Raw genomic sequence first — 72,089 nt, 5'->3', positions numbered from 1 at the left:
TTCCCTCAGGTTCATTGTCTGTTAATTCTTCTTTGGTTTCTGTTGGTTTCAATAATAGTGGAAGTGGTTCTATTAATAATAATATTCAATTAAATAATAATAATACTAATAATAATAATAATAACTGGTTTAATAGTAATACTAATAATAGGGTTTATATTTTCACCTCACATAGGAATAATAATATTAAGAATAGCAATAATAATTTATGTTTGGATGATGATAATAATAATAATAATAATATCACTGGGCGTAATAATAATAATATTAATGAGGTTAGTGACTCTTTTTTCAATTCTGATAATTGTAATAATAATAGGATTGGTAATAAGACTCTAAGTTTGGAAAATATTGGTTGTTCTAATTTTCTTTCCTCTTCTAGTAATAGGGTTGTCAACCTCTCTAGCTTTTCTCTTGATCCCCCTCTCTTTAGTCTTTTGGAGAAAGGTTTAAATTTTCCTCTTGCTCCTAGAAAGATCCCAGTCGACGATATCATCTGTGACATTGAATATGGTATTAGAGACTTACCGGATGTGACTAAAGATATCATTCATCAAGATTGTGCAGTTGTCCTTAGAAAGGCAAAGCACCCCAAGAATAACATCAACAAACCTGAGTTTTATGCTCTCAAATCATTAAACGATAATAAGAATATTATTGTTCTCAAAGCCGACAAAGGTGGTGTTCTGGTTATTCTTGATAAAGATGATTACCGTCAAAAGATGTTGGACCACCTCCATAATAGCGGGAGCTACAGGAAACTCGACAACAATCCTCTGAAGAAGATTTCCAAAAGTGTGGCTCTTTCTATAAAGGCTAGTAGCTCGGTCAACTCATTCAGTCATAAGCTTATTGAAATTTTCCCTCTTACCCCCAGAATCTATGGGCTGCCAAAGATTCATAAGGAAGGGTTTCCTCTAAGACCCATTGTCAACACGATAGGAGGGCCAACTTATCTTCTTGCTAAATATTTAGCCTAGAAGCTTAAGCCCCTTGTTGGCCATACAATATCCTTCATGAAGGACCCTACATCGTATGTTAATGAGTTAAAGAGTTTCAAGCTTGATCCAGATGACAAGCTTGTGAGCTTCGATGTGTTCTCTCTCTACACTAATATCTCTATCAACAAGGCCATCAAAGTCATCAAGCACATCACAGATCCTAATACGGATTATTTAGTTGGTATTTGTCTTACTTCTACTTTCTTTTCATTTGATGGGGAATTCTATGAGCAAACTTGCAGTGTCGCCATGGGTTCCCCCCTCTCCCCTGTGGTAGCTAATCTATTCATGGAGGATTTTGAATCAAAGGCCTTAACCTCTTCTCGTCTTCTGCCTAAGTTGTGGAAAAGGTTTGTGGATGACACTTTTGTCATCTGGTCCCATGGTAAAGAAAATTTGGAACTATTTTTCCTCCATCTTAACAATCAATCTAGTTCTATAAAGTTCACCATGGAATTTGAATGTAATGGTAGTCTTCCCTTCCTTGACGTCCTCCTCTCAAGGAATGATAATGGCTCTTTCTCTCATTAGGTATATCGTAAGAAAACTCATACAGAACAATGTCTTCATGCTAATTCTCATCATTTCCCAACCCAAAAGCTTGGTGTTCTCAACACCTTATCAACTAGAGCTTTAAGAGTTTCTGATGAGAACCATCTCAAGGAAGAGAAAGCACATCTCCTAAGTGTTTTCTTTAATAATGGGTATAGTAGACACCAATGTTTTACTGCTTTCCTCAGAGCTGAAAAAGGTCCTAGTGCTAAGAAAGATACCAAGGATCGATTTTCTGGTGTTCATCTTCCTTTTATCCAAGGGGCCACTGACAAGATTGCAAGGATCCTAAGGAAGCATAAGGTGGCTTCTACCTTTCGGCCTTTAAATACCATATGGAGCTCCCTTAAATCTGCAAAAGACCCAGTGGATCCCAAGAATATGAAGGGTGTTTACGTTATCCCATGCTCTTGTGGGACTCCCTACATTGGTGAGACTGGTCACTCGATTAATCAAAGGATTCGTGAGCATGTTGTTGACATCAAGCATGGAAGGACCTGCGCCTCTGCTTTGGCGGAGCATGCAAATAAATCTAAGCATCACATCTCCATTGAAGAGGCCCAAGTTGTTGCTAAGATTAGTCATTTTCATCATCGTAAATTGAGGGAGGCCCTAGAAATTGAAAAAAGACCCAGTAATTTGAATAGAGATGATGGTTGGAATATTAGTAGAAGTTGGGTCCCTGTCTTGTCCTCCTAGATTTTTTTATTCTTATTTTTAATGTAGTTAATGGCATCCTTTTAAAGTATTTGTTGTTGATTTATTCTTCATTAGAGTTTATTTTCCTTATCCTTCGTGTTTCTTATGTATTTTATCATCTTATTTGTTCATAACTCCTTTTAGTATTTTTGTTATTTGTTTAATGGGCATTAGCCCCATATTTTATTGTTGACCCTGTTTTATTTATTGATTTTATTTTTTTTTTCGGATATATATATATATATATATATATATATATATATATATACTCGTGTATATTTTTGTTTTATTTTATTTATTGTTCCATTATTTTTTTAAATTTATTTTATTTTATTTCCATTAGTTATTTTATTTATCAAATGACCTTGTCTCCATTAGGGTCTTCACTCGTTTTTATAATTTTTGACTCCCCTCCTTTAAAGTTTGACTTTGATTATTTTTTTATTTATTTTAAAAACTAGTTGTTTAATATAGTGGTTACTTATTAATATTTGTTTTTAATAAATTAATAAACTAATATCACAGTTTAAATATTATTTTTCAAAAACTAGTAATATTTGGTTTTAATAAATTAATTTAAATATTATTTTTTAAAAACTAGCCGTTTAATATAACCGTTACATATTAATATTTTAATAAATTAATAAACTAATATTATTATTTAAATATTATTTTTCAAGAACTAGTAATATTTGGTTTTAATAAATTAATTTAAATATTATTTTTCAAAAACTAGCCGTTTAATATAGTCGTTACCTATTAATATTTTTAATAAATTAATAAAATAATATCATTATTTAAATATTTTTTCAAAAACTAGCCGTTTAATATAGATGTTACATATTAATATTTTAATAAATTAATAAAATAATATCATTATTTAAATATTATTTTTCAAGAACTAGTAATATTTGGTTTTAATAAATTAATTTAAATATTATTTTTCAAAAACAAACCATTTAATATAGCTGTTACCTATTGATATTTTTAATAAATTGATGAAATGATATCATTATTTAAATATTTTTTCAAAAACTACCCGTTTAATATAGCCGTTACTTAATAATATTTGTTTTTAATATATTAATAAATTAATACTATAATTTAAACATTATTGTTCAAATATAGTCGATACTTGAAATTATGTCTCTACATTGCTCTCTATTTAAGCCTTTGCCATGGTCTGCCTCTTCATCTGGTTCTGGTGATGAACCACACTTGTTGGTTTGAAACACGTCTCGGCCAAAAAAAATTCTCTCATGTGATTTCTACCAAAAGATTTTGTTTAATTCATTATGGATCATAGAAGCTTGAATACAGAAAATATTTTTTAAGTATTTAACTATTTTATATTTAACTATAACTATATTTTATTTTTATCTATTTTACATTTTATATTTAACTACTTTTTAACTATTTGACTACTTTATATTTAAATATAACTTTCTATATATATTTTATATTTAACTATTTTTTTAGCGTTTATTTGGCATGGTAATTAATGTCAAATGGACCACATTTTTAATTTATATTTTTTCACTAATATCAAGATTTACAATGCACTAATAACGTTTTTGATTTTCTAATTCATATGGGTAACGTAGGTAAATAACATTAATAAAATATTTGATGAATACCCAAATTAATAATAAAATATTTCACCGATTCTCAAATTCAAAAATAAAAATTATTTAGGACATATACCTATTTTTAAATTTAATATTTATGACTTGGAAATTACGTGAAAATTTCATGGGCAATTCTAGGCTGAAATTTCTTCTAATGGAGGACTTGACATAACCATCAGTGGAGACTAAAGTGCCTCAACCACTCGAAAAAAAAATTGAATGAAGATCGAAGGATGTAAAACAACTATTGTTGGATATACTAGTGGAGAAATGATAACATGAATGACAGTCATCAAAGACGTAATGATGATTAGATGAGCTGATTAAAGCATCAGATTCCCAGTTTGTAATAAACGAAGATAAATCAATTTGAACAGTTTTGTGAATGCTATGAACAATCAAACCAAGTTCCTCACAAGCCAAATGTGACAACTTGTTTTCCTGTAACTGGTCACAAACTGTGAAAGCATCGTAATTATGAAAATAATTTAAAAGGGATGTCAGAACAATAAATACATGAGACCAGTTAGGACATGGTGAACGGAGAAGAACTTGATTCAGGTGATAACTCATGCATTTCAAGAGGACTTTGAGTGCGATGAAGGGGAAGATTTGCAATATAACATTCATGAGAAAAATTGGGATCTAACTATTAAGAGATGATTCTGATAGGCATGATTCCTTCAGCCAAATATAGTCTTTGAAATGATCAACTTTGCAATTCCATGACTCTATGAGAGACACACATTCTAAACCCAAGTTTGATGGGAGAGATTTGCATGAAGATGAATAAACTTAAAAAGAATCTTGAATCCTGTTAGAAGTAAAATCTTGAAAATTTGAAAGATCATACCCAAATACCAAAAAAATTTCAAAAATAAATTTTCATTGAGTGGAACCATGCAAAGAGAAGGATTTTGCAGGAAAAACCAGATCTAACTTAGTTCGGGGGGCTTACCAGAGTTGTGAAATCTTGACATAACCATCAAAGGAAGTTGAAGTGCCTTAACTCCCTGGAAAGTCCTAGAACTTTCCCAGATTGTAAAATCACATTTTGAATTTTGAACCAGATCATGCATGGTTTGAGGATAGTTGCTACCACTGGTTTCAATAAAGTCACTGCTCACCAGATGGAAGCCATCTCTGTCACTAATTTCACTGTATTTTTCAACTTCAACAACCAGATTAATCAAGTTGAAAGGTTCTTCTAATCGCAAATTCAAAGATGAATGAATCGAGGAAATTTCATGAGCAAGTTGATTTGAAGAGTTGTCTTCATGCAAGAGAAGAGATGATGAGGGGTGGAAAGAGTACTCAATGATTCGTTTGTTTTCATTTTCATCATGGATAATCTCACTGTCTTGTGTCAATTGAGAAGATAACTCATTGGATGAAGAACTTAAAGAGCATGGAGTATCTTTGTCGCAAGTAGATGCATTGCAGATGATATAGCACAAGGGATAGTGAGATGAAGAGAAAGTTTCAATAAGCACATCTTTTTTGACCGAATTAGATTCTGGATCTAAAGTAAAATCTTCATGAGAAACCAAAAGATCAGTTGATGCACCTGGGAAATCGTGATCACATACATCAACAAAGTCATCATCATTGGAATGATTTTTTCCCGAGGCTATGTATTGATCGAAAGAATTGATTATATTTGATTCGCTACTGAGATTAGCAGATTGAGAATCATCCAAGAATGGAAGTTCATCATCTTCACATGGAGGGTTTTTTAAAATAAAAGAAATATTGAAAGCAACTTCACCTTCCTAATCCTTCACCTCTGTAAAGTGATTGCATTGTACTTGATCGCAATTTGAACCAACAATGCAAAAATCAAGAGAGTGTGAAAGGCTAGCTGGTGGAGTATATTGATCGAGCGGATCATAGTACAAAGACTTATGGCATGTAGATGATAGCAGATTACAAAAAATTAGAATAGATTGGAGGCTATAGTTATGAATGATAACATCATGTTGTGGAATAGGGAAGTTAGTCTTCCCCATGGGCTTCATGGGCCATTTTAGGATTTCCTCCATTGAATTTGAGTCATGAGAAATGGAAGAAGAATGAGAAGATGGATTAGGAATTTGATTTGTAGAATTTTCAACTTTATTTCCATCGCACAAAGGCACCTTGATTGGAACTGTAAAAGGAGGAGGACAAAGAACAAAAGGAGCAGTAAATTCCTCCTCTGAAATTAGATGTGTCTTATGATTCACAAGAGTTGGGGAGGTAGTAAAATCAAGAGGTTCAAGTTCACCATGTAAAGAGATAAGAACCAAGTGCTCAAACTCTTGTTTCAAGAAATCCCATTTCATGTCTTCTTCAGAAATTTCACAACAAAGGTGAACGAATCAATTAGAAAAATCCTCAACTGATTCATTAGGCTTCGTTCTTAAGAGGTTGATTATTTTACAAACATCTCAGTAATTATACCTATCAAAGGTTTGATGAAACTCCCTAAGGAAATGATGAAGGGAATAGATGGAAGCAGGTGGAAAGGTATGGCTCTATCAATTAACACAACCTTTAATGGTTAGGAATAAAAATGCACAAGCAAACTCTTCATCATTGATTACGTAAGATTAAACAAATTTAAGAAAATCATAAATGTACTCAGTTATGGATGTTCCATCCTCACCATCAAACTTTAACTGGGGCAAGTGATAGAGAGGCTCATCGGGGATTGAAAATTGATAAAGGGAAAAATTAGAGAAATGCCCCAGGAGTAAGATTTGAGTATGAGCCACTTTAGATAAGAGATTCAAACCAGATTCAATAGGCTTGGCTTGTCATCTGGCCCTCCTTCTAGCGCCATTGTTGACAGTGCTAGACATTCGTCAAAAAAGGGGTCTCCTCGATGTGAAGTCCTAATTATACCTCACATTGTTTGTAGTAGGATCCCCATCCAGAATATTGTACCGGTTTCCATGTATCTTAGAGATATGCCTTGGCTCTAACTATCAGCAAGAGAGAGGAGTGCACATGCTTCTTTGAAGAGCAAGGGGGGTGTGCCTATTGAGTGTTCTATCATATGTGTGTCAAATTTCTTTCACTGCGGAGGAGAGGAGAAGTGAGCCTCTAAGAGAGAGGTAATAGTACCACCCAAATAGAGACAAACATGATTAAGAAGGGTCTGTGCAACATCAAGAGGAATAGACCATAGAGATGTGATGGTCATTGAAACCAATATAACAAGGAAGCTTTGTCTAATATCTAGCGAAAGAGTCCATGAGGATGCAATAACGATAATATAAATTACAACACATTATCAATATGATAAGTACCAAAATAACCAAAATAGTTCAACTACTTTAGCACAGATGAAAGAAAACATTAATTACAAACATTCACAGAATAGTCTTACAAATATCCATAATCCATACATGAAGAATGTGTTAGAATTGAAGGCCTTTGTTATTAAGTAAAACTTCCAAGACACATGTATACAATGAACATCACTAGCTCCAATAGTGGATCATTGGAGCCACTCCTTGCTCCTCAAAATAATTGACCTGTCTCTCTAATACCTTGCAGGAGGAGCCAAGGTGAAAATTCTTGTGCTCATACAATGAGGGTCTATATATAACTAAGGGATGATGCTTCCCCTCTCTTTGACTACCCTCATGATTGTTTTACTTCCTATGAATTTTCAACTTACATGAATCTTTCTATTCCATGTGTGTCCTTTATACTTCCACTTGACAATACATTTTCAATACCATTTACGCGATCCACAATGACGATGTGGCATGTGACAACTTATGACATGACACTACTGACATGGACTGCTTGATGATGTGGTAGTGTCAAGCCATTGTTGTTGTTATGTGCTAAGTGTCTACTTGAGAATGCTCTTATTTTCACCTCTGTATGACTTGGTGATAAGGGATCTTCTATGATCATAAGTCTTGAGTTGCGATCGAAAACAATGTCCCTTTGATTTCTTGTGATTGATCAACTTACACGTTCATATACAAAAGAATATTTCAGCATGTTTCCCTCCTTCATATCTTTCTTCATCATCTCGCCATAGCATGGTAAGCTTCCTGCATCTGTAGTTGACTCATGACAAGACGACATCAATCTGATAAACCCCTAGTATAAGATGGTGCATATTAATCCATTGAATGAGCTAGAACCAGGTGACATGCTGGAAAAGAGGCTCAGTAACTACGTAATTGCACAACTTAGGAATTTAGCGGTGAAGCTTGAGGCTTGAAACTTCGCAGTGCACAGTTCAGACTGGGCTGAGGAAGAAAATTTCATAGTCTGGGAGCTCAGGATGACAGGTTGAGGGGATAGGCACTAGATCAACCTATTGCACAGTTCTGGAGGAAAGATGATCTTAGGTGATTTCACATTTCAAGATATCAAGGTTGAGGCTTGAGCCTTAAGACTGCACAAGGCGCAATTCAAGCTAGACTAAGGGAGAAAACTATGTAGTTCTGGAAGCCAGTGAGGTAGGTTGAGGGGGTGGACACTGAGTGAACACACTGTGTAGTTCTAGGATAAAAGGGAGGTTGGGCTATTGCACACCTGCGCAAATTAGGATCTCAAGGGACAAGCTTGACGCTATATATTGTGAAGTGCATAGTTGAGGCCAGACTAGGAGAAGGAATTGCGCAATTCTAGAGGTCAAGGCTGGAGCTTGAACACAAAAACTGCACAGTGCAGTAGTCTTGGGAGGTGGAAAATGCACATTAAGTAGTGCTAAGGGGGAAGAATTCAGAGAATCCGAGTGAAGCCAAGTTGCTTGGCTGGGAAGACTTCTCAAAAATGGCTAAGTGTAAGACCCGTTAGACTAATGTGAACAATGATAAGACTTCGACTGTGATCTCACACTTATAATACTTAATGAAAAAACAACATAGACCACCCAGGACACATGAATAATTCATTTCCCTTCATGCAACAACTTTATGACCAGTCACGACAAGTGTAACACTTAAGATACACTTTGCGACGACCGTGACGACACTTGTGCAACAATGATTAAACCTTTGTGAATGAGTGCGATAGATCTTTAGATGGTTAGAAAAACTCATATTCACAAAAATATACCCTTCAAACCACTAGAACATGATTCTACACATTGTGCGATAACCAATCATTCGAAAAGATGACAGTTTACCCAACTTGCAAAAGGGAGAAAAATACTTCAAGAAAGCACTTGAAATGAGTTTTGGTGTTTGTGACAACAATGTGCAAGACCAAGAAAGGTTGTGAAATTGAGTGTATGCCAAAATTTTGGAGGGTGTTGTAACAACTACAACACTAGGACAACCCATGATGCAGCTTCATCCATGTTTGAAACATCGTTAAAGACACATTTATATGGCAGCTTATCTATCCCACTTGGTTACCAATAATTATCAGGTACCTTTTCTGGCGCAACATCTAGTCCATGGACTTCTCCCATATCATCCTCTTTTGGAATCCTATCTAGCATTTCTTTGATGAGCGCTACACAATCTGTTCTTTCTCCTCCATCTCAACCTACAATTGAGAAACAATTTGGTCCTTATGTAAGTGGGTATGGGTACCTACAACAACCTAATCCACCTCATATTGGGAACCCTCTTCTTGGGGGGAAATTTCCTTCATATTCCCCTCCTCTTCTAGTAGGGGGAAAACTTGTTGTTGTAATATTCCCATCGCCTCATCAAACATTGCAAGTTAGTTCTTAGCCTCATTCAAGTCCTCCACATCTAGGAATGGTTGTTAATTCTTGGCAACCTGCATTGCCCATACAACCTGGCTCAGTTGTGAATCAAGTTCAAATCTCTCAACTTGTTCCATTTACATCTCAAATTCCTACTTATCAACCTACATCTCAACTTTTTCAAGCTCAAGTTAATGTAAGTCAACCTTTGCAGGTTGCATCTTTGAATCAACCTATTCTACTGATATCTGGAGCCTCCCAAACCCCATTTACCCAGCCTCTTCAAAGTATCTTACAACCCCCACCACTTGGTCAAACTATTCCTCAAATCCAAGTGGGTCAACCTATATATGGAATGGCACAGGCACAACCTAGCCAACCTTATGTTGGGATGATGCAAAATCCCACAAGGAAACTGTATCAAGGTATCCCTCAAATGCCTTACCAAGGACAACAAATCCAAACCCAACCATTTCAACCTTTACAAGGTTATCCTAGTGTTGTGAAGCAAGTTTATGTGTATCTAGGTTATCAAAATCATCCCTATCCTGGAGTGTAGATACCTGTTACTCAGCCCATCCCATCTTACCCAGGGTATCATCCACCGAACTTTAACATGCAGTTTCCATTTGTAGCAAATCTTGAATCGCTAGATCTAGCCCAGCTTACAAATGATCCCATTTTCCGTTCTCCTTGGTGGTCGTTATTCCTACAAAATTGTCCAATGATATCCCTCAGTTCAGTGGAAATCCTGGAGAAGACTCATCTACACATGTTATGATTTATCATTTATGGTGTTCTTCCAACTCTCTAAATGATGACTCTATATATTTATGTCTTTTCTAGTGCACACTTACCAGTACAACAACAAAATGGTATATTGAACTACCACAAGCTTCGTTCAATAATTTCAGTGTCTTAGCAACCACATTCTTAACTCATTTTCAGTTACCCATTTGATATGATATTGGAACTGAACTTTTGACCAATTTCAAACAATCTGATTCCACTCATATTTTTTATCACATTCATGAGTGGTGACATCGTCATCGTTTGGTTAAAACCTTTGTTCTGATCAGTTGTTAGCCGAATGGTTCACTAAGTCTTTATTAGCACCTATCACTGAAGATGTTGCTAAGGGAATAATTGTGATCGAAGAGAAAGTAATTGCTCGTGCCCAATATTTGGATCTTGTTTATACATAATCTGGCATGCTTTACAAGAAAATACCCAATGCTCCACGACTCGGACAAATTTCTCCCCATCTTTTGATAAAGAATCACATGTCGCTAATGGCATGATTGGTTCTACTAGCTAACAGTCGGTGAGTAAACCATATGGTTTGACTCCTGTTGTGACTACATAAAACCCCTCCTCCACTTTACAATACATTTTCGAATAATAAATTACATAATTCACAAGAATGATGTGGTATATGATGACTCATGACATGACATGGCATGACACTGCTGATAAGGACTTCTTGATGATAATGGAAATCTCAAGCCATTCTTGTTGCTCCATTATCTTCAACAATAGATGTGGAATGCTTCATCTTCATGAGAGATTTTCTTTGTTCTTCACATCCACCCTCCAAAGGGTTGTGAATCAGATGGAGTCTTCATGTGGTTCTGATCTTTGATATTCTATTGTAATCTAGTGTTCCTTCGTCTTCTTACATGATGATCATCTTATCTCTTCAGCTCCATATGTGTCTTATAGCATGTCCTCCTTCTCCATATCCTTATTCATCATCTTTCCATAGTAGGATAGAGTTCCTACATCTCCAATCCACTCATGACAAGACGAAATAATTATGATAAACCCCTAGTCTAAGATGTTGCATGATGATCCACTAACTGAGTTGGAACAGGGAAGCAGGCGACAAAGAGGCTCAGTGACTACGCAATTGTGAAACTCAGGTAGTCAAGTGTCATGCTTGAGCCTTAATACTATGTAATGTCCAGTTCAGGATTAGACTGAACAAAAATGTTGCATAGTTGGGAAGCTTAGGGAGCCAGGTTGAGGGCTTAAAATCTAATTTTTCCCATTGCGCAGTTATAGAAGATAGAGGAGCACAGGTGATTGTGTAATTACACAGTTCAATAGCTCAGGGTTGAGCCCTAAGCCTTGAGAATGCGCAATGCATAGTTCAGGTTGGACTATGCAGGAAGATTGCGTATTTTTAAGGCTCGGTGAGTCAGGTTGCAGGGTTTTGTACTTTTTTTCAATCGCACAGTTCTGGGAGGTAAAACAGACCTGGTGATTGCACAATTTCCTAATTCAAGAGCTTAAGGTTTGGGATTGAGTTTAGATACTACACAGTGCACAGTTGGGGCTAGGTTGAAGGTTGAAGGCCAAGGCTTGGGCTTGAGCACTAAAACTGCGCAGTGCATAGTCCTAGACGAAAATAGTTGTACATTGTGCAGTGTCAAGAGGTAGGGTTACAATTTGAGGGTTAGAACTACGCAATTCGTAGTTCAAGAAGGCCGGATGAGGCTAAGTTGCTGATAATTTTTTGAAATTTGGCTAAGTGTGGGATCAGTGAAACTAATGTGAATAGTGATAGGACTTGACTATGTTCACACACTTAAAGTGCCTGAAGACACAAAATAGATTATACAGAACACATTAAAAACATACTTGCCTCAATGCGATAACCTTTACGACAACTTATGACAAGTGTGACACTAAAGATACACTTTGTGATGATTGTGACATCACTTGTGCGATAGTGCTTAAAACTTTGGAAATGAGTGCAACGGAGGTTTACATGGTAATATCGACTAATTTTCACAAGGAGAACCTCTTGAAACCACCAAAACAAGCTTATGTACATTGTGCAACCCTTAACATGCTAGAAGATGACAAGTGCTAAAGTGCAAACAACACTTACGATATGCGAACGACATTGAAAGAAACACATGCCAGAGTGAAGATAACATGAAAACGAAACTAATTAGAGTGAAAGAAAGCAAAAGAGATAGATGAAAACATGAAAAAAACACTCGCAAAAACAAAGGTGCGTGAAAGTGACAATTTTCAAAACTCACTGAAGCAGAAGTACAAACGCAGCTAGAAGTGAGAAATTGTCAACGTTAGAGCGCACTGATTGTCAACATGGATGTTATGAATAAATATATAGGAAATAATGTAAATGAAAATAATCATAAATAATTATTAGTTAATTAGTAATTAGGTTGAAGAGGCATGTCTAAATGAGACATGACTCTCCATGAAGAGACACCTGCATAATATATAAGCAGACCTCTCACTCTCATTTGTATCATCTTATTCACACAATTTAATATATAATCTTTGTATCCTCATGGATATCTTTATATTCCAAGTCTTCTGGAGTAATTAATATGTAGAAGGAAGCTTGTTCGCTTCATTTGGTATGAAAGCCACATTTGGCTGATAACCAGGCCTTTGGCCATCAACTTGTCATCAACTCTGATGTCATCGTGATTCTAGCATTTCGCTACCAGTTTTGGAGTTTCACTAGCTTGTTGTTAGGCCCTTGGCCATAAAAAAATTAAAAACAAATAAATAAATAAATAAAATATAGAAAAAGGTAGTTAAACAAAAACATTGTCAAAAAAAAATTAATAATAATAAAAAACACATTATTAAAAAAAAAAAGTATTAAAAAGAAGGCAACCAAGAAGTTACTACAGCCATCCAGCGGCCCCTTCACAATAGTCAAACGCAGCTGCCAATCGGCAGCACCCCGATTTCGCACGCCACTGCCAAACACATCCACCAATTGGCAGCGCCCTAACACCACAACCACTATCGTTGCCACTTCTCAATCAGGAACACCACCACTAATACCATCGATCTGAAGCTACTCTAGTTGTCCTCTATAGATTACCTACAGCCTACTCCTCCACCCTGCAAGCCACCAAACCACTGCAACACTTGGGATCTACACTGTCTGCATTCCAAACATCTACAACCGCTAAGCTCTGACCAACCGCTACACACTGATAGAGCCACATCATTAGTCGTTGCAACCGAAAAATCACTCCATTCGACTCCACCAACAAATTGTATTCTTACATGCCACAACCATTGTCTCCACATAAACCTACTCCTTCCATGCAACCACTAAACCTTTATGTGCATCAAGACACAATCAACCGTCATCGCTGTGTTTTTTCTACAGTCTGGACCACGCAGTGCTATCCGCTAGGAGGACCTCGGCCTTGTTGCTATCATCCGTTGTCAAATGCCACAACTTGATCACATTCAATAGATGAATAGTTGATTCGTGAGATAGACTATGTTTTTTGCCGCGAAAAATTACAAGTTGAGGGGACAGAGTTGCGTTTTATTATGGGTCAACGACTATTGGTCAACTAATACACCGTTTTGCGAGTTGTGGTAAATATGTGATATATATACTAATAATAATTTATAAAATAATAATAATAATAATAATAAATAAAACCATGAAAATCATATATATATATATATATATATATATATATATATATATATATATATATATATATATATATATATATTATTAAAATGGTGAAAAAAAGGAAAATATCAATAAAAATTAATTAAAAAAAGGGAGATAAAATAAGTGAAGAAAAAAATATGTCATCCACCAAAAGCAGTGGATTCTTTGCAATATGTCCTTTTTGTTCAAAAGGATACCCTAATTGTCAAGAATCATTCAGAAATCAAAATGTTGTTTGCACAAAATGTTACAATTTTTTTTTTATCTTAGTCAAACTTTTAAATGATGCAAATAAACAATTAATAGCAAGAAATATGAGACAATTAATGGCAAGATATAAGGAAATGAAGAAAACAGAATCCTCATTGCAAGTTGAAAACCCGTCATCACTTCTACCAAACGATGTAATCCAGTGTACCAAGAAATTGCAGCTAGAAGATCAAGAGAATGGAAAAATAGCCAAACTTCAGCAAAACAAGAAAGTGTTACAACACGAACATAAAAATCGTGTGGATATGCATTACAAGGAAGTAATGGAAAGGGATGAAGAAATCTCTTGCCTCAAGGACTACGTTGAAAAATTAATTGCACAAGTCAAGAATACTAAAGTCACAAAGAAGGAACTCAAGCAACACTTATCAGAACAAGAAGAGGAAAATTTATGTTTAAAGAACCTTATTAAAAATTTATTAGAACAAATCAAAGATCTAAAAGATGAAAAGCTTAAAAGTCAAAACACTGAAAATAAGGTTGATAAATCAGAAATCAAAGAACTTTTACGTATCAGAAACCATAATCAAAGTCTACTCACTCAAATTAAGAAACTTAAGGATGATAAGAAAGCATTAAAAGACAAGTTAGAACAATTCACTCAAGAAGAAGTATCGAAATCTCTAGTCGTAACAGTCCAAGTTGAAGATAAGGGAATGAATATCAATCCAGTGAATATGACAACTCAAGAAGACAATTCAGTTGAAGAAATGACACACTTAGATGTCACAGTTCAGATGATTAACATCCCAAGTGAAGGTTTTGTAACCAACTCAACAAGATCGTCCCCTGAAGTAAATCAAAAAAAGTCCACACACTTAATAAGGGAATGTCAAACCAAAAAAGTTCCCTATCGACATCTGAATCATGAGAGTAAACAACTCAACCATACTACATATCGGGACCATTTAAAACAGAAACAACAAACTAATGTTCTAGAGAATAGTGATGTAACCTCAATCCAATCCTATGATGACAAGTCGTTACAAAATTCTAGTGATTAGAATATTACATAGAAGATTAATCTAGGATGGTCTAATCCCTTCTCATTGCGACATTTTTGTTTGTCACTTAAAATACCATATCAACATGTATCGACAAAGATAACAGTTTCGGGACAGAAAGACATTCGAAGCCGAAAAAGAGATCAAACCTTTTTCATTAACAAGATTTGAGGACAAAGATTTTTGAAGAGGAAGGCAATGTTATGAATAAATATATAAGAAATAATGTAAATGAAAATAATCATAAATAATTATTAGTTAATTAGTAATTAGGTTGAAGAGGCATGTCTAAATGAGACATGACTCTCCATGAAGAGACACCTGCATAATATATAAGCAGACCTCTCCCTCTCATTTGTATCATCTTATTCACACATTTTAATATACAGTATTTATGTCCTCATGTATATATTTATATTCCAAGTCTTCTGGAGTAATTAATCTGTAGAAGGAGCCTTGTTCGCTTCAATGGATTGGACATCGCACAGGCACATTCTTAATGGACCATGTTATGCTTGTTCAAGCTTGCGTAAAAGAATGTGCTCATGAACTTGTTACAAACTAAGCATGTGTGAGAAAGTACCCTCGACACTTCCAATCCAAGAAGGGAGATCAAAAGCATCAGCTAACCAAGAAGTGACTAAGGAACGACCAATCACAAGATCCGTAGTATGCTCCAAAATTCGAGTGTAGGAAAAATTTTGGAGGGTGTTTTTCACAACAACAACACAATGCAAAATTTTCTTCATCTTCGCCCTTGGATGAAGTCCCATATCTAGTATTTTGTCTTATCTCCTCTTGTACCAAATCAGACCATAAGCGTTCCCAATTCGGTAATTTTTCCCTCCCGTTCATCGAGCCCTAGTAGCTATGCCAACTTTTTGGAAGGCCTAAAAGAGCTAGGCTTACCAAGTCATCTTCTACAAAATTAACAACAACCCCACTAAGTTCATCACGAAATTGTGTAAATCTCCTTAGATATTGTGGGATAGTGTCATTATTCTATATCTTGATATTTCGAAGTTTATCCTTGAGCGCCAGTTTCCTGTGGCCACTGTTATTCTCAAACAATTTTGTCAATGCTTCCTCATTGTGAAAGGAGTTTCTTTCCCATGGGGATTTGAGAGAATGTGGTCTCATACTCCCTCCAAGATTATTCTCCTCACCTTGGATACATATTTTTTCCATTGGGCTAGGTTCTGTGCATCAGATGCATGTGGTTTTTCAATGTTTGTTTTGACATATTCTGGCAATCCATTGTCATCCAATACTGCCTCCATGCAATGAAATTAGAGTTGCCTTCCATGACATGCTCTAGTCTTAGCCCGTTGAAGTTCATAATCCCAAATTTGTAGAGATCATGCTACACTGAATTGAAAATTTTATCCTCCTAAGAAACAACTTCAAAATTCTTGTTCTAATGTGAATCCTGCTATGATACATGTAGAAATAATGGTGTAGAATTGAATTTCTCATGAAAGTTTAATCAAAATCACAAGACACAATCCTACTCTACTTTTCGGAATTCAATTTGCAATTTAGAACATCAATCACAAACATGCAATGAAGAATAATGCACATGCACATAGTACTTTTCCAGGGGAAATGAATTTTCTAAAAACCCCTTTGCCATCTTGCATTAATTTGATGAATAGATATGTATTACCATTGTTAGCTCAATTTGAGCTCAATCTACAAGTGAATAACCTATCTCTCTACTCACTAAGAAGCTTTGACCCAAAATTAATCAATTTCAGCCTCTACTTGAGCCCCTATTTCCTTGAGAAATTCCTGAGGAAATTAGTCCCCTATTATTTAGGAATTTCCTTCAAAGTTCTTGTGTAATTCCCAAGGTTGATCATCTAACTACATGCAACACCTGTACATGCAAGACTAGTCTACAATTGATGTTACACTGCCTTGGAATCTCCACCATAACTGGGGAACTCGAATTCTCTGCATGCACTATATATTTTGGGCTGATTGATGAGTTAACTACATGATCACTAAGTTAGACTATTGTCCCACTACACAACTGACCTTCCACTAGTTCCTCCAATAGTTAGAACTATTTTAACTTAAAACAACTTGAAATAATTGACCTTGATTGCTACAAATTTGCAATCACATATGATTAATTGAACTCCAACTCCTCTAACTTGAATTTACTGAGCTAACTGAGTGACAAGAGTGATATCGCACAAGTTAACTGTATCCAAGTTGTCTGTTGATGTGGAAATTTGAATTTTCTCAATTTGACCAAGGAAAAATCAAATTGAGAATTTCTTGTTACATTATTCAACACTTGGAACTTTTCCTCCTAGAAGTATTTTGCACCATCCCTACATTGGCTTGATTAGTTGGTACTATGTTATACCATGCACAAGTTGATTAATTTTTTTTTGAGGTATAGATTAAGCAAGTGGTGGAGTTTGTAATGCACCTTGAAGAGGCTAGGTAGATGGAATCTGAGAGATCCCAGATACTGATGGAATTTGTGTTTCAAATACAACCTAGACAGGTTGACTTATTTGAGTTAAAACTTGGGTAGGTTGAGGTATAGATTGAATAGGTTGGCAAGGAACCTAGAGTGTGACCAAGGTAGGTTGAGAAGTTGGAACTTGATTCAAAATCAAACTAGGTTGAATGTGAAACGTGGGATTCCAAGGATTAGAAACAATTCCTGGAAATGGAGGAATCGTAAGAAGGGGACTCGAAGAGGGTGAAGCACCAACTTGTGGAATTTGATCAACAGATGGAAACATTCCAGTAATAGGTTGCCCCTCTACTAAGGGATAAGGAAAATATGGAGGTAACTACCCGCGAGGAGGAGAGTACCTAGAATAATATGGACTAGGTTGTTGTAGATGTCCCAATCCACTAATAAATGAACCATATTGTTGCTTCAAAAAAGGTTGGGGTGTAATAGGTGGGATAGGTTGTGAGGTGTTCATCAAAGAGGTACTAGATAACATTCTAGATGAATATGATAGGGGAGAAGTCCATGGACTAGTCGACACACTGAAAAAGGTTCCAGATAGTGACTAGTAGCCAGGTGGTACCGACAACCCACTATAAAAATGGGTTTATGGCGAAGTCATAAACATAGAAGTAGTAGGAACTTTAGTTGACTTACTCATGATAGTAAATACAGGTCTAGAAACCATTAATGGCTCAATCATGGTTAAACTTCCCAAAGAGGTTTGTCGAGGGAAACTCAAAGGTGATTTGAAATGAGGAGTGTTGGGTGAAGGAGTTTGTATTGGAGTATGAGGAGTGAGAAAATGATGAGCTTGAGAAAGAGGAATCCCTCTTAAATGGATAGGAGATGAAGGTTGAGACCCTTCTTCAGTAATTTCCTCAATCCTCAAAACATCAGGTTGAATTTGTTCTCCATCAAGACCAAAATATACAGGTTGTGGTTGAGACAAAGGTAGAGGAAGGGAAGAAGAAGGCCTTGAAGTAATGGGTTTAGTTTGTTGAGGTTCCTCGAGTTGTAATGTATATGAATATGGAAATCCAGGTTTAATGACCTCAGGTTGTAATGTCTCAAGGGCTTCATTTTCGACCACGTGAGGCTCACCAGTTGGTAAAGATGTAATTTTGATTTCAGTACTTATGGAAAGTGATGATTCGTGTTGATTGATTTCAGATATAGTTCCAGAATGGGAAGCTTCCGAAGTACCAATTTTAGTAGTTTGTGTATTCTTATTTTTATGATGACCAAGTGTTGCCTCTATAGATAAAGGAGGCAATCATTACATTCTATGAAAATGACAGGGTTGTTGAGGGTGTTCTTCCAAGATGGATTAATCAATTTTAAAAATTAAGGACACAAAATAAAACAAAGGGGTAGGTAGGAATAGAAGGATTACCAAGTCACTGTGAACTACGGAATATCGTTTACAAGACGTGCATGAAATCTCCCTGAATGTTGTGTTCAGTGTATCACAGTGGACAAGGCAACTCACTCAGTTACCTATGGAAGAATATTAACCTATAGTGTACTTCCAAAATATACCCATAGTTACGTGGAAGTGCAGTTCGTGGTAGTCATGTCTAATGCATCATGTACGATAGGAAGTATTCCAATATAATTTTCATACATGGAACGCCATCAGATATACCTAAGGGTACATGAATAATGATTTGATATACTTACGTATGTGGAATACCGACTACCCCCAGAATGTAACACAGACAAGTAATGATAGCTCCTACATTTAAAGATGTCAGTACGCGTATCTAGCCTAGAATTTTATGTTTGTATTTAATGTTCCAAATTCTCCTTATATTGATTGAATGAATTCCAAAGTTGGTCTTCAACTGTGTTTAAGTTTTAATGCTCATGGTATGAGTTCACCTGAATTCCCTATGATGCAACTAGTATGATAAAAAGAACTCTTTCACCTTTCGATGAAGATTTATCTATGAGAGGGAAGAGACACAGAATAATGAAACAATCATTGATGCAACAAACAAAGTCTCCTAAACAAATATTTTAATGCAACTTCTCCAATTCAAATTCAAAACCCTACATGTAATGCAAATAATGAAAAATTTATTTTATTTTCTTTTAATTTTCAAATGTGATGAAAAATAAAATGCAACTAGACAATTGACAAAAGAAATCACAAAGAATGAGATTGTAATGTAAAAATTTATTTAGCTAATCAAAAATCAAGCCAAATGTTTACAAAAACCTAATTGATAAGAAGAAATAAAAATCAAAGAAATTTTCATCAGAGGCTGACAAAATCAAATGTAAACACAATGATGGCTTTACAAAGATACATACAAATTCAGAGACTCAAGACAAACCTTCTGGATCAAAGTAGAATGGAGATAAAGGTAAATGAATGCAATTTTTTTCATTCTACAAGACCATCGCATGCACAGAGTGGGCACCAGTGCGCACCATCACACTTCCAAAGAGGAGAGACTGCACTAGGTCACTTTGTCTCAGAACATAGAGTGCGTTGGGGTAGATTTGTTCAAAATACGACACAAAAAATACTACCAAGCTCATGAATGTATTTTCTTAAGGTTAATCACTGTCTGAATAAGTAAATTAAGGTTACTTTGAAAGGTTATAAATTCCTATGCCAAGGAAACTACCAGGGGAAATCTCGTTCCCTAGTATGGTCGAAAAGTTGTTATATAGAAAATTCACTTCTGTGGACAAAAATGAACTGCCTAGATCTAGTCGTCTTATCTAGAAACAATAGAGGGAAAAAATATATATGTTTTCCTTAGAGAGATTAGAATACGAAAAAGAGACCTACTTGGAGTATGTAGTAAGTCCTCCTCTTCTCCTTGCTTGTAAGGTCCAACTCTAGCTCCACATGTTATAAATGGAACCTATAAAATGACTAAAACAAAGCAAGAGAACTACAATATACACATATCATAAACTAATGTCTCTAATCAATGATTCAAATGGAATTGAAATACCAAAGCATCAACATGATGCAATTATAGGAAAAAAGAGTGCTTTGTATTAATAGATGAAGGAGAGAGTTACAACCATTTATAGATAATTGACTTTGTAGATGTCTCCCCAATTGTCTTGTCCTTCCTTGCCACAAAGCAAAGCTCCAAAATCAACCCTAATGAATAAATGGATGATGATTCCTTAATCTCAAAGTAGAAACATGAGGGCACTAGTAATCTCCAAAAGCCAACCTAGACTTCGTGGGAAGCAGTAAATTTATAGTGTAAAAGTGGTAGTTTAGGATTTACCAATCTAGGATTGAGATCCACATATGAAGGAATATAATATTTAATGATAAGAGATAATACCTCTAGTGTAGGAGTTAGAGATCTCTATCCATGGTAAAAAGTTAAAACCACCTTAGAAGATTCTGAAATAAGAAGATTTGAAATTATTTTTTATTTTTCCCAAAATCCTAGAACCATTACAACTACAAAGTAGAGCAACCTACGTTGGTCAGTGTAGGTGCTCAATTGTGAAATTTGAAACCATTGTAGATGGACATTTATGTAGGGTGAATTGGGGTTAAAGACATTGTTTTTTAGTTGATTGGCCCAGAAACTCAGAGTTTTTGGATAAATGATTTTTAGGGCTTTGCAAAGGGATAATGACAAAGTGTTCAAAGGTGTTGATTGATCGAGTTTTCAGGCCTTTTGACTGGATGTGAAAAAATGACCTGTAACACCCTTCATTGAAGATACAATGATCCTACTGGTCATACAAGTCCAATATCTACACGTGAAACCAATAATTAGTCTCTGATACATTAAAAAACATAAACAAATTGTAAAATCCAAAAAAAAACATTTGAAATGATATTGTTTTACCTATATCACCCCATTGCTCGCCTTTAGGTAAAACGAGCTCTGGTCTCCTCAGAAATAAACCCCGACGTATGATAGTCCTTGATCATGATAAGTTATACCTGCAACGTTCAAAGAAAGTAGGGGTATCTCATCGCAAGTGCAGCCCATGACAAGATATGGGATCTACCCATTGCCTAATTTGAGAAACCCTAGGTCCTAGAAGATCACAAGAAATCTATCGAGGACAAAGTAATGGTATCCTCTCGAGAGAAAAAGATATCATAATAGAACCATACCCAAATTTCTTCAAGTTCCCATCCTTTGCTTTGTTGCATTATTCCTTTAGGTTAACCAATACCCCTTCACTCTAGTTGATGACAATAGGTTTTATGCATTCCAAATCATATTGCATTTGGGAATTGGTAGTCAAATCCAAAGTGACGCTACCAACCAATTGAGTGATAGTAAAAAGGATCATCCTGAGAGGTAGTTGAATGACATCCTTGATTTATATCTTTCCATCCTTTGATCTTGAGAATGAGGCCTACAATGAGTAACTATGTAGCCCATCATAGTTTCACCGCCTCTTCTCATGCCAGATAGTGTGATAGGAGCTCCTCTCCAGGGTAACCTTGTTACAAAATAGATACAGTCTACCTATATTGTGACAGTATGTGCTTCGATCCTGAATTTTTCTTCCCTAAATATCCCATGCCCTGACCAAATATTCTAGTAAATCAAGTTGAGCTCTCATGCAGAGAATCTAGAAAACCTTAAGGAGTCCACAATTCCTTAACTCTTGTATTGTTGTCAGGTCATTTGCAGCATCCAAATCTTGAGATTCATGTTCTCTTTCTCTCCAACTTAAAATATTTTTTTCTCCAGTGAATAGCTGCAAAATCACAAGAAAAACATTTAAAATCAGCCTTGTGCAAAACTTTGAGAGAAATATAACTCAAAAACATAAACTTTTTTCTCCAATGGTGCCCATCGCACCTACATTTTAAGGGATCACAAGGTTACCTAGTGTATTTTTCCTTCCTGGCAGGTGTGCTGGTCCGCTCTTCCTACTGTGGATCAGGCAGACCTAATGCACCTTTCGATACAAAGAGGATGAAATGGGCCTATGGCAAAAATTTAGACCCTAAAATGCAAAGAAATATAAACAAATTGCATCAAATGAAAAATAGAAATCATGAAAAAGGAGAGAAAGCATATATCTCCTACTTCGAACCGATGATGCTGGAAATGGTCCATCGGATTGGCTACAATCACTTGTTGAAGTTTGAGGGTAAAATGCACTCAGAGCTCATTCACAAGAGGTAAAATGAAAATGGTAAAGAAATGTTTTTACTTTTCACTATTTATGGTCAATAAGTTATTATTTTAATATATTTTTAATATTTTTGACCTAATTTTTACCATATGGCATATATTTTTAATCCTTTTGTGGTGTTTTGAGTAGGTTAAAAGATAATTGAAGGATCTAATGCAGATTTTAAGTTCAATACAGGTCATTTTGATGAAAGAGCACATCTTTATCACCTTTTCGGGCTCTATAAACATACGAAAAAGGAACCCCCTGAAGTCCTCTTTCATCTCTTTTCAGAGTCCAAAAACATGAAAATATTGTCGAGCACTCATCTTTTCAAACTCATTAAAGTAAATGAAAAGACATTTTCCTAGTATAAGTTTAACCTTTTTCCAAACTAGGATGGACTATTTACGAAAAAGGAATACTTTAGTCAAACATGACTAAAAGGTTCTCCTAAGTATCATTTTATGCCTTTTTAGATGCAAGAGACTAAATTTTGAAAATGAACCTATGGAGTTTTCTTGTTTTCCTTTTTTTCAAACTCTTTAAACAATGTGAAAAAGAAGTCGAGATACACCTTTGTTGGACTCGTAAAATAATAAAAAAATGTTAGACTCATCGAACATGATGTTACCAAAATACTCCCTCTCAGGGTTCGTTAAATATAATCCAAAGGATTCATTTGAACGGTGAACTTATAAATCAAGCATATGTTATCCTCCTCAACCTTGTCAAAAATAAAGAGGTACTAAGCATAAATGATTGGGGAAATTGGAGAAACATGGTATTTTACCTATTAATGGTAGTGAGTCAATCTTGAACATGACAATATTTCACTTCATGTACATGACTATTGGGTTGGGAAATTTGCTTACCTCTTTGGTTAATCACATGATATCCAAAGCCTTCGTAATCAATTTTGAGTCAATGTTGCCAACTCCATAAAGTGTTACCAATATGTTCAAGAGAATTCCTTCAGTTGTCATCTGCTACAATACTCTTAAGCCTTTTTTCATGTCTATCGTTCTTGAACCAGATCTACATCAACAACAATCTATCTCAAAATATTGATACATGTTTCGTGTCATTGATGAGGGATACATCAAGACCCTCCTGTGATGGGTTGCTTCTTGTCAAAATTAACTCATTATCTAGGAAGTTGACTTAGAAACTCCTTTTCGTACCTTATAACTTGCATACATCATTGGAAAGTTTCCTCGCTCCCGATGACAGGTCCTCATCATTTGCCTTTGGCTGGAAGATTCTATGTGATGTTTGACTTTAACTCATTCATTCACACCTTATAGATTGTACCATATTACCTTAAGAGCCATTATCATTATCAGTGGTTTCTCTCGCATCTGTTAATGACTTAAATCATTGGACAATAACCAAATGGTGTCTACCATGTTTGACTCCAACTCATTTATTCGCATGGATAGAATCATATTATCGAGTGACGAGGTAGAATGTTGGGTCCCTATAATACTACTGATTACCCCATTACTATTGTAGTTATACCCCTTACTTATATTGTTGTGCCCCTATTACCCCCATATTGTTATTTCTGTGCCCCATAGAATCCCTCTATTGTTATTTTTGTGGCTTTATATTATTATTGTTAGGTCGGCTGGATTATATTGTGACTCCTTAGACTCCTATATATAGAAAGGAGGTTTTGTCATTTGGATCATCCAAGAATTGTTCATTTATGTAATGTAAAGGAGGTTTCCCCCTCGAAGAGGCTGAATTCTAAGGTGTTGATTTATCTTTTCTATCTTTTCTTGAGCTGGATTCATAACATTTGGTATCAGAGCTTTGGATTCTAGGGTTTCGCTGCTCCAAACTGGTCATCGTGGCATTTTCGCTATAACTTTTTTTTCTGTAACGTTTCAGAAGTCGCAAAAAAAACCCATTTGAGAAGAAATCGCACTGAACCTTGGGTCTGAATTTCAGAGCTTTTCGCACTATATTTTCGGAGATATGATCTGATTAAGTTGGTCTTTTTGCAGACTCCTGAATTACATTCAAAACAGGTGACCTGGGGAAAATCGTCATAACTTTCTCTCTGAGGATCAGATTGAAATTTCGTAAGAAGGTACAAAAATAGGATGGACTGTAGTTTCTTGTATGAATTTTTCAGATCCATAGGTCGAAACATTGACTTGTGGCACGTCGTACAAGTTTGCTCTACCGAACTAGTCTATAAGCAAGTCACTATGGGAGATTTCACATAACTCTTCCTTGGAGAAACCAATTTGGGTCAGAATTGTGGCATTGGAAAGAGGACTCAGAAGGCTACTACAGGTCAAAATTTCAGAACTGAATGGTCCAAAATTACAGAGATACATCAGATTCAATATCAGGCTTCTACAAAGTGAAAAAAGGTGTGTAGTTTTTTTTTTTAATTTTTGCATAAGCTTGGTTTGAAGGAATTCAAAGGGCATAGTAAAGCATTATTATTGGTAACTGATGCCCCGAGGAAATAAAATGCAAACACCTAGTAAGGAACTTGAAAGCTCTAGCATGACTCATGAAGAAGAGGAAGAAATGCTACATGATATATCAAAATTACAAGAACAAGTGCAACAAATGTCACGCTCACAAAAGCTAAGATAAATGGCGTGGAATCTAAGATAAAGGGCATGGAAGCCAAGATGGATGATTCGAACACAAATTTGAAGAGAGACATGGCAGATTTGAAGACAGACATGGACGAATTGAAGATAAATATGAATAAGTTGCTACAAGAAATGGGCACTAAGGATGAAAGAGTACTAAAGGAAACTCATGATGAGAATAAAAGAAATGTTAATCATGATTCCATAGATGCTAATGTTGGATTGAAGGCTCACCATATTCCAAAAATCGATATGAGGAAGTTTGATGGCAAGGATCCTGCCACATGGATATTACAGATGGAGCAATTCTTCGATCTCAATAATGTGCAAAACACACAAAAGGTACGTATGGAAACTGTATATTTGGAACCAAATCAGTTTGTATGGTATCAATGGCTTTGCTCTCGTAAACAATTTATCACTTGGGCAATTTTTACGGAAGAATTGATAGCACATTATGAGGATACAAAAAGCAACACTTTTTTTAGCCAATTGATAAGTCTCAAACAAAAGGGTTCAGTAATGGAGCACATTGAGGAGTTTCAAAAATTGAACATAAGGGTAAAAGATATTCCAGAGGAGCATAGAGTTGATGTGTTCATAGGGTCTTTAAAGGATAATATCCAACATGATGTTCGCCTTTGGGAACCTGATTCATTAGAGAAGGCATTCAGGTTAGCAAGAAAAATGGAAAGCAAAATTATGGCAACCAGGAAGCATACCACTCACAACTATAAAGATGGAAGTGTTGTTGCCCCTAGTCTTCCACAACCTATAAGGTTGACACCACAACAATTGGAAGAAAAAAGAGCAAAAGGGCTTTGTTACAGTTGTGATAGCAAATACACTAAAGGTCATAAGTGTGCTGAGAAGAAATTATTCTACATAGATTGTGAAGAGGAAGAAGAAAAGGAGCAAGAAAGGTCAAAAGAAGAGGATATACTCCAGGAACAAAGCCTAGATGAAGAACAATTAAATCCGACCATATCTTGTAATGCATTGGCGGGAATTACCACTCCTCAAACCATCAAGATAGAAGGACAAATCAAGAAGAAAAAGGTAATAGTGTTGATTGATTCAGGAAGCACCCACAATTTTATTCATTGTAGGGTAGCAAAAGAATTGAATTGCTTCCTATATCCAGCACCAGAGTGTCAAGTGATGATTGCAAATGGAGGAACAATAAATTGCTCTGGAAAGTGCCATAATATCAAGCTATCCATGGGAGAATATGTATTGACTAGCCCAATGCTTTCCATTCCAATGGGAGGTGCTGATGTTGTACTAGGAGTCCAATGGCTACAATCCTTGGGTACAATAGCTTTTAATTTTCAAGAACTTTTCATCAAATTTTTTACAGAAGGAAAGGAAGTTGAATTAAGGGGTATTGCAGGGAAACCAAGAAAGATAATCAGCTCTAATGGTATGACAAAGCTTCTAAAAAAGGAGCAAAGAGGTGTAATTGCACAATTATGTTCGCTAGATGTTTCCACATTGGAATCATCTATTTCTCCAGATCTCCAAAAAGTCCTGGACAATCATTCCAAGGTATTTGAGACTCCCAAAGGTCTCCCACCTATGCGTGATCATGATCATGCTATTCATCTGATTCCAGGAAGTGTTCCTCCAAACATCAGGCCGTACAGATATCCCTATGTCCAAAAAAGTGAAATTGAACGTATGGTTGCAGAAATGCTAGAGGCTGGTATAATTCAACCGAGTCAAAGTTCTTTCTCTGCTCCAGTAGTATTGGTGCACAAGAAGGATGGATCATGGCGCATGTGTCCGGATTATAGGGAGCTCAACAAGCTCACTATTAAAGATAAGTTCCCCATTCCTGTCATTGATGAATTACTGGATGAATTGCATGGATCAATTTACTTCACCAAGTTGGATCTTCGTTCGGGATATCATCAAATCAGAATGAAGATTGAAGACATTCCGAAAACAGCATTTAGAACTCATGAGGGTCATTATGAATTTTTGGTCATGCCTTTTGGCCTTACCAATGCACCTTCAACATTTCAAGGTTTGATGAATTCAATTTTCAAACCATTCCTTAGAAAATTTGTGTTAGTATTTTTTGATGATATACTAATCTACAACAAGTCTTGGAAGGATCATGTTGAACATGTTGACAGGGTGCTACAACTATTGGAGGAGAAACAATTATATGCAAAAAGATCCAAATGTTTCTTTGGAGTCCAGGAGGTGGAATATTTGGGTCATATTGTATCTCATGAAGGAGTTAAGGTAGACCCTAGCAAAATTAAAGCCATTAAGGAATGGAAAATCCCCACATCCATAAAGCATCTGCGAGGATTTCTTGGGTTGACAGGGTATTATCGCAAGTTTGTTAAGAATTATGGGAGAATAGCAGCACCTCTAACAACATTATTGAAGAAAGATGCATTTTCATGGACTCCGGAAGCAACAAAGGCCTTTGAACATCTTAAAGAGGCAATGTGCCAAGCACCGGTCTTAGCTACACCGGACTTCACAAAAACCTTTATTGTGGAATGTGATGCTTCAGGAAATGGAATTGGTGCTGTTCTAATGCAAGATGAAAGACCCATTGCTTTTGAAAGTCGTCCAATCAAGGGAAAGTTTTTAAGCAAAGCTATTTATGAGAAGGAAATGTTGGCAATACTCCATGCACTTAAGAAATGGCGACCCTACCTAATGGGAAGACACTTCAAGGTAAAAACGGATCATGATAGCCTTAAATACTTTTTAGAACAAAGATTATCCTCTGAAGAGCAACAAAAGTGGGTCACAAAGATGTTGGGTTATGACTTTGAAATCATCTACAAAAAAGGGAAGCAAAATGTGGTGGCAGATGCACTCTCAAGAAAGGATGAGGATGTGGAAGCATTGTTGTGCGCCATTTCTATTATCCAACCAGATTGGATAAATGAAGCAAGGGAGGAATGGAAGAATGACGAAGAAGTGTGGGCACTTATTCGAAAGCTACAACAAGATTCCAGTACGTCTGATACATTTAGCTGGCAAAATGATTCGTTATGGTACAAAGATCGCTTATACCTCTGTAAGAATTCCCAGCTAAAACAAAAGATTCTTATGGAATTGCACACTTCTCCCTTAGGAGGGCACTCAGGATTTTTAAAAACTTACCACAGGGTTAAGAAGGAATTTTTTTGGGATGGCCTTAAATCAGATATTCAAAAGTTTGTGGCAGAATGTTTGGTTTGCCAACCTTTATCCATTCCAAGCCAACGTTGGGAGGAGGTTTCAATGGATTTTATCACAGGTTTACCCAAGTCTGAGGGAAAGAGTGTCATCATGGTGGTAGTTGACAGACTTACCAAGTATGCACACTTTTGTGCATTATCACATCCATTTAAAGCCAGTACAGTTTCTACTGCATTTATGGAAACAATTCAAAAGCTACATGGAAACCCAAAGATTATTGTAAGTGACAGAGATCCCATTTTCACTGGAAATTTTTGGACAGAATTATTTTCTTGTCTTGGTACTCAGTTAGCTCATAGCTCATCTTATCATCCTCAATCTGATGGGCAAACTGAGATAGTAAACAAATGTTTGGAAGGATATCTTCGTTGCTTTGTATCTGATAAACAGACACAATGGGTCAAATGGTTGCCTCTGGCTGAATGGTGGTATAACACTTCCTTCCATACAGCAACAAAAAATGACCCCATTTATGGCACTTTATGGGTATCAACCACCATCCATCACATCATATTTAAGAGAAAATTCTAAGGTTCAGGCAGTGGAACATCACATCGAACATCAACAACAAGTCCTCCAACTCTTAAAGGATAACCTCGTGTTGGCACAAAATAGAATGAAACAACAGGCAGATCAACATCGCAGTGAAAGAAGTTTTGATGTAGGTGATTGGGTATTCCTACGGCTACAACCATATAAGCAAATGTCCCTAAAGCAAGCTAAGAAGGATAATAAATTATCACCAAAGTATTATGGTCCGTACAAGGTGTTGCAAAAGATTGGTACTATGGCATACAAATTGGAGCTTCCTGCAGCTTCTCGATTGCACCCAGTTTTCCATGTTTCATGTTTAAAGAAGGTTATAGGCGACAAGCTCCCAGTTCAAACAATATTGCCAGAACTTGACGAGGAAGGAAAAATTATATTGGAACCGGAAGCAGTCACAGAAACAAGAACTCGACAGCTACGAAATCGATCAATTTCAGAGTATCTTATCAAGTGGAAGAACTTATCCGCTGAAGATTCCACATGGGAGGATGAGAATTTTATGCAGAAGTATCCAGAACTACTCAAGCGTTGAGGACAACACTTTTTTGAAGGAGAGGGGCATGTTGGGTCCCTATAATACTAGTGATTACCCCATTACTATTGTAGTTATACCCCTTATTTATATTGTTGTGCCCCTATTACCCCCATATTGTTATTTCTGTGCCCCATAGAATCCCTCTATTATTATTTTTGTGGCTTTATATTATTGTTAGGTCAACTGGATTATATTGTGACTCCTTAGACTCCTATATATAGAAAGGAGGTTTTGTCATTTGGATCATCCAAGAATTGTTCATTTATGTAATGTAAAGGAGGTTGCCCCCTCAAAGAGGCTGAATTCTAAGGCGTTGATTTATCTTTTCTATCTTTTCTTGAGCTGGTTTCATAACATAGAAGACCTCGGATATAGTTTCATCCATCCGAGTTGTGATTTTAAAATTCATACCAGATCACAAAATATGATGGCTATAATCATTAGGGCAGTCATTCAAGCATAGGTCCACACTTTTTTATCAGTGGATGAGACTTCTTTAATCATTTTACATGTATAGTGGCTTATATGTTGAGTATGTGTATACCTCCCTCAACAATGATATCATGATGATAATATGTATTGTAACAAATGATGATCTCCACCAATTTGTTCTTGATTTGGACTTGTCACAAGGTAAAGAACTTCAGTCATCAACCACTGCTTCTGACTTTGTACTTTAAGGGGGGGTATTTTATAGGTCATTTTGTCGCATCCAATCAAATGGCCTAAAAACTCGAATCAATATGCATCCCTAACACTTTATCATTATCCATTTTCAAGGCCTAAGTATCACATCTCCAAAAAGTCTGAGTTTCTAGGTCAATTAGCTCAAAAATCATGTTTTTAGCCCCAAGGCACCCTGCACTTCAGTCCACATGCAATGGTTGCAAGTTGCATAACTGAGCACATGAGTTAACCAGCACAAGTTTCTCTATTTACAAGTGCAATGGTTCTAGAATTTAGAAAAAAATATATATATTTTCAAATCTTCTCCTTCCAGAAGCTTTTAAGGTGGTTTTAACCATTTACCATGGATATAGATCTCAAATTCCTACTCTAGAGGTCTTATACCTTATCCTCCTTCATATGTGGATCTCAAGCCTAGATTGGCAAATCCTAAACTACCACTTTTACCTTATAAATTCATTGTCTCCCATAGAGTCTAGGTTGACTTTTAGATATTACTAGTGCCCTTATGTTGCTACTTTGAGCTTAAGGAATCCTCCTTAATTAATGCATTAGGGTTGACTTTGAAGTTTTGCTTTGTGACAAGGAAGGACACGACAATTGGGGAGACATCTACAAATTCAAGCATCTATAAATGGTTGTGTCTCTCCTCTTCATTTTTAATACAAAAAGAACTATGTTTTCCTATACTTGTGTCATGTCGATGCTTGTGTATTTCAATGCCATTTGACTCATTGATTAGAGATATTAGTTTATTCTATGTGAATATTTTAGTTCTCTTGCTTGTTTGAGTCATTTTTCAAGTTCCATTTATTACAATTGAAGCTAGAGTTGGAGCTTACAAGCAAGGAGAAGAGGAGGGCTTACTACCGATTCTAGGTAGGTATCATTTCCATATTCTAATCACTCTAAGGAAAACATAGATCTTTTTCCCTTGTTGTTTCTAGTTCAGGCCACTAGATCTAGGGAGTTCGTTTTTGTCCACAAAACTATGAATTTTCCATATAGCACACATGATTTCTTGTATGTTTGTTGGAGGCCTTTTATTGCATTATGGGATGTAGTGTGAATTTTAGGCCTTTTAGGAGTCACCAAGTCTATGTTGGAAGGTAGCTGACCACCATGAGTGCAACTATACCTGGAATTCCATGTCCCTAAAAAGGGAGTGCTTGTAAGTCCTCAAACATATCTATTACTTGTATATCCATAAGGGTCATGCTTGTATTCATACATAAGGGAGGGAATCTATGTTCCTTAGGAGAGTGTTGATATCCTTGTGGCCTTGTATGCACCACGTGTTTCATGGTGGCTATTGCAAGCTTGCGACACTTAGTTTGTCCTTGAATGAGACCTGTAGATATCTATGCTAAGATCTGTCAGATCCAAGTAACGTACTGTAGAGGTTAGGAGTTACAGAACCTTGAGGGACTAGATGAGTAAGTTGATGACCTGAATGGATTAGTCCCTAATTAATGCTCTTTTTTACAGACACTATAAATCAAGTGAGAGTAACTTTGACATAAGCTCAGGAGGGATAGCACCACTGGGTCCCTTAACAATCTCCATTGATTGTGGTGGAACTCTACTGGAGGTCCAGATGTTTGTAGAACCATTATAGTGGGGCCAGATGAGAACTCCTTTGTGAATGGCGCATAGCGTAGTAAGGGAGAAAAACATTATGAAAACCATTGGATGCAAGTGTGAGCATGTTGCTCATGGCCCAAGTTCGGGCCAACAAATTCATTGATGAGCTACGGGTGAGACCTAGTTATGAGTGGAATTGTCGTGAGCCCAGACATAGTTAACTTAGTCGACTAACCTCATCGCATAACATGGGAAAATATATCATAGTGGAATTAGCAAGGTGAACACTCTGATTACAAATCTTCATTGGAGGGACATGTAGCCTATCTCCCTATCTACACCCCTATACCCCTTGACCCCTATATACACACCTAGACCCATCTCCCTCATTTGTTCTTTGCATTCAGCTCTAAATAAGTTCGTCCAAGTGTTACAAGAGCTTGTAAGTAGTCGATCTTAAAAGCACCTGGGACTGGAGTGTGTGGGAAAGGCAGTTCCCTAATAATAAAGAGGGGTTCAGCCTGAATTATATCATTTTCCTATTGAAAGCTAGTTTCTAGTTGTGTTTCATTATTTCAAGTAAGTAAAATGGGAGAAACGTGGATGTATGGGAGAAATATTCAGAGTTACAGGAGGGAAGATGTCAATGGTGAGTGTGATAACCCTTTCCTGAGCTTCCTGTTCCTTCCAGTCTAGAGTTGTCCCGAAAGGAAGAGAGGAAAGGCTTTAAGACTAGTTCGAAGTAAGTGGTTCTTTTTCAAACAGAGATTCAAAAGAGGGGAAAGGGAGCCATGCAATGAAAATTAGATCAAATGTGGACCTGCCCCCTTGACTATAGGCCTTACATCAACATATTGGTGGTATGCAAAAAGATGACATACACTGGAAATTCCACCCTGGAGGAAAGCATGAAAGCATGCCCAAGAGGTAGAGTCAGGGACCCATCGCAAGTTTCAACCAAGGAACACACGGAGAGTTATAGTCGGGGTCACACTGGGGTCATACTGAGAGTTTCAACTGGGGAACATACTGAGAGTTATAGTTGGGGTCACACCGAGAGTTATAGCCCAGGCCACACCAAGACTTATAGTCGAGGAGTGACAAGGAGTTTCAATCAGGGGCGCACCAGGAGTTTCAGGCTAGGGCACACCGAGAGTTTCAGTCGGGGGTAAACAAGAGTTCAGTCGAGGGTGGATCCGGGATATGCCATGTAATGAATGGGTCGATAGCTAGTACAAGGTTATCATGTGGCACCGAGAGGTCAACCACATGGCATGGCCAACTGGGTTCCACGTGGCAGAGTTGATGACATGGCGTCCTATGATTCATCGAAAAATTAAAAGATTATAACTTTCGATCTGATGGTCGGATTGAGGTAAAATTTTATATCACCAGATTCATCTTGATAAGACAAACACAATGGTGATGCTTGTTTCCATTTCTAAAGAAAAAAGAAAGTTTTTTTTTATCATCCCATCTCTCTAACTATTTACCGAGGATATTGGATTAGCGAGTGAATGCCTTCCACCAAGGCTAAGGTGGGGGGTTGTTTACATTTTTTTAACATTTATTTCATGTTTACAATGGTGAAGAAGTGTGATAGAAATTATCTCATCATCATCTTTAGAACTCACACCCACTAAAAAGGACTTGTGGGGAAGGTCATCAATCTAAGACAACTATGGCTTAAGAAAATTTAACAATGGAGTTTTTCCATAGTCAAACCTAGTAGCTTGGGACCCATCAACAAAATTTTAGCAAGTATTATGACTTATGAAACATTCATATAGAAATCCCTTCTCTTTATTCAAGCATATGGGGGATTGTGCAAGTTAATGTTATGAAATATCTCACTCAATTCATTCATCATCACCCATCTCCCATTAACGTCATTCATTAATGATCAATTGGTCATTAGCTTCAATAGTCTCCTTAATACTTGTTACATTAGGGGATGCTCACAAGTTTGGAGAAGTGGGATTGAAACTAAGAAGATGAACTACAAAGCAGCAATCATCACCTATGAGACTTGCAACTAGTAACCAAGAATTCTAAAGAAAGTCACATATCCAAATACAACTATATCTTGAGAACTTTAAGAGAAATATTTTTAAAATCCAAAACATTACCAAAGTAACAATTATGATTTCAAACATGTACCTCCAAATTAAGGGAGATTACACAAAAGAGTCTAATGGAAACAATGGCAAGTAGGTATTTTGTTGGGGGGTTTCACAAAAGCTTCTGCACATTAAAATTCATTCAGCAAGGAACCTAACTTCATTTTGAGAGTTGAATTTCAAGGCATGTAACTTCTTCCAAAACTAACTTCATAATGAATCTAGTAACTCAAAGTGTGAAGATATCTAAATACAAAAAAAAAAAAAATTATCATGTATCCCATAATAAACCGAAATTAAAACATATTTATGATTTGGGCTCCTTATGATTGCCCAATGTTTATCATTAACTAGTCAAATTAAATTTGTATTAACAAAATAAAAGTGAAGCTATGGAAAAGTTACCCCTAAAATAAACCCCCCTAAAATAAACCGTAATTATTAATAATAGAATAAAAAATACACAAAATTCAGTACAATAATGAAGTTTAAGACAAGTATTGCTTATGTTGAAATTAAAATATATCTCAAATATGCTTTGTGAACCTTCTTTTTAATTGTTTTATGAGTATAGTTTTTAGATACCTTTGAATAAAGAATATAGGTATGAGATAACAGAAATTTGTTAATGACGTCTTAAAAGAGTTTGAATTCTTACCCATTAAACTTGATAGCTTTCATGCTTAATAAGATGTATGGAAAAATAAATTAGAAAGAAAAATTTATTTATTAAAGTATCAAAATAAAATTTATAAAAAAATAATTATAAAAGTAATAATATAAGAGATTTATTTTTAATATAGTATAGATATTTATTAAAAAAAATACCCCATAAGCATTTTAATTAATAATCATTGTTTTATAAAATATTATGTAAACTATATAACTAAAAATTCAAATCTTTTAAATCAAAATAATAATAATAATAAATAATTCAATAATTAATTACGAACTATATAAAATTATATTATATAAATTATAATTATAATTTTGGAAAAAAAAACATTATACCCTGAGAACAAAAAAAAGTTACCAACTATATACCATTATAATTATAATTTTGAAGAATCCACAAAATCAAAATCAAAATCATTATAACCTAAATATGATAGGAATGAAAAGACAAATATAAAAATCCAAAATGAAAATGGTAAAACATGAATTATAGATTGTTGTACAACTAGTGGCACATGATGAAAATGAAGAATATTAATTGGTTGTTAATTAAAGTTTCAAAATGAATATGTGATATATACAAGCATTATGTTGTACCAAGTTGTTGGTTAAAGTTTCAACTTAAGCATGTGACTCTACGTCCACATGGTGTCACAAACACATCACAAATGAACTTTGGGAACTCTCACCCTTATCTTCTAGAAGAGAATTCTACATTTAAAAGAGACTAAGATATAGAAAGTTTAAGGATATTGGGTTATAAAATTTAAATTTCAAATTTTATTATAAAAAGTGTAATTTGAAAATAAAGAATATATGTTCTAAACTAATTTTATATATATATATGAAAGATGGTTTGTTAATTAGTATTTGTTTTTTAAATAATTTAGAGTGTTTATTTAATTTTTTAAATAATTTATTATATTTATTGATATTTATATAGGTAAGGAAGTGTAAAAAGAATTCATCATTATTTTTAAGATTTGTATTTGGTAATAAAGATTTCTAAAAAGTTATTAATTTTAGATAATTCTAGATTAAACATATTACATCGTGATTTTTTAATGGTTAAAATAACTTAGCAATTAGCAATCAACTAATATTGGTTTTATGGACTATCATTTACAGTTTTTTTTCTCTCTTTCAATGCATTGAGAATTTAAAACAAATTCTTTATTGTTTTTAAGACTTGTATTTGGTAATAAAGATTTCTAAAAAGTTATTAATTTTAGATAATTCTAGATTAAACATATTACATCGTGATTTTTTAATGGTTAAAATAACTTAGCAATTAGCAATCAACTAATATTGGTTTTATGGACTATCATTTACAGTTTTTTTTCTCTCTTTCAATGCATTGAGAATTTAAAACAAATTCTTTATTGTTTTTAAGACTTGTATTTGTTGAAAAATATTTTTTGGAAATGTTACCAATTTTAGATTATTTTAGCTTTAGCATGTTAGTCATGATTTTTTTAATAATCAATGTCACCAATTTTAGATAATTTGTGTTTAGTCATGATTTTTTAATAATCGATATCACCAATTTTAGATAATTTTAGTTCTGGCATGTTTAGTCATGGTTTTTTAATAATCAAGCTTGCTTAACTTGTGATACAATTAACGAGTGTTGTTTTTATGAACCATTTATTTAGAGTGTTTTATCTCTTTCATAGCATTGAGAGTAGTAAAGTGCCTTTAAAACCTCACTATATATATATATATATATATATATATATATATATATATATGGATGGGGTAGATAAGATATTTACCAAAAATATTGTTACTCTTTTATTTATTTGTATTTAAATGATTAAAAAATTTACATCTCATAAAATTTGATCTTTCTCGATACTTGATATATTCATAATTAATATGGATTTAACCTTACTTAAACATATGAAGCACATCAACACATAAACATTATGAAATATCTTACTCAAGCCATTCACCATCAATCACCTCCCATGATCATTATTAGATAATGTTTATTTTTTTCTATTAGTTTAAGTCAATATTATTAGATAATGTTTATTTTTTCTATTAGTTTACATAATTTACTTGAATTAACAACAACGGATGTTCACATGAGTAAAGAAGTATAATTGAGATTAATAAATTTAATTGTGTAGCATCAATTGTCACTTTTGAGATTTCCACTAGGTAACCATTATTCCCATGAAAATCACTTATCTAAGTATAATTCTCGCTAAGCATGTTTAACCAAGAAAATTTTCCATCGTTAAACTTAAATAGTTTTCCATCTCATGCAAAACCTTATCATGTGCTACACATGAGAGTAATATCAAAATATATGTATTAATTTTAGAAGTGGAATTGAAATCAAAATTGGAAAAATGAATTACATAGCATGGATTATTACTTTCAAGACTTGTACTTATAAACCAAGTTTTCCAACGAAGAATATCATACATTCAAATACGCTCTCAATTATTCCTTTTTTTAGTATGTTATAAAAATGCTAATTTTCCCAAAGGAATTCAAACCAGCTAGTGAGTGTTGAGGGATAGGCTTAAAACACTTCCCTATGTAGTGAGTTCACAAACAGTCAAAAAATTATCATAACCTGCCTTTGTGAAATTAGGCCATAGTAAGCTTCATAGATATAGGGTAACAATTTAAGTTCAAAAAGGAAATTAGACAGGTATATTGTAAATGAAACCAAAACCATTGTTACATAAAACCAAAGAATACAATTTAGACAATAGGAAAAACTAGAAGCTTGTAACTACAGAGTCAAAACCCATAGCTAGAAAACTTGGATTTAAGGTCAAGCACATCCATTTGTCGCATCCATGGCAAAGTGAAGCATGATAGGGGAGTCTTTCGAGGTTCCTATTAGTCTGATTAGGAGAACCCCTCCATTTTTTAGCACTAACCAGGAAGAAAGGGTAATCAAAATGTAGTTTTGCTTCTATAGTGTCTCCAACCTCTACTTAAATTCTTGTTTGTTTATCCCTTGCCTGAACAAGGCATGAGCAACAAAGGTTTTGGTGTGCCGATAAAGTTCAATAATCTGGTAGAATTTGTTATTTCATATCTGACGGGTACCAAATTAGTGATAAATTCATTTTTCAACTAATCAACATCCTTATCTTCTATGTAAGCTCATTCTACCTTGACATCTTCTTGAATGGATTTTATTGAAAGCTAAATGGAAAATGAAGTCAACTGTTAAGAGGTAGTGGCTATAGCAACAATGACACTCTTTTCCATTATCCATTGAACATGGAATTTACCCCTACAAGAGGTATAAAGAGACATACTTCTAACCAAAATAATTATCAAACAACAATTAGAATTGCCCAAAATGAGCTAGTGGCCAAACAACAGATTTAGTGAGACCAAACATGGTCGCCAATGGAGTGGTTGATTTTTTTCCTGCTTGCTACGAGATATTTGAATCTACAAGGCAAACTGAACTCTCACTATGCTCATTCTTCCAATTTCCAACATGATTTGTGTTCAAATTATCGACATCCCGTGAGCGATGCTCCCCTTGAAAAAGCCTCTTCTCAGCTCGAGCTTATCATAGTCATTAAGTTATTTCATTGAATTCACATAACTTGTGGCATCATTTGTCTAACATGTGGCAAGTAGCATGGTCATGCCACTGCTTTCTCATACAACCTCTTGATCCCACCCATCAAACCCCCAATATGGAGACAAATACACTCTAACTTAAGCACACTCAACCATGAAAATTGCCATAATTAAAATAATTTAATTTACCACCCACTTTTAAAAACTTTAACAAGTATTAATATGATCATCTAATGAAAATAATGTATATGTATTAAGTTAAAAAGACTAACTCAACTATATTAAAAATTATAGTTTTACTTAACTCATAAGAACTTTCACCATGTAAATTTACTTTTAAAAATTTTAAATAATTAAAAAAAAACTAAGTTATAAATACTTTTAAAAATAAATCTATAAAAATTATTTTTATAAATAATAAATTTTAAAAAAGTGAAAAAATAATAAATTTTAAAAAGACATTTCACTTTTTAAGTTATTAGGTTAGAAAACATGAAAAGAAAGGAACATTTCCAAAAAAAAATATTGTTTAAAAAAATAACTTTAAAGCATGGAGCCACCTTATTCCAATTGGGAACACAAATTATGGTTGGTTTGAAAATGATATTTTTATGATTTTTAAATAAAAGAAAAGATGTTTTCTAGGTCTTTCTAAAAAGAAAAGATGTCTTTCAGAATTTATGGTTTTTTTTTAAATGATATTTATTTATTTTTATTGTTGATTTGAATCATTAAATGATGAAACAATGGATTTAGTGAGACCAAACATGGTTACCAGTGGAGTGGTTGATTTTTTCCCTACTTGTTACAAGAGATTTGAATCTATAAGGTAAACTGAACTCTCACTATACTCATTCTTCCAATTTCCAACATGATTTGTATTCAAATGATCCACATCACGTGAGCGATGCTCCCCTTGAAAAAGCCTTTTCTCCAACTCGAACTTATCATAATCATTAAGTTATTTCATTGAATCCACATAACTTGTGGCATCATTTGTCTAACCTGTAGACCATTCCACCCATTTCTCATACAACTCGATCACACCCATCAAACCCCCTATACGGAGACAAATTTCCACCCATTTCTCATACAACTTGATCACACCCATCAAACCCCCTATACGGAGACAAATACATTTTAACTTAAGCACACTCAACCATGAAAATTGTCATAATTAAAATAACTTAATTTACCACCCACTTGTAAAAACTTTAACAAGTATTAATATGACCACCTAATAAAAATAATGATACATGTATTAAGTTAAAAAGACAAATTCAACCATATTAAAAATTATAATTTTACTTGAGAACTTTCACTAGATAACCTTACCTTAAAAATTTAAATAATTTTGAAAAAGCTAAATTATAAATATTTTAAAAAATAAATATATAAAAACTATTTTTATAAATAATAAATTTTAAAAAAATATTTCACTTTTGAACTTATTAGGTTGGAAAACTAAAAAACCCATTTCCAATCAAATTTGTTTAAAAAAAAAACCTTTAAAGCATGAAGCCACCTTATTCCAATTGGAAACACAAATTATGGTGGGTTGGAAAATAATATTTTTATGACTTTCAAATAACAAAAAAGATGCTTTTTAGAATATGGTTTTTTAATGATATCTAAATTTTCCTTGACCGTTTATTTGAATTATTAAATGGTTCAACTATGATTGGCTTCTCCAATAACTTAAAATTACAATAAATAAATAAATAACTATCCATTATATTTTATATTTAAATTACTTAGATTTGATTTGATGACATAATATGTTAGTAATGACACATCATGTGAACAAGGCACTTCACATAAATACTCATCATTTTCAAATTTGAAAGGTTGGATTGAGTCATGCTGTCTTTGTGAGAAACCCCTTTGCCTCATTTATTAACATGGCATATTTTCAAGTTTTTAATCTAATATCTAGACACGTGGCACATTCCCACCCCAAACCTTTGGAAATGCCTAAGGTTAGTGGAATAATTTCAAAAGTTGGGGCAAGGGGGTTGGGACTTGCCCTTAAGATTGACAAAGTTGTAATTCCACAAGGTCACGTGGGTTTGAGTCGGTCGGAAAAGTAGACACTAAACGTAAATGTAAATGGAAATGTAACAGAAACACGGTGGACACGCTCTCACCGACTCCATATTCGACAGGGACCGCGTCCACTCGATGGTACTAAAGAGAAGAGAGTGTACAGTGCCAAACAGGGACCTCCGAGCTGCGAATGATCTTGCGTCCACTCGATGGTACTAAGGAGAAGAGAGTGTACAGAGCGAAACAGGGACCTCCGAGCTGCGAATGATTTTGCTTGTAATTCCAGTGACTTTGAAGTGCCATTGGGCCCTTTTTAACTGGTGGGCGCTCTCAATCCATCCGCAAATCCTTTCTTAGGATCCCTGATCCCATTTTTTTTCTCACTCAAAATCCATCGGTGAGCTGTTTTAAGCCCCAATCCCAGGCAGCAACGGTCCAGGAACCGTAGAAAGCTTTAAAACGAGCTCTGAAACGTCTCTGGGTGCTCGGATATAGGATTTTATTCAGCTGGAAGAGAAGAAACGATGGAGCGTGCGTGGTTTGCTATCTTGATTATTTGTGCATTAGGGAGTATGGTCTGTGCAGTGGAAGGGCTGGGGGTGAATTGGGGCACCATGGCATTGCATCCCTTGCCTCCTGATATCGTAGTTCAGATGCTGAAAGACAATGGAATAAAGAAGGTGAAGCTATTTGATGCGGATTCGAACACTCTCCAGGCTTTGGCAAATACTGACATTGAGGTCATGGTGGCTATTCCCAACAATATGTTGCAGCACCTCAGCGACAGTTATAAGGCTGCAGAGAAATGGGTGGACAAGAATGTCACCAGATATAACTTCTCTGGTGGTGTTAACATCAAGTATGTGTTCTCATTGTTTTTGAAATTTTATTTTGCTTTTGAATTTAGTAGAAGAAGATCAGAGGTTTAAGATGCATTCTGTGAATAGCTGTATTTCGGGTATTCTTGTTTGGATGCTTGGTATTGATTTTAGGAGGTGATTCAGATTGAATTTTCTTTATTCCTGGTTTTATTGAGCTCCTACACCATTTTGCAATCAACCCATGATGATATTGAAGTAGGCGAAAAGCGTGGTTCCCAGATCATTTAGGGTCTCTCTTCTAACTGGGGTATGCGCAGATACCCAGAGTTCAAATTAACTTGGGAAATCCTGGCAATTTTAGATCCCTCTGTGGTTTAGGGCCTCTGAAATAGGGCAATGTTATAAATTGTTGGTTTTAGATCATGTGGGATTGTACATTAATTAGCCTATGCCCATATGACTAGGGTCACTCTTCTCTTCAGAGAAAATAGAGGCAAAGTAATGAACTTTTTAACCATTTAGCCATTCTGTGATCTGGAGCAAGCCCTAGGTCTGGGACCATGTGTAGAGAAGTCACATGTTAGTGAACTGCAGAAATTTGTAAGCGGTGACTGCAGATCTCCTAATCCAGAGTGTGTATATGGGTGCCTAACAAGCATGGAGTTGTTTCTGAGCTCTGAGCTTTGTTATCTCAAATCGAAATCATTTGAGTGACTCCATTTAATAGATGAAACATGTCCTCTGAGCTCCACCAATTGAAAATTTCACTGATTTAAAGTGAAAGCCTTGATAGGAAGAAGTGATCTGTGTTGAAAAACGTTGTTTTGTTTAATTTTTCCTTGATTTCCCTGAGACAGCCAGTGTTGTATGATGGAGAAACTACAATACTGCGTAGTCCTTGCGACCAGTTGCGAACTGTGTATTAATTTGCTTTATGAGATGGAGGAGTTGATAATTTTTAAAATTCAACACTGGAAAACCTTTGTTTTGTGCTCAAATTGCTATTGTTACATGAATCTGTTCATGTCTGTCAGTATCTGCAACCTCTGGCTACCGACAAACTGACATATTAGATTGTCCTTTTAAATGTGGATCGGTTTATGGGATTTCTGACTGATACATGCCTTATTAGTAGAATGAGAAATATCATGGTTGAAATAGTTCCATTAGACTCTAATCGCTGTGGTCATTTGACCATGTTTCACTCAAATTGAAATTTCCTATTTTGGCAGGCCTCTTGTAAGTTATCATATAAAATATTCAAAGTAATTTTTTGTTAAATATAAGCTGACTAGTTTAACTTCATCATTTAATGAATATATATAGTTCTGACTAATCCCTTGAATATGTCCTAGCTGTAATTTTCAGATTTGCAATATATGCTTTTGTGTTACTAATTACCCTACTGTTTTTGACACATTTTGAAAATTGACACTTGGAGTTTTCCATTCAAATTGCCACTTTTTTATTTTTCAGGGAAATTTATTGCAATTATTTTCTTTGAAGTTTGGATGTCATCATTTACAATGTTTGGAAACAAAAGATTTGCTTTAGGCCTGATGAAGGCCTTGTTGGATCGCAGACCATATTTCAGAGTCCAGAGCATTGTTTAATGTTTAACATGTACCAAGTTCAGAGTTTGAGTAAACCAAAAAAAATAAAATTAAGACTAGTCTTTCCTAACTATTACATACTTTTCATTGTAAATACAGTCACATTCACTGATGATCATAATTGTCCAATGATTTTATTTTTTATAGTTGTAATTTACAGTGCTATTGAAGGTTTTGACGTCCTTTTCTATTGCGAAGAGTCTATCTAAACATTTTACATTCTGACTGACTATGTGCAGATATGTTGCGGTTGGAAATGAGCCTTTTCTGTCAGCATACAATGGCTCATATTTGAATAATACATTTCCTGCTCTGCAAAATATTCATAAAGCTCTTGTCAAAGCAGGTTTAGCAGACCAAATAAAAGTTACTGTACCTCTCAATGCAGATGTTTACAATTCCCCAACTGACAATGCAGTACCATCTGCTGGGGATTTTAGAGCAGATATTCATGACCTCATGAGCCAAATTGTGACATTTTTGAATGATAATGGATCACCCTTTACGGTCAATATCTATCCCTTTCTAAGCTTATATGCTGATGAAAACTTCCCCACAGATTTTGCCTTCTTTGATGGTGATAGTCAGCCACTAGTTGATGGGAATATCCAGTACACCAATGTCTTTGATGCAAATCTTGATACATTAGTTTGGTCTCTAAAGAAGGCAGGGGTCCCTAATATGACAATCATTGTGGGAGAAGTAGGTTGGCCCACAGATGGTGATAAGCATGCCACTGCTGCAGCTGCTCAGCGGTTCAATCAGGGCCTGTTGAAGCATATAACTAGTAACCAAGGAACACCCATGCGGCCTGGAAATATTGAAGCTTATCTATTTGGCCTTCTTGATGAGGATGCTAAGAGTGTTGCACCTGGTAACTTTGAAAGGCATTGGGGCATTTTTGGGTACGATGGTCAGCCAAAATATGAGCTGGATCTTTCAGGTCCATTGCAGAATGGAGGGTTAGTTCCTGCCAAGAATGTCAAGTATTTAGCTCCAAAGTGGTGTGTGTTCAAGACAAATGCTACAGACCAGTCCAAGTTACTTGACAGCATCAAGTATGCTTGTACATATTCAGACTGCACTGCCATGGGTTATGGGTCGTCATGTAACAACTTGGATTTGTATGGCAACGCATCCTATGCGTTCAACATGTACTTTCAAGTGATGAATCAATATGAAATTAACTGCGATTTTACTGGTCTGGCAGTGATAACAGAGCAAAATGCATCACAGGGAACTTGCAAATTTCCAATAGGGATTGCATATGGTGCAGCAGAGAGGTCCATCAAGATTCATTCTATTCTGGCCGCTGTCATCTTGGGTGTTGTTACATTTATCCTGTCGTTCTTATAGGAATTTGGGTCCGTCAATTCATTCTTTTTATATGCAAATCCTTCTCTTTCCTCCCTTCCTCCCCTTGACTTCTACAAAGATATGCATTAATTTTTTGTAACCACATACTCAAACTATTGCAATAAAGCGATAGAACCATACCATTATGTATTTGATTCTTAACATTTTATACGAGAAAGTAAGTCATGTTATTGCTGCAAAATCAATTTGCCTCGCTGACAAGAATTTTATGGACAAATATTTACTTCAAGCTCACCGTTTTCACTTAGTGATGCCATTTTGTATGAGCTTAATAGTACCATTTATGTGACTTGATATCAATGAGATCTATTTGTGTGAATTTTGGAATGGCACAGGGTCTTGGTGTTAACTTTGTGTGTAGGTTGTTGCCGTTATACGTCAATACTACTGTGTAGAATTCAGTTATAGTTAAGTTTACATAAGAGGGAAGCTTCATGTTTTAGATGTCAGATACCTGATTGCCAAGAATTGTAAAGTAAAAGCCAATTCAATAGTGCACAATGCTTCAAGTCCCTTATCAAGGCAGTGGCAATGGAAATCCATAACTTGGGAGTTACATTGTTATCCCTGGTTAAGGCCACAATTGAATTGTGTTGAGATGTGACAATCCCACTTGTCCCAGTGGTGCCACTTCAAACTTATCGGAACCACCCTCTCCTCCAAACATGTACAGTTGAATTAATGGTCTTTACCATTCAATCTTCCACAAAATATCCCACGCTTCAAACTTATTGGATCCACCTTGCCTTCCCAGCATGCCCAGGTGAATTAATGGTTTTTTATCTCTCTCTCACAAAAACGATAAGGTTAAGAGCATGGTTTGGTTCTTGGCTACTTCAGATTTCCTAGACAATAAAGAAGAGTTTCAAGAGCTCAAAATAAAACATACATCATTTAATTTATATTGACAAATTTCACAATGAAACTTTTAACCATCATTTGCTTGATCTTGACCCCAATCGTCCAAATCACTTTGTCTTAATGTTATAATGAAGATAAGATCATGGTACAAAGAAAGTGAACTCATTATTATAATGAAGACAAATAATGGTTGTTGCATGGGGACACATCCCCAATGTGGGCGCGTTATCCATGGGGGATGTTTGGGAAATATTTATTTATTTTGTTGGGAAACTTGAGGAGAAACATGGGAGACATTTTTCCAATGTGGAGGGTATATTTTTCCAAAAGGAGCGCTTGTGAGTGTCCCTTTAAAAAACAGTTGGGCGTTCGCTCTAAATTTTGTTTGAAAATAATAAGTTGACTAAGTTTAGTATTCTCATTTATCTTTCAAAATTTTGTTTGAAAATAATAAGTTGACTAAGGAAGTTTAGTATTCTCATTTATCTTTCATTTTCACCCTTTTACTTAAATTTTTCACACTACCATTTAATGACTTAGGGTGATTGTGAGCAGCTATGGCCTTATTGGATTTCTCTTATATAGAGAAAGTAAAATTTTAGTTCCCATGCAAAATCCAATGAACTAGAATTTAAGATCCCACGCAAAATCCAATGAACTTAACAAATTTTAGGATTGGAGAGATTGCAACATTTCCATTGAATTCTATCATGTGTGAGGGTATGGAACTATCATTCAATGAAGAGCATCAAACCCTATATCTTCCTCAATGTTGGTGGCATTGATTATTGAATTCCTTTGTCATGAGCCAACTAAAGTTGTACCTATCGCTTAAACAATATCTTGACTTTTTACTTGTTAAGTTTTTTCTATCTTATTTTAATGCTTAGAGGATGATATGGATGATGAGGATCCCAATATATGCAATCGCTTTTGATGATATATAGGTATTTGTTGTAGCATGAATTTTTTAGACTATAAAGACTATCTAGAGCCACTTCGTTGATGTATTTGTTGTTCAAATATGGATTACATTCGGTGATATTTATTATATGCACCCTGCTATATATATGAGAAATTGTGTATATTTGATTATGATCGTTTGGATACATGTGGATGCATATGCATATTTAAGTTTTGTATTCAAGCTTTTTTTTTTTTTTTTAAACCGCAACGGATATTTTATTAAAGGGTGGCCAAAGCCATATCAAGTTTTACATTTTCCTGTTTCTAAAAGAACAGATTTCTGCATTTACAAGATCAACTTGTCCTTTCAAGGAATGGCTGCCATGTACGGTTCTCCTGCATCTATGCTGATCATGTTATTTTCTAGATTACATCCAATATTTGCCAGGCTGTCAGCTTCTATGTTTAACTCTCTGAGGATGTGGTAGATTTGAACTGAAGAGAAGTCCTTCAAGAGTCTATTCACTCTTAATATCTGTTTGTTCAATATTGGATCCTTGAGCCCTTTCTCATTTAATAGAGATTTTATCAGCAATTCTGAGTCTCCAAACACTAGAATTTCCTTTGGGTTTCCTTTTCTGACCAGATGGCAAGCTTTTAAAACATTGAGGACTTCTGCTTGATTGTTGGTTTTAATTCCGAGACCCCAGCTGTAATCCTCTTTTCTTCCATTCGGGAAGTAAATGACCCCCCCAGCTCCTGACCTGCCTGGATTACCTTTCGAACCTCCATCAAAGAAAATAGTGCATTTCCCTTGAGATTTCCACCACTTCTGGAAGTTTTCCAAAGTGTCTCGAATCTGCCAGTTTTCCTTGTGTTTTGGGCGAGTGATTAAAGAAGGGCTCGATGAAGGAATGTAATCACCCAGCCATGCTCTTTCTTCATCTCTTAGGGAGCTGTCTCTGACATTGGTTTGTCTCAGAGTTTCTATAAGTAGTTTCTTGGCCTTTTCTGCGACATTTCCTGCAGACATTTCTTTTTGATTAAAAACAATTTCATTCCGGGAGAGCCACAACTTCCAGCACACATATTTTGGAGCTGCAATCCACACCTTATGCCAAAGAGTCTTGTCTGCGATGCTGTAAGGATACCGAGCTTTCCAAGACAAAAACATGTCTGTTATTAAACAATGCACCGGTGGACTAACATTCAGTCCCGCTAAGAAGCTGGCCCAGGCCATCTGTGCATACTCACATTCAATGAACATGTGAGCTGAGGTCTCCAAGGCTTTTTTGCAGAACACGCATCGATGTGGACCTGCAATGTTCCTTTTACAAAGATTTTCTCCAGTCAGTATTTTGTTATGAAACAAGGTCCAGAAGAAGAAATTGATCTTCGGGATGCTGAAGTTTTCCCAGATCTGCCTCCACACTGCTTCCGGGTGCAAAGAGTCCTTTTTGCCTTGCATCTGTAAGTACCCTTACTTGGCTGTGTAAACCCCTGTTTGTCCCCAACCCCATGAATCTTCCTCGTCTTTGTGCACTGGAGTGAAGTCTGTGATTGCATCCATGAAGTAGTTTAGCTGATTTTTTAGGTGTGCTGGTATGTTGGGCAGAGTCCAACACTGCCAATTGCCTTTGTTATCCCACTCTGCAATGTCCTCGATTTTCCTGATTCCTTTTGATCTTAACCATACTCTTAAATCTGCGATTTCGTTTATGACCGAAAGAGGAGGGTGGCCCATGATTCGGTCTCTCCACAGCAATGATTTTTTGCCGTTCCCTGGAATTTTATACAAATGTGTCCTGAAGAAGTCTAACCCTTTGCAACAAAGCCTCCAAGCCTGTGTTCCTCCAGGAGAAGGCGCTGGGTTATAGGAAATGATCGACCGATTTCTGAGATATTTTAAATTTAAGAGCTGGCTGATTGGATGCGTGGGTTCAGATATAAGCTGCCACAGAAGTTTACAACCCAAGGCAAGGTTTGCATGTTGGGGGTCTCTGATTTGGAGTCCACCTTCAGCAATGGGGCGCTTCACCATTTCCCAATTAACTAAGTGAAATCGATTGCTGTTCCCCTTCCCTCCATTCCACAAAAAATTCCTCATTAAACAAGAGATCTGGTCTGCGATTTGCCTTGGAGCCATTAACAAGGAGGCTTGGAAAGTGGGCAGTGCTGAGAGCACCGAACGGATGAGAGTGAGCTTGCCGCCTGTGGAAAGCCAGACTCCGCCCCACGCTGCTATCTTTTTTTTAAACTTGGATATTACCTCCTCCCACAAATAATTTCGGTTGGATCCCATCGTCAACGGGAGACCAAGGTACTTTATTTTATCCCACTCTGCATAGCCTTTGAATCCCAATTCACTGGCTATCCTTTCAATTGTTTGTTGATCGGTATTCCATCCATAGACTGCACTCTTCCTCTCACTGATAAGTGCTCCAGTGACACTACAGTACTTTTGAAGAATTGTCTTGAAGGATTTAGCAATTCTCATGGAAGCGCCCCCGAGCAGAAGTGAATCATCGGCAAAAAGCGCATGGTTTACTGGGGCTGCACCTTGTACGATTCTTATCCTAGGAATGATGCCACTTTGTTGCTCCCGTGTCAACTTTCTGCTTAAAGGGTCCGCCATCAGAATATAGAGAAAGGGAGACAAGGGGCAACCTTGCCTCAGTCCCCTGGTGGCTAAAAAGAACTCTGTTGGTCTCCCATTTACCATTGGAGCTATCCAGATGTTTTCAATGCAGGCTTTAATAAGGTTTATGAATTCCTTTCTAAACCCAAAGGTTGCAAGCACTCTAAGCAGGAAAAAACGGTTAACACGATCAAAAGCATTACTCATATCTAGTTTAATAATCATACCTTGCTCTTTCCGAGAGTGGCTGGAATGGAGAGCCTCTTGGATTTGAATGACATTGTCCAAAATTTGCCTGCCTTTCACAAATCCTCCTTGGGCTGGAGAGATGAGTTTTTGAAGAAGAGGCTTAATTCTGTTTGCCAGCAGTTTAGCTACGATCTTGTATGATGTATTACAAAGAGAAATCGGCCTGTATCTATCAAAGGATCCTGGGTTTGTTTCCTTTGGGATTAAGGCAAGAAATGTCGATTTTATTCCTCCACCCACTTTTTCCTTTCTCAAGGTTCCTCTTATCATTATGAAAAGGTCAGTTTTGATAATCTCCCAACAAATTCTATAAAAATGTGTTGTGAAACCGTCGGGACCTGGGGCTTTGTCTGGCTCCATAGCCCAGACTATATTAGTTATTTCTTCTTCCGTTACAGGTCTCATCAGAGAGTCATTATCTTCCTCACTGACTAGATTTGGAGTGGTTGAGAGAAACTCTACTTCATCCTCCTCGTTCCCATTACTTTCTGCACTCAGAAGACTCTGAAAGTGATTTACAGCTGCTTCTTTGATTTGAGAAAATCCTTTATGGACCTGACCACTGGTACTGGTAATTTCTGTTATATGATTACGTGAAAGACGGGCCTTGCACTGTCTATGAAAATATGAGGTATTTATGTCCCCAGATTTAAGCCACAGGCTTCGAGACTTTAAACGCCAATATTCCTCTTCATTTCTAAAGGAACAGTATACATTCCTTTGTGCAGATTTTTCATTAGCTAAATCTGTAGAGGAGGGATCTTTCTCCTCCATTTCAAGTTGTATTCCTTCCAATTGAAGAACTGCCTCCTTCCTCTGTCTATTGGGAGATTGCATGGATTTCTTTATCCAGCTTTTGAGCGCTTTTTTTGTGTTTTTCATTTTTTGTTCCCACACATAGCTTGGGGAACCGAATACATCTATCCTCCATGCTGCTTGAACTGTTTCTATAAACCCTTCTTTCCCTGCCCAAAGGGGGTTGAAGCGAAATGGAAGGGGACCTAAATCTTCTTCTTCTTTTAGGCATAAGAGGATAGGCTTATGATCCGATGTGAGCTTTGGGAGAATCTTGGTGAATACTATTCTTTTGTCCATCATTAGAGAGCTATTGATGAGAAACCTGTCTAATCTGGCAGAAATATGATTTTCTCCGGTTCTATTGTTTGTCCAGGTGTATTTGCCTTTCACTGGTTTGAAGTCTACCAAATCCCATTACAGAATCAGATTGCCCACTGTATTGATGAAAGGATTTCTAGACTGAATACCTCCCTTCTTTTCTTTGGGATCTAGAGTTATATTCAGATCACTACCTATGACTAAATTTGAGGGGCTGATTTGCACTATATAATCCAGAAGTGTCCTCCAACACTCTCTCTTTTCTTCATACTGAACAGGGACATACAAGTTAAACAGAGCGAGGGAAAGATTGCTTACGGTGTGACGCAGCTCTATGAAGATCCAATGTTGGGTTGCTAAGAATCGTTCTAGGGAGAAGTCTTTTGTCCAAAAAGTACCTATTCCTCCAGCTGTGCCTCTTGCACTAACAGCCTTTCCTGAATCAAATTTCCATTTCATAGCACTGGTGTTTAGAAGAGTTTCCCCTTCTATTTTGGTCTCTTGGAGCATTAGGATGTCCGCGGTCTCCATCTTCAATAAGTCTTTGATAGCCTCTGCCTTGTTGGGATTACCCAGACCCCTACAGTTCCAAGAGATCAACTGCATCATTTACCACTTATAGGGGTAGGCCCTCCTCCTTTGGAGGCTCTAGGCCTGATATTCCTCCCTAGTGTCATTTCGATAGTAGCTTGACTGCCTAGGGTTTTTTGTCTTTCTGACTCCTCTTCTCTAGCTTCCTTGTTTGATCTTCTCCCAGCCCTTTTTGTTGACCTTTCAAATGTTTCATCATCTGATGATCCCATATTCTCTACGGTTTTCTTCTTTTTTTTGATTATATCTGCGTATGTAGGGGAAGAGATATTGCATGAGTTGGGGATTGGGTTATTACCTGGTTCTGTGGATTCAATATTCTCCTGCTGTGGAGGTTCTTCTTCCCCTGCTTCCGGTGGATCTGAAGGAGGCGTGAGGATCTCAAAGGGGTTTTTGTCCCCCTCATTGCCTTTTTTTTCACTGCTACCAGCGTTTTGGTTACTCGTGCTTCCATTATCTGTTTTGTTCTCTGCCCCTTTAGCCTTGTTTTTGTTATTCTGCCTGCTGAATGTTGTCTTCTTTGTCTGTTTCCATTGTTCTTCTTTTTCCTTCTTTGATGTCTCCTCATTTCTTTTTTTGCAGTATCTTGCAAAGTGCCCATACTCATGGCATAATCGACACTTGAATGGCAGCTGTTCATAATCAAGCTCTTGTATGTGTGTCCAGTTTGCCACCGATAGCTGAATCGCTTCGGGTAATCCTGTTTCCAAATCGACCTCCACGCAAATCCGTGCACAAGAGTACTGATCCTTCCTTGGGGCCTGGTCTATGTACTTTCCAAGTGCATTTCCAATGGATTGGAGGGAGCTTTGATTCCAGCAATGCAGAGGAAGATGCGGGAGGCACACCCAAACAGGAACCGCCTTGGGCACGTCTTGCGCTGGATCAAAATCAGTAGACCATTTGTTTAAGTAGAGGCCTTGAGGCCCCATGAAGTATGGCCCGTTTCTGAAGATCAGGCCTCTGTCCTCTGTACTGTCAAACAAGAAGACAAAAAATCCTTTGCCTACAAAAAAGATCTTGATTCCTTCGTTTACCAAAGGTAGCCAATTCCTTTTGACCCATTCTTCGACTGCTCTCGGGGATGGCCACAAACCGGTGAACTGACCGATCAGACCTTTTTCTGCAAGGTTTAGTGCGGATCTGCAGATTTCCTCCTCAGGTAAGGCTACCTTGGGTATGCTGTCCAGTTTTTTGACGAATTTTTGCTGCTGGCCAGAGGCCTGACGTTTTCCTGATGCTGAAACAAGAGCCTTGAGGGCTTCGATCTCCGGGGGGTAGGGGGGAGAGGCCGCAGGGCCGCCTCCATGCTCCATGAGGGAGGGCGCAGGCAGGATCTCTCAGAAGACGCGCTAGGGTTGCAGACGCGTCTACCTGAGGCAAGTAAACTATCGAGTGTATTCAAGCTTCTTTGATCCATAATGAATTAAGCAAAATCTTTCGGTAGAAATCACATAAGAGAAATTTTTGGCCTACGTGTTTCGAACCAAGTGTGGTTCATCATCAGGACCAGATGAAGAGGCAGACCATGGAAAAAGTTTAAATAAAGAGCAATGTAGAGACATAATTTCAAGTAATGACTATATTTGAACAATAATATTTAAGTTATGATAGTATTTTATTAATATTTTAAAAAACAAATATTATTCAGTGACGGCTATATTAAACGACTAGTTTTTGAAAAAATATATTTAAATAATGATATTATTTCATTAATTTATAAAAAATATTAATAGGTAACGGCTATATTAAACCACTGTTTTTTGAAAAATAATGTTTAAATTAATTTATTAAAACCAAATATTACTAGTTTTTGAAAAATAATATTGAAGTTTTTTTTTTATTTGAATATTTATGTATTTTTCGGTGGACTAGTTTTTTTGGTTTAATTTTTTTTCTTTTTTTTCCAGTTCATAATTTTGGGGTCGATCAATTCGATCACCAATCTAGATGTGTCATTGGTTCCTTGTCCATTGTGCATTTTTAGTTTCGACTCTTGACTCTAGATATTGATGACCTTAGATCAAGTCTTTGACTCATTTTTAGTATTTTTGAGTTTGAGTAATTTCAATTTATTATTCGAGTTTTTAGGCTTTAGTATCTACTATTTTGCTTCTTTCTACTAAAATTTTAGAATAATGAATGATGAATTTCAATTTAAAATCAATGTATGCAATATTTTACTATTTCTATTTGATTGAATCATTTAAGAGGTAGTTTCATTATTGAATTTGAATAATGTTTACGCACACACTTCATTGTCTTTTTGTCTTGAATTTCTTTAAAATTTGGAGATATTCCCACGTTTTCTATGAATCTTCCCATTTCCACGTCCTTGTCCTGCAAACTTTTTGGAACATTACAAATAACTCAATACTACAATGAAGAAAAGATAATGGTGTTAATAAAATAACTTAATATTAAAATGAAAGGAAAAAAATGGTATAAATAAAATAACCTGGAAAAAAAGAAAAGATAGTGTAAAGAAAGTAACCCAGAATTATAAACAAAATAAGATCATGGTGCAATAAAAGAGAAGTGTAAATAGTGAAAAAAATAGGTGATAGAACAAGGATTGCACTATGAAGCAACAAATTCAACATAGAAAAAGATTATGACCACGACAAGAAAATGAGGAAATTTAAGAAACCATGAATTGTGGAAAAAATGATAAAATGATAAACTATGAAAATAAACTCCTGGAAGGTTGAGTAGGCTTTGCCCTTGTATCTAACAGACTGAAATCCAATACATAAGTTGAGCAGTAGCTCCAATATCCAGTGTCATGGTTGATTGATATAGTATAGTTTGATGGCAATAATACTACTATTTTTTTCGAACTTTGATATAATATGGTTTAATGGCAATAATACCACTATTTTCTTCAAACAAAGTTTGAGATAATGATAGATGAACTATGAATTTGTTGGGTTATAACATAGTGTGTTTCTTGGACTCATTATGTCCATAAGTGTCAGGTCCCCGAGACGAGGAGGGCGTGCCATGTGTGCGACGGGCGCTCGAGTCAGTTTTATGCGACGGGTGAGTCATCTTTGGTTATGTGCGACAAGTCGACTTATGTGATGACTGCACAAGTTCGGTTAAAGGTGACGGGGGAGCGCGCCTGACAATACGAAGAGAGGGAGCGTTCGGTTAAACACTCCTAAGAGAGTTGTGCAATGGTGTGACGAGTTGGACGAGCACGCCAGGCGATCCATGTGTCGGGCGCTCAAGTGGGCGCACAAGATGAGTCACTCGGAGAGTTGAAAAACTGGAAATGATATTTCATCTAAGTGTGGAGCGTCACAATGACGAGTTATAGGGAGAGTTGAGAAACCGAGATTGGACCGACATATGGAGGAGGATGCCCTGGGCGGGCCGACGTGCGGATGTGGACCTGAGATGGTTGGCCGACGAGTTAGTAGACATTTTCATGTGTGGATGTATGGTTGGCCTGGGATAGGCTAACCCACCTAAAACATGGATGAACACATATAAGTAAGGGGGGACAAATGGAGAGGAAGGAAACCGAGCAACAAAGCAAGGAAGCATTCTCAAGCATCCGAGCACTTGGCGAACGGACTTGGAAGAGCGAGAATATAAGGCCAAGGCAAGGTGCAGGTGGACGAAGAGCTAAAGTGTCGAGCCGAAGGAAAAAGGACAAGCTTGGATTTGCCATCTCGATATCGCCATATCTACTACTACTAAGCCAGCAGGTTGCCAATGCCAGTGCTGGGCCTCACTCAGAGACTACTCCACTTGGACTACTTGCTCGGCTGGGCTACTTGAGATAAACTATGTAGCATGGATAAGTTTTCACCTCTGATATTTGCCTATCTATGTCTGCTAGTGGATCCCCGGCTGCTGGATCCCTGGCTGCTTAGCTTGGATCTGGTCTGCCAACTTGAACTCCACGGAGGAAACATAGCCCTCGACCCTCTCCTCGAAACTAGACCTCGAAACAACCGTGGCCCTACACTTCCACCTCGATCCTCAACCCTTGACCTATAACTTGACATCACTACGCTGCAGAACTTTCCTACCTCAACTTGATGGGCCATGCATTATATATGAGGCATCCGTTGAGGATAGATCAGGCGCCATACACATAGTTTCATTCACGCTAGGATGGTTTTGACGGCCAGGGAAGTAGGTTGGGCTTGGAGATATATTGATTGATTGGACTTGATTGATTCACTTTGGGCAAGTGTGCACGAAGGGTGAGTTGTGGAACATGACAAAGAATTGGCAGAAACGGGCGAACAGGTTTCGGTAGGGCGCGACTAGGCAACAGGCTGACAGGCGACCCGAGCTATGCTGGGCGTGACCGAACAATGGGCGACCCAACTTGCAAGTGCGACTAAACGACCTGACCCGACTGGGTAGGTCTACACGGGAAGACAGAACCAGCGAGTTCCAACGACGAGCTTGGCAGAGGTGAACAGGTAGTTCTTAATGGGGTCGGGTGACCCTGCATGATAACAGGTGGGCACCTCTGCACGGTGCAACTAAGAAGATCTGCATGGAGGTTGGGCAACCCTACACGACAACAGGGGGTGGCCCTGAATAACGACATTGCAGGTGGGCAATGCGAAACGAGGGCGACCTGACTCGGTGAGGTGGGCGACCCAACACGAGCAGGTGAACTGTAGATTTTTGGGTAGTTTTGTTGAGGTGAAATTTGGAGTTTCCAGCAAAGGCCAACTTGTACTTGTATTTGTAAAAAGATTCAATTATTGTATTATCGGGCAGACTCTATAATTTGGGAGTTGTCCCTCCCATTTAAAAGAAAGTATTTCCACTGTGTAATGATAATTAGTAAGATTGAAGAAAGTAATTAAGTGTGGAATGTTAGGCGTATTCCGTACTCATAAGTATTGGTGAAAATAAAGTGGGTAGCGATGTCGCACTTGCCTATGTGCGATTGAAATACCATCGCCAGGATAAGAGTGTGACAGGTGGTATCAGAGCCCTGATTTGGAAAATGAAGGAAGACAGATACCACTACACTTTGTGACAGGTGGTATCAGAGCTCCTGTTTCCGCGAGGCTTTGATGATCAAATATTGAAGTAAAAGCAGAGGCTATACTTTGTAGCAGTTGATATCGGGTTTTGAAGCTTGATGATCGTTGAAAGTAAAGTAGGTATTGGAAACTTGCCAAATGAATGAAGATGGTAGAAAGGGCTTTTTAAAAGCTTGAAGACATGATAGATTATTGGAAAGATGAGACACAAAAGCGCTATGAAGCTCTTGTGCAAGAGTGGGAACTCTTGATACACATGGGGGACAAGATAGTGGACATGCAGAAGGACTTGGGCAATATTCATGGAAAAAGTATTGAACTCGATGAACTTGATGAGAAGATACTACAGGGTGACTGAAGACTCCAAGAACTCATGGATGCATGAGTTCGACTAAGGGAGAAAAGCACTGTGTTGCGGGCAAAAGTCAAGGGACTTGAGGAAGAAATCAAGAAGGACTTTCTTGGTCAAAAGCTTGTTGTTATAAAGCAAGATGAGCTTGATTACATTGACAGACTTGGAGACTATCACCGAGCCATGAAGGAATATGTTTAGATGATTGGGTCACTTCGAGTGGAAGAAGTCAATGTGTGCCAAGTAGGTGCATTTAAGCAGAACACGATGGAGGAGAAGCTTGATGGAACTCAAGCTAAACCAGGATTGAGTTGCTTAGATGAATCGAATAGGGAGCTGAAGTACCTTAAGAAGGAAGTCAAGTTGAAACATAAGTTGAAAGACTCTTCTGAGGTCGAGTTATTGAAGAAGGTTGCAGAGATAAGACGCAAGACAAAGCCTAGAGAGGATGGCAATGCCTTAAGGTTGAGTTTTATGCAGGCAACCGTACATGGCAAGAAGTTTTCTGCATTGGTTGACATGGGGGCTACACATAGCTTCCTTAGCAGGAAAGCAACAACATCTTTTGGGAAGAAAGCTGAAATGGGGAAAGAGTCAAGTGCTTTCAAAGCAATAAACTCTACCATGAAAGTTGTGACAGGTGTTTTGAAGGACACTCAAGTAAGAGTGGGTTCATGGTTTGGAAAGTTGGACTTGAGAGTGATTGACATGGATGATCATACTATGGTGTTGGGGTAGGATTTTCTGAAAGATGCACAAGCCATACCGATGGTGGACCAAGACATTCTCTTGATTACAGCTGGAGGACAAACTATGATGGTTCCGATGAATAGGAGGAGTTTCTTGGGATATAGACCAAGGATTGCTTCAATGACTTATATCCAAAGGATCCGAATGTGAAGCATGATTATGTGGAGCAAAGGGAACTTGGATGTATGACTCAAACAGCGAAGGAAAGGAAGATGATTGAATTTGTTGTGAGAGCTAGAGGGAAAGATGAAGGTGGAAAGGCATTTTCACACATCTTGAGACACTTGACAGGTGCATTTTCTATGGAGGAACTTCACCATGGAGTTGCTGATGAAGGAAGTCCGAGCACTTCTTCTAAGGCAGTGGTTGGGGAAGGTTATGCAGGTAGAAATCCGGCTAGCATAGTGGATTTTTGCATGTATGCCATGGGAATATACGACTTTTAGTTGACGAAAGAAAATCTTGAGAAGCTTGGCTATACACATGAGGAGGTTGTTGTTGTGCACAAGTACTTGAGGACGCAATATCAATCAAATACACAGGTGGATGAAAGCCATGGAGGCAACTTCCTAGCCCTTCTTTCTATATAGTTTGCCTCTCTGGCCCTTCTTTCTAGATAGACCTTGGAGATAGGTGTGTGCAGGGCCTCGATGCTTCAGGAGGACTACACCACCCTTACAAGGGGGCCTTGGAGTGTCAGGCGGAAAGAGTCGATAGTGCGGACACAACCAACCTCCCTAGGAGCCTAAGACTCTCTAGTGACAAACAAGACAAACAAGAGAAATCCTTCTCTAAACATGCATTTACTATATGAGAAATCAAGTATTTAGATCCTACCTATAGTCCAACGTTGTTGTAGCAGTCCAGCCCCGCTAATCCGGATGAGCTCCTCCTTCACTTTGAAACCTGCATCCACTAACAATCAAACGATTAAATAACACTTGATAATCTCATAAAATAAAACATATTTAACACATAGACCAAGGAGTACATGAAACAACTCATAAATAACAAGTTATTGAGAAGAATGAACTCATTTGCATTAATAGGAAACAAACGGAACAATTACAACCTGAGCCTTGGTGTTGTGCAAGTCCCTCCCAGGGTCCATCAAGAGTTCTCCTTTACTTTGACAAAGCTCACCCACTTCCAAATAGAACAACCAAAGATGGCAATCTCTCCTCACAAGCTTATAAATGGGAGTCCTAATTCCAGCAGCATCTACCCTTAGAAATGTTTAGCTTCCAACCTCTCCTCCTTCTGGCCCAATGCCTATATTTATAGTGGTCTAGAGGAAGTTATTCAGGTCCACCATCAATGGGATAATCCCCTCTTTGGATGGGATAGCTCCCTCATTGATGGGATAAGTTCCTATTTGGTAGGGGTACATGAACCATCTGGAGGCGCTCAATACACGTCGAACAACCTTCTAGAATGCTCTAGAAATGACCACAAGTAACTTTTTAAAGATGAAACTTGCGCATTTTGACCTTTACAGGGGTACGCACCTGCCCCTTTACATACAGAGCGTACAAGTACGTAGCTTTTGTGAACATTGGGTGCGTACCCGCAGGTAAGGTTGAGAGAACCTGCGTACCCAGAGATAAATACATTTATAAAGACTTCCTCTCTTTTTGGAGTTTGACATGGAGAGCAGAGGCATAATACTTGTCTAAGAGGATAGCATGACTGTTGATAGAGCCATACTAACTGTAAATAGTCATGGTGACATTTTTTAGTGTAACAGATTGCCCCCTAAAGTGCGAAGCCTGTAATAGATTAGGGTTTTGTATTATCTAGGAAGGGTGAAGCGCTTTATCATTTCAAGGATTATCTCGTGGAGAGCCTGGTCAGAACCTGCAATTTTCAACACAAAATACATGTATAAGATTATATCATCACTGAGGTAGGCATTCCCATACTCAGATCAAAACTTTAACTAACAGACTAACTACTCTGATACAGGAATGATCTTGTAGTACATCATAATCATAGACTTTTGTAGACACAGTATGGGCGCAACCATCTGTTTATGATTAGTCTACTTAGATAATGAATACAAAACTCCTCGCAGCCTGGATGGTGGAAACTAGATCCAGGGTCTTCATTTCTGCTTCCCGAATTGGTACGATTCTAGCCATGCGAATAAATGAGTTGATGTCGAACATGGTAGAAACCACTTGATTACCAGTCGATGATGTAAACTGTTAACAAGTGTGAGAGAGACCACCAGAAATGTCAATGGTTCTCAAAGTACCCAGTACAATCCATGAGATGTGAATGAATGAGTTGATGTCGAACATTTCACGGAATCCTTCGATCGAGAGTCAATGATGTAAACTGACGTCAAAGGCAAGAAACCTGCCATTGATGCATGCAGACTTCAAGGTACTGACGATTTCTAAGTCATCTCTCTAGATAATGTGTTGATGTCGATAGAAAGCGACCCGTTGCAAGCAAGCCCACAACACGAAATCATTGTTCAAGTTGAAGAAATGTTGCTGTAAGGACTGACTTAGGGATGGTCAAATGGATGACAAGTATTTTGCAAATGAAAGTTTTTCTTGCATACCTCTTGAACACATAACGACACGACAGATGGCTTGGTGATAAACGACTCAAAGTTAATCCCCGAAACCCGGCTGAAGACTTTCAAAGTGGTTTGATCAACTGTGAGGTAAAGGATTTCCCAACCCAGGGGAATGAAAAGTGTCGTGTCCAAGAGTGGTAATAAAGTTTCTTCTGAGACAAAAGATAACAAATAGGCTCATTCTTCTCTCTTTTCCCCCACCATTTCTGGCAAGTACCTCTTTATTTTTAACAAGCTTGAGGAGGATAACATATGCTTGATTATAAGCTCATCCTTCGGATGAGTCCAACCTAGTTTTGATTCGAACCCTAGGAAGGAGTGGTTCGTTCCTGTTTGTAATTGAACAGGTCCTTTACTGTGAAAATTTTTAACGAGCCCAGTATAGGAGAAACTTGGCGTTTTTCAATTTTAGAGAGTCTGAAAAACTTAAGAAGACTCCAGGTTGAACTTTTTCGTAAATTTGTGTCCCCCAAGCCCGAAAAAGTATAAAATAATACCTGGGAGAACCGCTTGATCTTGCGACCAAGGAGTACTTTCATGATTAGTGTCTCTGACCTGAAAAGTAAAAAGCAATCAAGGACACGTCGTTTTATTTCCGTATCAAGTTTGAAACGACAAAAACCCGACAATCTTTTCCTGATTTTACGGTCAGAAAAGAGCTATAAGGGGACCGTCTTTTAATTCTGTTTTAAAGAATGTAAAAGAAACGCTCGACGATCTTTTCATATTTTAGGAGTCAGAAAAGAGCTTAAAAGATGACTCTGACGTGAAAAATGATAATTTACCCTAAAGTCCCTTTGTCCTGCACAGAAACAACACATTACTCATACCTGTTTAAGATGGGCAAAAATTCATCGAAAATGTCCTTTCATGGTGAAAAATAAACAAATCTAGCATTTATTTATCCAAAAAACCTATAAAAAGACTTCTTACCATGTCATTTTTACCATTTTACTGTTGAGGTTGAGAAAATGACTTTTGACAAGAAACTTCCCGTGAAGATTGCGGAGAATCCGACCGTCAGAATCGAACGCCGTTTCACCAGGTATTCTACAACACCCCTCTCTTGTTTTTCATCCGTTTAGAATCTAGTTTTAAGTTTTTATTTGATTTTTTGGGGGCATTGGGGGTTTCAAAATGCGCCCTTCGGGGTACGCAGGTCATGCACTGCTGACCTGCGTACCCCGATATTTTCCCAATGGGAAAATTACGGGGTGTACGCACCCGGCCTTAAGGGAACCTGCGTACCGGTGCTCTGTCCCTAAAGGCCGGGGTGCGTACCCCGCAAAACACAATTTGAAACCCTTATACCTCCAAAATAAACCAAAATTTTTAAATTTTATGGATTCTCACTGATGTTTTATGATGTGCAGGGAGCACACCATGCTTGATTGGCGTGAAAGAGAGCACGAGGATGTTGATTTGGCCGCGATAGGTCATCAACCTTCCATTGATGCATTAAAAGCCTGCGGACTGTACAAATACTGGGCCATAGCTGACATGAGGGGCCAAGTGCCTTTTCTTGAGTGGTTGGTTGAAAGGTGGAACATTCAGGAGCAATGTTTCTACATCGGAGAGCACCAGCTCGAGATAGAGCCCTCCGACATATATTTTCTCACTGGCTTGCCTAACAGGGGCGAGGAACTTTCTCTATTCGGGACTAGGCCGGGTGGCCAATCCCTTGCTAGTCTCCGACTAGAGTGGTGCAACAACCAAAACCATGAGAAGGGGATAGAAATCAAGTACATATCCCGACCTGAACTTATGGTGATAGCCTTTACTGTTACCAGACTTTGCGGCGCAGCCGCTTTGCACCAAGCCACCGGGTCCCAAATGCGGATGGCTATAGACTGTTACCATGTCACCATTTTCAACTGGTGTGATGTTGTGTTGGCTAATTTGAAGGGCCAACTAACCAGGGCAAAGAGAGGACAACTGAAGACCTTTGGATATGGGCCTATAGTTGTCAGCTTTGCCCTAGAGAGAGTTCCAATGCTGGTCCCCCAGCATCTTACAGTTCCAGTTGGGGTGCCTCGGGAGCCTAAGCTGACGAGATGGGTTGCAGTAATGGCCCGGCACCCTGATGAGGGCGCAGCAGTTGTTCGATTTCCTGATGGTTACTTTCACTGGATAGAGAGCCAGGTCTTTGCTATTCAGGATTTTCCTTATGCTGGAATGGATTTTCGGAATGATCCGGACATGGTTCTTCCACAGGGAGAACAGTGGGATGACAGAGGTATTTCATTTTTCACAAGTTTTCAAATTATATATTTTTTTTGTTTTTATATATATCGCCTCAAACTGACAGCAAAAATTTTCAAAATGCAGATGTAGGTCCACGGCGTCCAAGCCAACCTCCAGGCTTTTGAGAGGAGAGTACCAGCTGTACCAGCACCAGCCCCACAGGATGCGGCCGCAGAGACTTTAGCCGAGCTGGAACAGGATTTAGAGCGTCTGACGGCGGATATACCAGAGACCATCATAGATGATATTCCTATTCGACTTCAGTGCTATGTGGTCGCAGTCCCAAGACCTTTTAGGAGGTTGTTGTGTAGGGTAGCGCGGGCAGTGGTCTCGTATAGAGAGCACCACCAGTGATTGGCTAGTCACTTTTGTAGACACATATGACATTTTTGGCTTTTTGTACTTATCATTTTTTCCGATCATAAGGTGTTTTTCAACCTATGATCGAAGACGATGTATATTTTTTGACACACTCCTATCTATATATATATCATTATTACCAGCTCATTTTGTTTAACATATGTGATGAAATGTTTTTAAATTTACTTGCATGATTATCGTAAATGTCTGTCCAACATTCGAGAAGCAATTGCATCTGCTAATGTATTTAAAGACCTTGGAATATGCTGATATTCAATGTAATCAAATTCACGTTCCAAGAGACGCACTCTCAAAAACAACCTTAATAACACAAGATTTCTAATGGCATATACTCTATTAAGTTGTAATACAACAAGTTCAGAATCTAACCTCACTATCAAACGTCGAATTCCAAATGAAATAGATTCAGATAATAATTCAACCACTGCACTGTATTCTGCAATGTTGTTCGTCGTTTGACCGAGGCTTACCCCATGCATAGAAACTAACTCCTCAGAGGGCGAATAGATAACCCAAGCTGCGGAAGAGATATTCCGTGTACTACGACAAGCACCATCATCAAATCCAATGTATGTTTGGAGAGGCGTCGACATCTGCAATATCAAGAGTAAAACCAAGATAAGCTAGAATAACGACGAAAAACACATTTTCTAAGCTAAGCACACTATCTAAACTAACAAACATACTAGCTAGAAAGAAAACCTAACCTATCTAACATTCTCCATACCCATCATTTAAGCATAATACCTATTAAGGTAAAGTCCATTTCTGGGTTTACCTAAAGAGTCCCCATCAAAATCTACCAGCTCATAGGCCCCTTTTGCTAGCTTTCGCTTTACAATGTAGGGTCCATGCCACATAGGAACGAATTTTCCAGCACTTAGCTTATCATTAGCTTGATCATATAATAGCACTAGGTCTCCCTCCGAAAAACTTCGAGGGGTCACATTTCTATCATACTGAGCTTTCATTCGCTTCGCGTGAGTCTCGATTGCCAATGCAGCGTCACGTCGAGTCTCATCTAACTGAGCTAAGTATAATAAACGTTTCTCCTCTTCGGAAGTGGCTGGGAGTAATTCGACAGCCATTTGAAGTGATGGGATTTCGCATTCAATGGGTAACACAACTTCCAAGCCATAAACTAGCTGGAAAGGAGTGAACCCTGTTGAAGTTTTCACTGAGGTTCGGTATGCCCATAGCGCTGAAAATAACATGTTGTGCCAATTCGACCGATGAATACCAATGGTTCGTCTGATCATGATAACCAGAACTTTGTTGATAGACTCAACCAAACCGTTGGCTTGCGGATAATAAGGAGTAGAGCTATCGTGGCGCAAACCAAGCTGGCTTGTAAGCTCAGTCATCATGATGTTTCGAAAATGGCTCCCATGGTCAGTGATGATTGCTTGTGGGACACCAAACCTAGTTATAATATGATTGAATACGAAAACTGCAGCTGTTTTGCTGCTTGCGTCGAATGTAGGCATCGCCTCGGCCCATTTAGTAAAATAATCAACCGCGAGGATGATATACGCATGCCCCCCGGCCGAGTGAGGGTTACAAGTAATAAAATCGATACCCCATTTGGCGAAAGGACTAACGGCAATTATAGGATGGAGAGGAGCGGGTGGTGCGCGCATCTTGCGATCAAACACTTGACAGTTATGGCACTTCCGGACCGCAATGATACAATCTTTAAACATGGACGGCCAGAAATAGCCAGCGCGCAACACCTTCTGAGCTATGGCATACCCAGACATATGACCGCCACATGCTCCGGAGTGACAATCATTCAAAACCCTCTCGGCCTCTTCGTGAGTTAAACAACGTCGAAAAACTAAGTCTGCCCCCCGGCGATAAAGTGTATCTCCAATAATCTTGTATTGCTGGGATTGAAACCGAATTTTTCGACGTTCCGACTTTGAAGCTTCAGGCCGAAAGGTTTGGGTTTGGAGATAGATGATTATATCCGTGTACCACAGATCTAAAGTACTGATAAGAAACAAAGATTCGTCCGCAATGGACTCCTCTGCCACAGTTTCTGTGTCAGCAGTGCATGGGTCAACGTGTGCTTAAGTGCATCAAAAGATTGTTGGTCAATCTCATCCCAAAAGAATTGAGCGTTCTGTTTCAACAACCGTGTAAAACCTTTAGTGACCTCCGCGTAACTTGGAATGAATCGGCGTAAAAAGTTCGCTTTCCCTTACAAACTTTGGAGTTGGCGCAAACTCGAAGGAGGAGGCAATTTGATGATAGCTTCGACCTTCGAGGGATCGACGCGAATGCCGGCTTTTGAAACAACAAATCCCAGCAATCGACCCGTCTCTATACATAACACACACTTGTGGGGATTCAACCGAATTCGATAATGCCTACATCTCATAAAGATTGCTCGTAAGTGGACAAGGTGATCAGCTCGATGTAAAGAATGAGCAGGCAAATCATCGAGGTATGGTTGCACAATGTGCTTGATGTCATGAAATGCGTAAGATATCGCCCGTTGAAAAGTAGCTTCGGCATTCTTAAGTCCAAAAGGTAATTTGCAATAAGCAAATGTCCCCCATGGACAAATGAATGCCGTTTTTGGTTGGTCGGCAGGTAGAATATTGATTTGATTATAGCCCGAAAAACCATCCATGAAGGAAAACATTTCACTTCCGGCACAATCATCAATAATTTGATCGATATAAGGCATAGGATAGTTGTCTTTTGGACAAGCTCGATTTATATCCCTATAGTCGATACAGATTCTTATTGTTCCTTGTTTCTTGTTGACCGGAACAATATTCGATACCCAATCCGTTAACGGGATTGGATAAATGAAACCTGCTTTCAACAGCTTCTCGACTTCTGCTTTAATCGCAGTCGTTTTCCGAGGGTGAATCTGACGCAACCGTTGCCGAACGGGTTTAGCATCCGGGTAGGTCTTTATTTCATGAACAACAATGGCAGGGTCGATTCCTGGCATTTCCTCGTAAGACCAGGCAAACACATCTCGAAATTCTTGGAATAGGGCCTTGTAAGTTCGAATTTCATCTTCTGTACATGAGGCACCTATATGAATGTTTTCCTCAATTCCGGGCTTCACTGAAATATCAATGGGAATAGTGCGAGAAATATTCCCTAAATTCAACTCTGAATCAGAATGTTTTGTTGGATTCTGAGCGTCTTTGACATATTCAGCAGTAAAGATAGATGAAAAATCATTTTCAAAAGCATCATCCTTAGGTAAAAACGAAGATCTGTGATGGAAATCTTCCCATGGTATATCGTCTACACTTAGGATTTCGCGAAGTTGTTCTTCAGATGACACGACTTCGGGAAACGCTATCCGTTCTAAGGTTGATGTGAAAAGTGATTCTTCACTGACCACATTCATTTGGTCGATCTCGGTTGAACGCGAGTCGGTAAAAGACATGACGACTTCATAAGCAATTTCATATGGACTCAAAGGCATAGCATCACCGAATGAGTCTATCTCAGATTCAGATGGGACAATCCAAGGATCATCATAAATAATGTTGTCTGATGTAATCATATGAATTGATGCAAATGAAGGGTCTGCGTTGATTGGAGGGAAAGGAAAAGTTCCCAGTAAACCGGAATCTTTAACTAAACCTACGCCAACGTCCCTATAAGGGATTGTCGTCTTACCGACATGCTGGATACTCTCTGAAGAGGCTGGGTCGGATGAAAAGTATGTCAGCTGATCAATTGTCACGATCTTACCGTTATGTGGAAACTTAATTACTCTGAAGACCAATGAAACGACCGCTGTCATAGCATATGACCAACTTCGACCCAAAAGAAGGTTGTAGTCCAGAGGGGCATCAACCACTTCCACATCCAGACTAACGGTTTTGCCTTCTACCCCTATAGGAAATTCCTGTAGAATACCAAACGGACAGAACCCACGGCCATCAAAGGCCTTAAGGATGGTCGGGGATTGGTTCAACGAAGGAGAACCAAGCGATCTCCAACATTGAATCGACATAATACACGTAGAAGCTCCCTCATCAATCACAGTTCGATGAATAGGCCTGTTTTTGACTATCACTAGAATTTGGAAAGCCATTTGATGGGGTAGACGCGATGTACTATTTTCTAGATCGAAGATTATCAGGTTCGGGTCCTGATCATCAACAGCTCCGATAGCTGACAAAAGTAATTTTCGTTGTGCTGGGCATGATTGCAGCACTTCTAAAGCCGACATTGCTGAGGGTGAAACAGCTAAGTCCTCAACAATGTTGTAATTCTGGGCCGCTCGCGCATGTGGATTGAAAGCAGACCTTCGAAGTACACCCTTGGCGGGCGGTTTAATTACTAAGTCCGGGTTAGGTTTTTCGATCTGTAGTGGATCGGAACCAGGAGCTGAGGTTGATGGATTAGAATGAGAAGATTCTGCTTCTTTACCATCAACAGGATTCTTACTACCATAATCTTGCGATCGAGTCGCAATCCTCACATGAGACATCATCAAAATGGGTTCTTCACTGGCAGTCGAGGAAGAACCTATCATCTTATTCTCCTGCTCTGGAAATGGATTTTTTAACACAGCAGGAGTGGGAGAACCTTTGACTATTTTCACAACCTCGGCCCGATGAGGGCAATCTCTTGTAAAATGATCCTCTTCACAAATAAGACAATGATATCGAGGTTTGCACTTTTCGTCATTGGTTTCCAACTTTTCCGTTTTCTCCTTCAGAGCCTTGTCTGCTTTAGCCTTCTTCTTTCCTTTCTTCTTTCCACCGTTTTTTGATTTGACCGTAGATGACTCTACAGCGTGAATATCGGCGGAAAGTTCAGGAGAAGACTCTCCTGTCGGGGAATCAGGCAAAGTGATTATAGGAGTAGTAGAAGTCTTGGAGGATTTCTTCTTGCTCTTTGTATTCACGATGCCAATCATACCATCAGCGGCATCAGATCCCGAAGGAGTAGCAACGATTTGATTCGATTTTGGAAGATTTGGAATCTTCTCGTGTAACATACCCGACTGAGTATAAACTAAGTCAAGGTACTGCGCCTGAGCAATGTCTTGCTCCTCAGTAACTACTCCGGCCTTAGCTACATCTTCAGTAATCTTCGGTAATAATGATTTAACAAACCATTCAGCTAAGATTTGGTCCGGAATAAAAACTTTCACTAGCCTTCTTCGACGTCTCCACTCATGAATGTGATCAGAAATATACGTGGACGTCGATTGTTTTAGTGAAGTTAATAACTCCGTGCCGTTATCGTATCTGACCGGCAACTGAAAGTGAGTTAAGAACGAGGTAGCTAACTGGCTGAAATTGTAAAAAGAGGCCCATGGTAACTCAATGTACCACTTGGCCGCGAGACCAATGAGTGTACGCTGGAAAAGACGTAAGCGGATTGAATCATCCGAGATAGAATTTGAAGCACACCAGAGATGGTAAGTCATCACATGATTGGACGGATCCTCTCCAGACTTACCTTCGAACTTGGGTATATCACTGGGCAACTTATTTGGCATTGGCGGCCAGAACGGAAGATATTGAATTGGATCGTTCGTTAGGCACGTCAAGTCTGGTAAATCCAAAGTTGCGATAAACGGTAACTGCCGGTTAGGATCTCTAAAACTCTGGGTCACAAGACCAGTCCCAGGAGGAGGATATCCAGGATAACTAGGAACAGGAGTCGCATTAGGGATATTATATCCTCCTGGAAAACTAGGATTAACCGGACCGTACTGGGGTTGTTGAGGTTGTTGATAAGTGTACCCAGGATACGGTTGATACTGGTAAACCGGCTGTTGGACAGCTTGCCCATGTTGGTACTGTCCCTGGTACGGTTGATGAACAAATTGAGGTTGAGTAGTGACAACCGTACTTATACCAGGCTGACCTGTAGGCATCTGGACCGTGGTTTGAATCGTAGATCCAGACAACGGTAAAGATGTCTGAGGAGTGGTTGCAGAGACAGTAGAAACCGGAGCTGTCGATACTCCAGAAGTAAGTGTGGCAGATGTAGCGGTAGTTGCAGCAGCCGTTTGAGATGGATTACTAGGTGCAATTGGCGGCTGAGTAACTACCGAAGTTACATAAGTTTGAACATTTGACTGGACAGGTTGCGGTTGCTGGGGTGGACCAGAAACTACAGGTTGTCCAGCTTGAGGTACCAACTGTATCCTTGGCTGCAACACCTGTTGACCCTGTGATGGATCCCACACTAACATTCCGGGGTATTGACCCGTAACAGGTTGAGGATACTGAGATCCATAACCGGATTGAGGATAGGATTGATAATTGAAAGGTGCAGTTCCCATACCTTGAACATATGACTGACCTTGAGGTGGTTGATAACCTTGACTCGAGTATTGACCTTGAGGTTGATAACCTTGAGGTAAATACGGATACTGGGGTTGACCTTGACCTTGAGGTTGATACCCTTGAGGTTGATACCCTTGGGGTTGATACCCTTGGGGTTGATACCCTTGAGGTAAATATTGATACTGAGGTTGACCCTGGGGTACATATTGAGGTTGGGGTTGACCTTGAGGCATGTATTGCACCATAGATACATACTGACCTTGAGGTTGCCCCCCAGACACAATTTGTGTACCTTGAGGTTGCCCCCCAGACACAATTTGTGTACCTTGAGGTTGCCCCCCAGGCGTTAACTGAGGCTGCCCCCCAGGCGGTAATTGGCCACCTTGAGGTTGGGAAACGGGAACTGATCCTGACATCATGTAAATGTCTCCTACACCCAATGGTATATTACCATTGTTTCCAGCTACTAACCCATGATCAATGAGTTGAGGAGATGCCCCCGCAAAGGTACCAGAAAGTGATTGATACCCAGTGGGAACAGAAGGACCGCCGTGTAAGAAAGATTCAGGAGTTTGAGTAAACACGGACGACTGACCAGACATATTTACAGGAGTATAAACACCCCTAGGTGGGAAAGGAGTACGAGGTGTAGAAAAACCTACCCCTGAGTTGTCTAAATAATTGGTTAACGAAAGGTACCAAGTAGTACTTCTAGGAGGACTGTAAAAGATAGATTCACGCTCCCTGAGCTCAATAGTAAGTTGATCTTCAAGGTTAGAGACGCCTATTTCTTCCTCTGGAGCAAGTTCTTCGATAGAAATCAGACCAGTAGGAAGATTTTCGGTGATAACTCGTTCTACTCTTGGTGAATCTGGAACACTAGAAGTCGGAGTAACAGGTTCATATATTTCAGGTTCTTCGCCTGTATCACTAGCAGACGAAAAACTACCAACAAGTTCAGAAACTGTAACAGCTTCGGGATTATAACCTGTCTCTAGACCTTGGTAATCTGAATGGCCTACCAAGGAAGATTCTCCTTCTTCAAGTGAACCTACTCTACTGCCACTAGGAGGAGTTACAAGGACCTTCAAACCTTCTAGATTACTGGGGTCGTCTCGAGGAGGTTCACCCCTAAGTCTACGGGATCTTCTCAACAATTCGGCCACAGAAACAACTTCAGGAGACTAGCCCTGAAGTCTACGGGACTGTCTCGGTAATTCCGCCACAGCCAAAAACTTTTAACTACTACACACGAAAACAAAGTAAAATCTCAAATCAAACCACTTAAAGTCTCTAAAGAATCAAACAAATTTGAATCACACGCCTAAAGAATCTAGGGCGTCAAACCAAGCACAAACAGTAGCCTTCCAGACCGAAAATGCTAGTTGGAGATGAAACCCAACATCGCCGGATTCAGTACAGAAGTGGCGGGTGGAACAATTACCCCGGCAACCTGCTTAATGAATAGACCGGCACAACTTCCTCCACTTTAACCGTCTCGAGTGAAGTGAACCCCCCGGAAAATCCAAGTGAGTCTAGCCGATGTCTGCTCCAGGTACAGTGGGATCTTCCCTCCACCGTCACCTCGGTAGAATCCTAAAGATAATGGTCACTAAGGTTACCAACCGCAACAAATGCACCTGGGGGAACAGTCTACACTCCGACAGCACGCAAGGGCAGAGTATCAAGCTCAATCCCCTTGCTGGTTCCTTGACAATAATCCAAGGTTTACCGACAAGTGACCCCTGGCTCCTCGACAATGGTTAATTCGAGGTTTACCGTTTGTAATACGTGCGTGTCTGGCGTCGTTCCCAACGAGGGAGGATTGATCCCCTCACTGGTTCGGACACGAGCTCATGCTTCTCCTTTAAGAGTAGCTTTCCCAGAGTACAAATGAGACAATTGGATTTATTCTGTCACAAGATAAGCTACTTGTTTGGTTTTGTTGTCTTGGAGAGTTAATTACTCTCCTACTCCAAGACACTAGCCTGATCTAAATTAGTGTTTCAGAGCCCTAGTAAATAAAAGTTACTACGTTGATTTTACTTTAAGCGTTAATTTTATGGTTTTTCTTAAAGACAAAAGGTAGCGGAAGTGAAACCAATGGTGTGTAGACTCGACTCAAACCACTACAAAAATGCACCTAGGATGATTTACGCTACTTTTCTCTTTCAATGAAATTCCTAACTAAGAGAGTTGAGTAATGCAAATTTTATAGAAAACAACTTTCTTAGTAAAGACAATCAAAGAAACAATTCTCTTTATCTTTCCAAGCATACAAACATGACCACTCCTTACGTGCACGAAAAACTCTTTTTCTTTCAAAACCCTTCGAAGCTACTTGAAACAAAACTTTTCAAAGGAGATGTTTTTGTATTTTCTCTTATTTAATAAAGCATATAAATCTATTTTAACGAAAATCAATCTCAAAAGTTATAAAATCTATGAAAACTTGACTCACAAGAAAATCAAAAAGAAATTTAGTTTAAGCAAACCTAACGAGGCAAAAGCCTACAAGGATGATTCTAGGTTGTTTTACTTGACCACAATCAAGTCAAGGACCAGCTAATGCAGAATCAAAAGACCGGTCAAAACAAAACTCAAATCTTTTTGTTCTTTTTGTAAAATGGAATTCAATACTCAATCAACAAGCACTTCGAAATTTGCCAAAGAGATAACTCAAAGGTAAGTTGCTCTCACAGGTAGACTTTATGACAGGTCTGACTTCTAAGAATGCTGACAAAACCAGAGAGATCTAAGGCTTGACAACTTCTACCGCCAAAGTCACTACAAGACCTACTCAAAAATCAAACCCTAGGGCTTAAACTTCTATGAAATCCACTAAAACACTCAATGCTATCGAAACATGTTCAGGTGAAGATCTTTGACAAGAGACTAATGGATCTGGGTAGTAAAAACTAATAAAAAGCAAAATCCAAGAGAAAAAATGCAAAAAATGGAAATTTCTTAATTTTTAGCAGGGTACGCAGGCAACCCGTTAAGACAGTTGCGGGCCCGCTCTGTGCACACAGCAAAAGTGCGTACAAGTACGCACTGTGCAATACTCAGAGGGTGCGTACTACTGAAAAAGCCAAGAAAAACTAAATTCAATCTAACCCTAAGCTAACCCACCCAAATGCAAAGTCACAGAGCCAAAAACCAAAAAATAAATGACTTTTCTCAGATCAAAGTTGCATACAAAGGAAAAGACTTTCACATCAATGGAGTCCCCAGCGGAGTCGCCATTTTGTCAGGCGGAAAGAGTCGATAGTGCGGACACAACCAACCTCCCTAGGAGCCTAAGACTCTCTAGTGACAAACAAGACAAACAAGAGCAATCCTTCTCTAAACATGCATTTACTATATGAGAAATCAAGTATTTAGATCCTACCTGTAGTCCAACGCTGTTGTAGCAGTCCAGCCCCGCTGATCCGGATGAGCTCCTCCTTCACTTTGAAACCTGCATCCACTAACAATCAAACGATTAAATAGCACTTGATAATCTCATAAAATAAAACATATTTAACACATAGACCAAGGAGTACATGAAACAACTCATAAATAACAAGTTATTGAGAAGAATGAACTCATTTGCATTAATAGGAAACAAATGGAACAATTACAACCTGAGCCTTGGTGTTGTGCAAGTCCCTCCCAGGGTCCATCAAGATTTCTCCTTTACTTTGACAAAGCTCACCCACTTCCAAATAGAACAACCAAAGATGGCAATCTCTCCTCACAAGCTTCTAAATGGGAGTCCTAATTCCAGCAGCAT

The 72,089-nt window shown here is 37.8% G+C and overlaps 2 protein-coding genes across 2 annotated transcripts; one reads left to right on the top strand and one right to left on the bottom strand.

Annotated features, from left to right (window-relative positions):
• Positions 1-40,618: 40,618 nt before the first annotated feature.
• LOC149183522 (glucan endo-1,3-beta-glucosidase 8-like) lies at positions 40,619-44,556 on the top strand. Its single transcript, XM_089417165.1, has 2 exons — positions 40,619-41,370; positions 43,185-44,556. Exons 1-2 carry the CDS (start codon positions 41,036-41,038, stop codon positions 44,299-44,301), a joined length of 1,452 nt encoding a protein of 483 aa, XP_089273291.1. The 5' UTR covers positions 40,619-41,035; the 3' UTR covers positions 44,302-44,556.
• Positions 44,557-46,456: 1,900 nt separating this feature from the next.
• Positions 46,457-51,999, bottom strand: LOC149183521 (uncharacterized). Its single transcript, XM_089414969.1, has 4 exons — positions 50,864-51,999; positions 50,491-50,672; positions 47,574-50,175; positions 46,457-47,417 (listed from the first exon to the last, which is right to left on the bottom strand). Exons 1-4 carry the CDS (start codon positions 51,997-51,999, stop codon positions 46,457-46,459), a joined length of 4,881 nt encoding a protein of 1,626 aa, XP_089271095.1.
• Between the last annotated feature and the right edge of the window lie 20,090 nt (positions 52,000-72,089).

The sequence above is a fragment of the Pinus tabuliformis genome, chromosome 3_2 (genome assembly GCF_031772625.1).
Source record: "Pinus tabuliformis cultivar Carrire ecotype Pingquan chromosome 3_2, CPIR1, whole genome shotgun sequence".
In the NCBI taxonomy this organism is placed as follows: Eukaryota; Viridiplantae; Streptophyta; class Pinopsida; order Pinales; family Pinaceae; genus Pinus; species Pinus tabuliformis.
Note: the sequence above shows the minus strand (reverse complement) of the source record. Positions and strands in the feature narration are given on the sequence as shown.

Bases quoted from the DNA above. Each gene is read 5' to 3' on its own strand.
- LOC149183522 (XM_089417165.1), top strand. From the start codon at position 41,036: ATGGAGCGTGCGTGGTTTGCTATCTTGATTATTTGTGCATTAGGGAGT. The intron at 41,371-43,184 runs GTATGTGTTCTC...GACTATGTGCAG, and splicing joins TCTGGTGGTGTTAACATCAA to ATATGTTGCGGTTGGAAATG.
- LOC149183521 (XM_089414969.1), bottom strand. From the start codon at position 51,999: ATGGAGCATGGAGGCGGCCCTGCGGCCTCTCCCCCCTACCCCCCGGAG. The intron at 50,673-50,863 runs GTCAACAAAAAG...TTGGAACTGTAG, and splicing joins GATGATGAAACATTTGAAAG to GGGTCTGGGTAATCCCAACA. The intron at 50,176-50,490 runs GTACTTTTTGGA...GGGATTTGGTAG, and splicing joins AGGCACAGCTGGAGGAATAG to ACTTCAAACCAGTGAAAGGC.